This window comes from Euphorbia lathyris, chromosome 3 (assembly GCF_963576675.1).
Source record: "Euphorbia lathyris chromosome 3, ddEupLath1.1, whole genome shotgun sequence".
In the NCBI taxonomy this organism is placed as follows: Eukaryota; Viridiplantae; Streptophyta; class Magnoliopsida; order Malpighiales; family Euphorbiaceae; genus Euphorbia; species Euphorbia lathyris.
In genome coordinates, this window is record NC_088912.1 from 42,196,221 (window position 1) to 42,268,309 (window position 72,089).

At 37.2% G+C, this 72,089-nt stretch overlaps 3 protein-coding genes, 1 long non-coding RNA gene and 1 other non-coding gene across 7 annotated transcripts; 2 read left to right on the forward strand and 3 right to left on the reverse strand.

The window, feature by feature from the left end:
- Positions 1-17,556: 17,556 nt before the first annotated feature.
- On the reverse strand, positions 17,557-18,342 carry LOC136224309 (uncharacterized). Its single transcript, XR_010686371.1, has 2 exons — positions 17,927-18,342; positions 17,557-17,840 (listed from the first exon to the last, which is right to left on the reverse strand). It is a non-coding gene; the product is annotated as an uncharacterized lncRNA (long non-coding RNA).
- A 1,074-nt stretch (positions 18,343-19,416) lies between these two features.
- On the forward strand, positions 19,417-24,926 carry LOC136224945 (bifunctional phosphatase IMPL2, chloroplastic). 2 transcript variants are annotated; one of them, XM_066013371.1, is made up of 10 exons: positions 19,417-19,890; positions 20,613-20,691; positions 20,935-21,029; positions 21,120-21,169; positions 22,020-22,144; positions 22,300-22,366; positions 22,940-23,029; positions 23,332-23,443; positions 23,589-23,661; positions 24,163-24,926. In XM_066013371.1, exons 1-9 carry the CDS (start codon positions 19,530-19,532, stop codon positions 23,657-23,659), a joined length of 1,050 nt encoding a protein of 349 aa, XP_065869443.1. In that variant the 5' UTR covers positions 19,417-19,529; the 3' UTR covers positions 23,660-23,661; positions 24,163-24,926. The 2 variants fall into 2 exon arrangements, with proteins under 2 accessions (XP_065869443.1, XP_065869442.1); XM_066013370.1 differs by lacking the exon at positions 24,163-24,926 and having other exon boundaries at positions 23,589-23,895.
- Positions 24,927-27,173: 2,247 nt separating this feature from the next.
- LOC136221920 (probable receptor-like protein kinase At4g39110) lies at positions 27,174-31,109 on the forward strand. The gene has a single exon (XM_066009402.1). It carries the CDS (start codon positions 28,322-28,324, stop codon positions 30,890-30,892), a length of 2,571 nt encoding a protein of 856 aa, XP_065865474.1. The 5' UTR covers positions 27,174-28,321; the 3' UTR covers positions 30,893-31,109.
- A 6,703-nt stretch (positions 31,110-37,812) lies between these two features.
- On the reverse strand, positions 37,813-44,312 carry LOC136222442 (SUMO-activating enzyme subunit 2). 2 transcript variants are annotated; one of them, XM_066010210.1, is made up of 12 exons: positions 43,927-44,312; positions 43,739-43,828; positions 42,064-42,147; positions 41,762-41,980; positions 41,274-41,375; positions 40,320-40,775; positions 40,019-40,248; positions 39,750-39,843; positions 39,475-39,657; positions 39,273-39,370; positions 38,459-38,781; positions 37,813-37,827 (listed from the first exon to the last, which is right to left on the reverse strand). In XM_066010210.1, the coding sequence occupies exons 1-12, from the start codon at positions 43,957-43,959 to the stop codon at positions 37,823-37,825; spliced, it is 1,917 nt and encodes a 638-aa protein (XP_065866282.1). In that variant the 5' UTR covers positions 43,960-44,312; the 3' UTR covers positions 37,813-37,822. The 2 variants fall into 2 exon arrangements, with proteins under 2 accessions (XP_065866282.1, XP_065866281.1); XM_066010209.1 differs by lacking the exon at positions 37,813-37,827 and adding an exon at positions 38,099-38,239.
- A 3,830-nt stretch (positions 44,313-48,142) lies between these two features.
- Positions 48,143-48,215, reverse strand: TRNAK-UUU (transfer RNA lysine (anticodon UUU)). The gene has a single exon. It is a non-coding gene; the product is annotated as a tRNA-Lys (tRNA).
- Positions 48,216-72,089: the final 23,874 nt, after the last annotated feature.

Below are 72,089 nucleotides of genomic sequence, written 5' to 3' on the forward strand. Positions count from 1 at the left end.
CAATATGCAATCTTGTGTTGTCTTTAAGAATTGTGCAAGACATAATAAACAAAGGCGTGCTTAAATTTCCTGAAAAGAAAGAAAGCATGTTGATTGGCGAAGATCCATTTCCAGCCGCCACCATGATAAATGCGACTTCCATCGAGATACCACCTCCTAGGCATGATGTCCATAGCAACACCTCGAACCTGAAGGAAAGTCACTTCGGTCACCCAAAAACAAGGCAAATTTGGGTACCAAAAGGAACCTTTCAACCCGTCGAGGAGAAGGAAGGAAAGCCCCGGAGAAAACAAAAGTTGAAGAATAAAAGTGGCACAAACTAAGGCCAACCGCGTTTCGTCACTCCATCGGCACAAGTTCCTATCGATAAATGGTTCGTCAACCGACATAAAAAATTCCCACAACCTCTCTCAAAAAATGAAAAAAGAAGAATAAGAAAAAGAGAGGCAGAAAAAAGAAGGAAAAACGAAACAGATTCGCCTAGTGTCAATTCTAGCAACGTTTCGAAGGAAAAGATACAAGAAAAGAAAAAAAGTGGAGATTCTTGTCGGAGACTTTGTGATCCAAGTTGGATGTGCGGCTACTTCTTTGATTTTACCAATAAATTTCCAAAGTGAAGATCCAAAGGAGGAAATGAACGAAGTCCAAGAAGAACGGCGAAGTAGTGTCACAACACAAGCTTCATTCGGAAGATCGGATGAAGCGGGTTTATTTTGATAAACCCACTTCAAAGATGACACAGCACATCAAGCCATTATACGTCAAAGCACATATTGATGGCAAGCCATTGTCGAGGGTTCTAGTTGATAATGGATCTGCCATTAACATCATACTATTAAAGATGGCACTAGCTCTTGGGAAATCTGTACGCGACATAATGACGACAGAAATTTCTGTTTCAGCTTTTACTGGTGAAGTCGCTAAAACCTATGGGGTTTTACCTGTGCAACTTACCGTCGGTACCTAAACCACTACATCAACATTTTTTGTGGTGAATTCTACGGCAAGTTATCAAGCTTTGCTCAGTCGAGATTGGATTCACTCTAACTCATGCATGCCATCATCCTTGCACCAGCTGTTACTATTTTGGAAAGGAAATGACGTTGAGGTGATTCGAGCAAACAAAAAACCATTTGAGACACATTCAGATATGGTGGAGTCTCGGTTATACGAAGATAGCATTGGTCCAATCAAGATCGAGACCAAAGGCAAGAACAAGTCATGCACCGATCAGGTGAAAAGCATCTTCAAGAAAAGCACCATTGTGCCTTATCGTAGGCCAATTAGCTATGAGCCTATCATTGAAGAAGTTCCATGATGTTATTATAACCAAAGGGAAAAGCGGTGGCATCGATCGCTATAGAAAAATTAAAGATGCATCAAGTGGTGGAGAAATTGTACGAAGAAAGCGAGGTCGACAATGTGGGGGTAGAGGAAAACAGTGACCCCGTGAGTTCCATGGAATTAATTTTGCACGAGGAGGAAATTCACCTCCAAGATTTGAAGATGGTCGACCCTAAGTTGGAAGATGAAGGATCGATGGTCGTTGATTCGTTGGAAGAAGTTAATTTGGGAACTGAAGCCGAGCCTCGTATCACGTTTGTTAGCGGATTATTGAGCGCTAGTTTGAAGGAAGAAATTGTGAAATTGCTTCACGAGTTTAAAGATTGTTTTGCGTGGAGCTACGATGAAATGCCTGGACTTGACAAACATGTAGTTGATCATAAGTTGCCAATTAAACTCGAATTTAAACCTTTCCAACAAGCGGCGCGATGAATGAGCAAAGAAGTGGAGGCGAAAGTCAAAGAAGAGATTGAGAAACTTCTCAAGGCTAAATTTATTCGACCAGCGAGATATGCGGAATGGCTTTCCAATGTTGTTCCCGTGGTGAAGAAAAATGGAAAATTACGCGTATGTGTTGATTTTCGTGATTTGAATTTAGCCACACCAAAAGATGTATACGTAATGCCCATTGCAGACATGTTGGTGGATACAGTGTCAAAGAATGAGTTGATTTCTCTATGTGATTGTTTTTCTAGCTATAATCAGATCCCTATAGCCAAAGATGACATTTCAAAGACCGCTTTCCATTGCCCAGGATCGATCAGAACATTCGAATGGGTGGTCATGCCATTCGGATTAAAGAACGCTGGGGCAACATACCAACGAGCGATGAATGCAATTTTCCATGACTTACTCAGAGTTTCCATGGAGGTTTATGTTGATGATATCGTCGTAAAGTCAAAACAAGAGAGGGATCACGTCGACCATTTGAGGAAAGCATTCGAAAGAATGCGAAGGTACAATTTGAAACTCAATCCTTTAAAATGTGCATTTGGAATCAAAGCCGGCAATTTTCTCGGATTTTTAGTGCATCAAAGAGGCATTGAGATTGATAAAAATAAAGCTAAATCGATCCGAGAAGCTCAACCCCCGAGAAATAAAAAAGAGTTGCAAAGATTCCTCGGCCAGGTAAATTATTTGAGGTGCTTCATCTCAAACTTGGCCGGGAAATCTAGAGTGTTTTTCGAGTTATTAAAACTCAAAGACGAGAAAAATTTCAAATGGGAGGAAAAGCATCAAAAGGGTTTCGAGGGGGTAAATTCCATATATGGTGTACAACCTTTACCCCAAATCACATTTTGGTGTACAACCAAAATTTTGTCACATTAAACCGTACGAACTTCAAGTGACCTCCCACTAAAGTGTACAGCCGGTTTTTGTGACCGGTCAACGCTGGTCAACTATGCCACATCATCATTTTTAATTGTAGAATTAAAAAAAGTGGGACCCACTTTTTATAAAATGACTAATATAGCCTCATTTCTTATAAAATTACTAAAATATCCTAATCTTCTTCCTTTAACCACTCTCTCCCATCCTCTCTCATTGTAACTTATCTCTCTCATATTTCCTTTCTCTCTCTCATTCATTAATGGAGGATCTTTTTCTGAAATGAAAATCCACAAAACAAAACAGAATAAGAAATAAAAGGTTATTTGATTTTGAGGGAAGGACAGACGTCACCAGGAAGAGGAGGAACCGAATTTATTATGCAACCATTAAAATGCAACTCAATACCTCAAATTTATTATAATTTAAAAATATAATTGCTTAAATTTCTGAGTCTTGAATATGATGGAAATTATACAGTTACATATAATCCCATAAATGCTTTAGCGATCCAATTATCCAAATAAAAATTGTAGATTCTTAGAACACCGTCGCCATCGAGAGTCAAGCGTCGGAACTAGAGAATACTAGTATCAGAAGAAAAATCAGCAGAAATAATTGAAGTCTTGCTTGCTTAAGTCACGCTACCATCTGAATTTAGTTGTAGAAATGCGATGGGTGTAGAGTAATAAGGTTAATTATCAGCAATGAAAACCAAAGTTGAAGAATTGGAGAATTTGAACTTACCATTCTTTGAAACAAGTTGAGTCCCATTTATGTTCTGGGCAGGCAAGAATGTATCAGTAGGATAATTAAAACTCTCCCAGATTGAGTTTCCATAAACAAGATTTCCATCTACGGTCGACACAAGTGAAGAATATGAATTTCCGATAGCAATACCGGGCCAGAGGTTTGTGGCTGAAGAATTGGTGAGGCTCAGGTGGCCTGTGGTGGTGAGAGAGATAGAGGCTCCGGCGGAGAGTATGAGGGGAGAATTATCAAAATTAGCAGACCAAACAAGAATAGCGTTTGGAAAATTGAACCTCTCACTCCTCTCTCCACCATTCTTCTAATCCGATCCCCAACCATCTCTATTCCAGAAGAGCAAGCGCGATTAAACAAATCGTAATCAACAACAGATAAACCAGGAAAGCAGTACTTAAGGTTTGCACAATGAAATGTCGGAGAAGACTGAAAGCGCCGGGAGAAAACAGTAGACGATGAGGAAGATTGAAGTGAAAGGATAGATTCTGACGTTGAGATAAGTGAGGCGTTGGAGTAATTTAAGTTTTCTCGAGGCGAGAAAAGTGCGTTGTTTCTTGAGAAGAAAATCTCGACGGAACTGGTTGCCCACCGGAGAACTTGATTTAAACCAAATTGACAGGCAAAGGAATTCTAGGATATTAGGGGAAATGCAGATAAATGGTAGAGAGAGGAGTGAGAGAAGATATAGAGAGAGAAATGGGAGAAAGGGGTTGAAGGAAGAAGATAAGAGTATTTTAGTAATTTTATAAGGAATGATGCTATATTAGTCATTTTATAAAGAGTGGGTCCCACTTTTTTAATTCTACAATGAAAAATGCTGATGTGGCGTAGTTGACCAGCGTTGACCGGTCACAAAAAAACCGGCTGTACACTTTAGTGGGAGGTCACTTGAAGTTCGTACGGTTTAGTGTGATAAAATTTTGGTTGTACACCAAAGTGTGATTTGGGATAAAGATTGTACACCACATATGTAATTTACCCGGTTTCGAGGAGATAAAAAATTATTTGAGCAACCCATCAGTTTTAATGCCACCAAAGGAGGGGACACCATTCAAATTATACATTGCCGATGCCGAGGAGTCTATTGGTTGTTTGCTAGCCCAAGACAACTCCAATAAGCATGAGCAGGCAATATACTATTTAAGCCGGACGCTACTTCCCGTTGAGACGCGTTATAGCATGATCGAGAAGACGTGTCTTGCCCTATACTTTGCTTGCACCAAGTTGCGTCATTATTTGCTCAAGGCAAGGGTGTACGTGATTGCAAGTACAGACTTGATCAAGCACATGTTAAATCAGCTTATTCTTTTTGGAAGAATTGGAAAATGGTCGCTAGCATTGGCAGAGTTCACGCTAATTTATTTACCACAAGCGTCGGTAAAAGGAAAGGCGATTGCAGAATTTGTAGCCGACCACCCCTTAAATTTTCAATATCCCAAGGAGATGGAGCTCCCAATTCACATGGTACGAAAGAAGCCATGGACCTTAAGGTTTGATGGTTCAAGTACGGACAACTCCAATAGAGCGGGTGTAGTCATTACCTCACCTACTGGCGCAAAAGCTATCTTGTCCGTCAACTTAGATTTCGAGTGCACAAATAATCAAACGGAGTATGAAGCCTTGATTATCGGACTCGAGATTCTCATTGACTTCGGAGCCAAAGAAGTCAAAATTTATGGAGATTCGCAATTGGTGATTCGACATTTGACCGGAGAATATAAATGTGCAAGTTTATCGTTAATTTCATATTTTGCATTTGCGGTGCAACTTTTGGAGGAATTCGATGATGTTGAACTCGAGCACATTCCGAGAAGCAAGAATTGGGAAGCTGACGAGCTCGCTCAAATTGCTTCAGGGATGAAAATTTTGAGGGAGACCATGTACAAAATAATTCTCATCAAACGTCAAGGCCACCCGTCAATCTCCGAAAGAAAGATCCAACTCGAGTCATTTAACATTGATGCTAATTTGGCCCAAGATTGGAGGAAGTCATTCATCGACTACTTTGAGAACCCGTCCAACAAAGTGAAATATTCACTTCGAGTTCAAGCTCAGAATTGCTATTGGCAGATGATTTGTATCGGAAGAGCTATGATGGAATGTTGTTAAAATGCCTCGGATTTCCAAGGTCAATGGAGGTAATGAAGCAAGTCCACGAAGGCGTATGCGGTGCACATCAATCAGGAAGGAGGATGAGATGGCTTATCAATAGGCATGGTTATTTTTGGCCTACGATTTTAAAAGATTGCATGACATATGCGAAAGGTTGCAAGAAATGTTAAAAGTATGGCCAAGTTCAACGAGTTCCTGCAGAAGAATTGCATTCGGTAATTAAGCCTTGGCCATTTCGAGGTTGGGCAATCGATTTAATTGGGAAAATATTTCCAATGTCGTCAAAAGGGCATTGCTTCATTATAGTAGCAACAGATTATTTTTCCAAGTGGGTTGAGGCCATACCGATGAAGAAAGTTGATCAAAAGGATGTAATTCGATTAATCAAAGAGAATTTAATCCACCGTTTCGGGATCCCAGAGTCAATCACTACAGATCAAGGACCAGCATTCCGAAGTGAAGAATTGAAAAACTTCATGGATGAGTACGGGATTAAGTTGATCCATTCGACGCCATTCTACGCACAAGCAAATGGACAAGCCGAGGTGTCAAATAAAATTCTCATCGGAATCCTCGAGAAGATGCTCGAAGAGAACCCGAGAGATTGGCATACCATTCTATCCGAGACACTCTGGCAATGAGAATGTCCAAAACATGAGCTATTGGGGTAAGTCCTTTTTTTCCTAACATTTGGTCATGATGCAGTTTTACCACTTGAAGTTGTAGTACCTTCGTTGCATGTTATGCTGCAACACGAGCTCGAATCCGACAATTATTTACAAGCCATGATCATGGAATTAGAAGAGGTGGACTACGAACGTCAAAAAGCTCTCGACAATATTCTCGTGCAAAAGAAGAAGGTTTCGGGTCTTTATAATAAAAAAGTAAAAAATAAAACTTTCCAAGAAGGTGATTTGGTATGGAAATTGGTTTTACCAATTGGTGCTAAAGATCCGGAGTTAGGCAAGTGGTCGCCTAATTGGGAAGGACTGTTCGAAGTTCATAAAGGCTTACCGGGCAATGCATAGTGGCTAAAAGGTCTAGACGGAGAGCCTCATCGGAGATACATTAATGGGAGATACTTGAAAAAGTATTTTCAAACAATGTGGGACATAGTGAATTTGGGAACAAATAACGCATAAAATGCGCGAAATCGGACACGACCCGAATGTTAACATTCAATGAGGTACTAAGTATTGTTTAATTTTGTGTGTTTTGCTGTTATCATTTTTTTTCTCTCTTATTTTTTTTAGGTTAGTTTCTTGTTTAATTAATTTACATCTTTAGCATAATTAGTATATTAGGATGAATTAAGCATCTGTTAAAAAAAGATATATAGGAATGTGAAAAATAACATGACAAAAAGAAGCAAACGAAATAATCAAAAGTCCGTTTACATGTCCTAAAAAATAAAATAAAAATAAAAAACAACATAATAAAAGAGTTGCGCCAAAAAACATAAAGAATAAAAAATAAAGAATCGCTAAAACACGAGATGAAAATGTATCGGTAATAAGCAAAAATAAATCAAGGCGCTAGGAGAGAAGATAACAATAAAGTGATGTCGGCTCGAGACCCACGGTGTCACTCATCACAAAGGGCCATGGCTGCCCGGCGGTGCGCCTTGCCCTCCTCATGCCAAGTCTGCATCAAAGTCACTTGACCAGTCAACCGATCTTTTTCTTTTTGCATTTCGCCTTGAACATGCCTTAAAGTGTCTCTATAATCAGCCCCAGACCTCACCAACTCATCACACTCGGCTCTTATCACGGCCATTTCTTGCTCCAATTCTGTCAGTCGAGTCCTCTTGACCCGAAGAGCCTCGATCCGATCTCGATCCTGTGATTGATCGTCTTGAATCTTGGCATATTGCTCCTTGTACTTGTTAATTTCGGCCAACCCAGTTTTGGTTTGAAAAGACAGTTGAGCCGCCAACATATTCTTCTCAGAATAGGAACCGAAAGTAGAAATCATCTTGTCCTTCAAAGTGGTCAAGTTAGCAGCCTCAATCGGATCGGTGCTCGCTGAGATCAACACAAAAAAGCTAGCTGTGGCCTTCTCCACTTGATCGCCCTTCCAACTGCTCAGCCGAATCGCCATCAGATCCGAGATAACACCATAAGCGTCATGGGTGGCACCCAAACTCAAAGACACTAGGGGGCAGGTTCTATCATAAATGAAAAATCCATATTATCAAATGGATTCTCGACTTGAAGCTCAACCGGATCAAGACGAACATCGGTCAAGCACGATTCCTGAAAAAGAAAAAAAAAGAATAGCAACTCAATTAAATCCAAATTGAGCAGCTTAAGAAAATAATCAACATTAAAAAAATATAGAGTTGCAAATTGACCAATGGTTTGGTTAAATTTCAGCAGCGTTTTTTTGGATTTTTTGCATCTCTATTTGTCAAAGAAGAGGAGCCGAATCAATTTTGCAATTTCAGGCTAATAGCAGTGCAAAAGAAAATTTCAGCAGTTGTTCTTTAGTTGAAACAGCAAAATTTGATTTCAAAAGAAAAATTCTTGCAATTTCAGCATATCCAACAATTAGTTCATCAACAAGCAAGCCACAATCGACAAAATTTCATCATCATGGAATACGCATAAACAGGACAGCAGCAATTTTAAGTAATAAATAAATAAAGAGTGCAGTAGATTTCGTCATATACAGCAAAAAGAAAAGAAAAATTGGATTAAAAATCAGCAGCATCAAAAAAAAAATCAGCAGCAAATTATTGATTCATCAACTCAAGCAACAATGTAGTTCAGGAAGTTTAAGAAGAAGTGAGTTAGAAGATGAAGATGAAGGCAAATAATTTATAAACAGTAAAAAAAAAGGGAGAACCAACCTGTGAAGGATGTGAATTGAGCAAAATGTTTAGCGAGGAAGAACTCTGAAGAAGTGTCCTTGCCGGGGGTTGCATCAGTGAAGAATCAGCAGCAATAGAACTGAAAGTGAAGGTCGAAGAAGTCGATAATGTGTTGATATCACTGAGGCTCGAGACTTTTATAATACCAACATCTTCATTTTTTCTCCTTTCGGCATCTTCATGAGCCCCCCCATCATCATAAACCAAAAATGAACTCTCACTTGGTTCGTTTTCCATCTTACGGATCCCGGGATCAGCCCCTTCGATCCTATCTCCTTCATTAACTACTTCTTCCACCCGCTCATCACTTTCCACCTCCTCTTCGTCCTCACATTGCTCATTCACACACGCATAAATCACTGGAATGTCGATTAACATTTTCTCCTCTTTGATCAAAGTCCTAGGGGACATTTTCGTTCCATTACCTTGAGGAGCCGGCTCATCTTCAGTTAAGTCGATAGGATTGGTGTCGGTGTTATGAAAGCCAAGACCAACCCTATGGTTTCATCCCGAGCGCCTTTGTATTCATGTCATAAATCGGCCCACCCGACGTCACCTTTGTAATTTGGTCTTCGGGATTGGGAAATATTGTCATTACAGGCCGCGGAGTCCTCAATTCTTCCTCTGAACTTCCACTTGCATCTATCAAAAGCAAATAAAATAAAAAATTTAGAATAGAATGATGAAATTGAAAAATTAAAAAAGTCAAAACAGCAAACATGATAAAAAGAAAAAAAATTAGAGGTGAGAAACAGAAAAAGGAAAATAAAAAGAGCTTAAGAGTCTAGAAGTTTACCCGTAGGAGGCATACACGAGTTAAAGACAATGCCCCACCAAGAATCAAAACTCGGATAATCCGGGTGAAGAAAAATTATCCCATTGGATCTCTCCACACCCGTCTCAGCCTCTGTTAGAGCAGCTGTGATGTCATCCTCGTTTGCCCCGTGCCTTTCTTGACTAGAGGGAAATGGTAAAGGCCCGGGAATGCCTTGGAACAAGCCAAATTGTCGTGCCCACTGTTGAAACGCCTTTCCAACATGATTTTGATTTGACAAAATTATTTAAGTTAATCCATGATTAAGACAATTAAATTTATGTGCTTTGATTTAATTGTACTAATGCGCTTGTTCAATGTTGAGTATAAAAAATATTTATAAGAACAGGAATCAAATTAAGACAGAACATAGTCAGCATGACAACATAGCGCGGGCTGAGTAAAGAATAACTCAGTACGAAAGAAGGAAAGTCTTCTTCAGAACCGAAGCTTACAAATAAAGCTGATCACAGAAGCTGAGTAAAAAGCAACTCAGCATAAAAGAAGAGAAGTCTTCTTCGGAACTATATCTTGCAGAACGAAGCTGACCGTGGAAGCTGAGTGAAAGGCAACCTTAGTATCGGAATTGGCAACAATCAAAGACAACGACTCTCAAAGTCATGTTGAATGATTTTAAGGACATCACCAATGATCTGTTTGCTAAAAGACAAGATCCGACAGTGATCTGCACCAATTCAGAAGCTTTGGAATTATGCATGGATACAGTTTCGAGACGCATGGTTCAAATGTCCGTTGGCTAAATGACGAAACTTGCACTAGAAGACAAACCTGCGAGAAGAAGACAAGCCTGGCGCTTGCCGAATTCAGACGACAGGATTGGCCTGCAAATCTGAAGCTGACCAGAACATTAACGCAAGCAAAGAGCCGTTTGAATTCAACGGATAGATCCGAATTCAAATGATTGTGTCTTCAGATTTCATCTATAAAAGGACAAGTACACTTCTTGGATCCTTTGCCGAAAATACAAGAGAAGAAAAGAGCATACATACAAAGCACATCAAAACAAGAAAAAGATCTTACACCAAATTTCCATTTCTGTGTAAAATCTAGATTGATTTTGTAATCATCTAAAGTGTTCTTTGTCTGAAAAAGAACAAGTTTGTATCAATTGTAAAATTGAGAGAGTTGTGCTGAGTACTCGGTTTTAAGTACTCAGTGGTAGAGAAATCTAGGTGTTCGGTTATAGCACTTAGTAGGAGTTGAGTAGACGAATAGAGGACGGTACTCTTGCATATTCAACTGCCTTATAAACGGTTTGTGCTCTACCTTTAAAGAGCTCAGTATTGGATTGAAAAAGCCCGGAGGAATTCTGGGGACTAGACGTAGGCGGAGAGGTCGAACCAGGATAAGTCGTGCTGAGTAATTTCTAACTCTCTCTCAATATATATCTGTATGTGTTGCTTGCTATATTTACTCAGTATATAAATTGTTTAAGCTGACACTGAGTAAATCAGAGTGCTGAGTTGGAAGCTGACCACAAAAGTGTCATTTCCCAACTCTCAAGTAAAACAGTTCTAGTCAGTATCTGACTAAAGTCGTCTTACGCATCACTCGGCCGTGCTGACCAAAACTGAGTTGTGAAACTCAAAGAATTATATTAAGTCAGTATAATTAAAACGAAAAAGTTATATTAGTTCCTAACCCCCCCCCTGGAACTAATTACACGGGACCAACACCCACAAGCAATGAGCATATAAGACCATCCCTGTAGTTGATGTCCGTGAACTTCGGGTCTTAGACATACCGTGATGCAGCTTCCGTGTCAAGCAAAACATTTTCCACCACTGGCGATCCTCTTTACTAGCTGCATGAAAGAAAGTCCTAGCACAGGGAGGCAAGTATGAATCACTCCGAGTTGAGCAAATGAGCAAGTCATTGAAAGATGAAGGGATCATGGTCCGGAAATAGCGAAGCACCTCTTTCAAACTCAAGTCAGAAGAGCGGTAGCACATGTCAATTCCTAGAAATTGAGACTCGGGCCTGTAATTCCCTGTTGATAAATGAGGGAAATAAGCAAAGAGCCACAGCTAGAGGAGCCACAACCCGCCTTTCAACTTGGAAAATGGTTGATTTGTCACTGCAATGGACAAATGGTGATAAGTGTTGGCTAGTAGCATCGTTCCTAAAGCGAGTTTCTGCCCCGTAACCAAGGCCTTAGCAATCATGAGCACTTCCAAAGTCGGAGAACATCCCATGGGCTTAAAAACCCATTGGCTCAAGAGAATCCAAACGAAAACCAAGTGATCATCTTTAGTAAAAATTTCCTTATTTGCAAGATTGGCAATCATAGCAGCATAGGTTCTTGAACCCTTTCCTGTCACATTTGGGAAAGCTTCACATGTAACCCGACTCGGAACCTCATCTCCAAAAATCGACAGCCCGATAATTGCCACCACATCTCTCAAGGTAATAGACATAGGCCCGAGAGGTAGAATCAAAGAGTTGCAATGAGACGACCAAAAATTTTTTGCTCCCTCTAATATCGTGGCAACCATGGTAATCTCATGAAGCGACAAATAAACGAGACCAGCTATGCCCATACGTTCCCAAGCAATTGAGTAAGTACCTTTGATCTTATTAACGAGATCATTCCACTCCTTAAAGTAGCGAGGGAAAACGAGGGACTTCTTGGTTGAATGGAGCTCTCGAGTATTGACGTTTAAAGCCAAATCCTGATCACTTGCAAGCGGAAATGGAGGAGGCAACAGTGTATCAGACTCAGCCATAGGTCCACACGACATGAGCATGTCCTGCAAATTGAAGAAAGAAATTTCAACAGAGTATCAAAAGAAAAAAACTTCCATCACATAATTTGTGAAATTGCAACATCAATGTTCATACAAATCTTACCTCGGTGAGTTTCATCTTCTTTCCGAGCCATGAGCCGGGAGAAACCATACAAGCACGTGACGAGGAAGCTATCAGAAATATAATGAAATTCTTCAAACTACAGCTTGTATCATCATTCATTTGCGTTCGTTTTCACCAAAGATTGATCAATGAATCATAAAAAATTATTACAAGAGAAGATTGAGGTAAGCAAAGAAAAAAAAAATGAAAAACAGGGGAAGGTTAGTCGAGCTCCTGCCGTCAATGGAAGAAATCGACAAAATCAATTTTCTCAAATCATTTGGTTCCAAATCAGTTCCTAAATCTCATACACGTAATCTAAACACCACCAGTACCTTCAATTTCGGATTTTACGAACCGAAAATACCTATAACCGAACCTCCATTTTTCACAGACATTGGAACAAAAAAAACCATCAAACACACATTCAAAACCAAATTCTAGCTTCCCACTATGATCCTAGAAGCCTAATCACATATTTCCACAAGAAATTCACAAGAAAAAGCAAAGAGTTTAACAAAAACCGAAATGGGTATCCATAGCCATTTTTCTTCAAAAGTGCAAGCTTCTAAAACTATGGAATTTCATGGAAAATGGGGAAATAAAGAGACAAAAGAAGAAGAACTCACCCATTTGTGATTGATTCTTGGTCTTGAAGCTTGGAATGGTGTTGCCTTGATGCTAGATGAGTTTTTTGGTTTTCACTGTTTTGAGAGAAGGAGAAACGTATTTGAGTTACAAGAGAAGAAGATGAAGTGTTTAGGTGGGAGAGTTCTATTAGGAGAAGGAAAAAGTAAGTGAAAATGTGAAAGAAATTAGGGCCAAATGTTTGATATTAGAAAGTTTGGGGGGTTATTTTTCAAAGACTTATTTTATATGCAAAGTTTTTTCCAAATCCTTTACATATAAAATAGGGGGGCAATTGTTGGGGGCTAATTAATTTTTTGTGTTTTAGCATAGATTCTAATTTTTAGTCTATAGTTATTTTATTTTAATTAAATTCATTTTGCAATAAAATAAAAATATAACAAAAATAGAAGATAATATCAAAAGATTATTATAAAAAAACAAAAATAAAAAGAAAAGAAAAATAAATAATAAAAATCAGGGGCAAATTTGCACCATTTTTCAGTAACCCGTCCAGCAACTTCGACAACGAAAATGGACCCCGAAACAGCAAGATATCAGACAGTTATTATTTTTTTTTAGAACGTTCGGGATGTTAGCTTTCCGGAATGTAAAAAATGGAGCTAAAACGAAGCCGGTAGAATTTTTCAAAGACAAGCAGTGCTGAAAAACGGGTTGAATATGTCTACCTATTTGAGGAACGTATTTCACGGCATTACCTCTATTTTTCCAACTCCCAACTCAGCCATTTTCTTTCTTCAACTTATGGGAAGGTAATGGGATCATGGGTGAGAAGTTTAAGGGCCACTAACATGAGATTTGTTACTCAAAATCCTATAAATAGAGCTCAACTCTTTCATTTCAATCCTCACTCAAAAATCAATCAAACACAGAACTCAATTTTTCTCTCAAATCATCTGCCAAAATCGGCCTTTTTATCAATCCTTATATTCGTAGAAATCGTTCTTTAGCATCTAATTAGTCTAAACAAGGTCTCAATTCTCAGAATTAGTTCTTTAATCTTCCGTTCCCCAGAAAAGCTTCCAATTTTCAGAAACTTCAAATCCGAAATTCTCTTAGTTTAATCAACCAATTTTCAAATCGTTTCTTGCAATCTCTTAGTTAAGTCAGTAAAATCATCATCAAATCCTCGGTTCAAGCTTTCTTAGTCTAAATCAAATTTCACCATTGTTATATTCTTCAAAGCTTCAAGCATTTTCTGTGAAACCAAGATCACTGAAACCCCATTTTCGAGTCATTCTTAGTTTACACACCTATTCCAAATCATGTTTAGAAACTTTTTATTAATCTCAATCAATTAAAAAGACCCACAAACAAGCTTTTGAGTTTTTCATTATTGAAAAATTCATCAAACAACTTTTCTGGTGAGCTGTTTTCCAAATTTTATTTAGAGTTCGTTAGCTGATCATTTTAGCCCAAATTAATTTTAATCTCGTTATTGACATCAATTCTTCAATTCTCAATTTTTATTTCGTAAAAAACGACCCCTTATAGCCTTCTTAATCGTCCATAAAGTACCCTCCACGAAACAGAATCAAGCTTTTGGTTTTTCAACCATCAAACAATTATTCTGTCATTCCATTTTCAATAATTTATTCCGACTCATTTACTTGGCCTTTTTTCTGAAATTCCAGTTTTAAACCCTTCATTCGCATACTAACTTTAAATACTAGCCTTCGTTTCGCTATAATCCGACCTCTACAACTCTTGAAATTGAGCCCTAAAGTCCCACGAAATCACTGTTTTTGTTCTACAAAGTTTTGATGATTTATTAGCTTGGTGGTAAATTTCTGCTTAAGTCCCTGAACTCTCCGAATTGCTTCGAATTCGCCCAGCATTACCCGGACAACGCAATAGCCCCCGAGCCGATTTTCTGGAGGTCCAGTCCTCAATTTCACGCATCCCAACGACATCAAAGAGATCGGTTAATTTTATTTCATCACGTACACATTTGTTTTTGGGACTTATTTACATTTCTAGCTTTAAAGTTATTGTTTTTAAGTTGTAATTTTCATGCTTTATTATTATTTGTAATACAAAAATATTAAAAAATATTTACAAAATCAAGAAAAATATAAAAGAAAATTAAAAAATTTATATCTTTGTGTTGTTTTATTACCTTTATTTTTAGTACTTACCTTAAGAAATTGTTTTTCCGACCGACCTATCAAGTAACGTCGGGGCCCAAGACCGTTGTTTTTATTTTCAGTCCTTGTAACGGTCGTCAATCGCTTTTCGTTTAGAATTCAAGTAATTTAGGCGCATTTTATTTATTCACTTTCTTCAATTACCATTTTACCCTTTGAGAACTAGCTTCTCTAGCACGTCCGTATTATTTTTACCATTTTTAATCCCCACAAACGCATATCAAGGTTGAAAATTGGGATATTTTAAAAATATCGCCAACACTTACGTTGTTATATTCAAGTTTTCTTTCCATCTCACCTCTATCCCGTTTAATCATCTTGAATTAACAACCCAATTCGTTAAACATGGGTTCTATATCAGTCCATCTTAATATGCCTCTGTGTTTTAGTTTGAACATGAGCTAAACCACCTTAAACTAGGATGGCGGTGAACCTTGTTTCACGAATATGGGCCATTAACGAGTGTTTATGTTATGTCATAAGAAGTATAATGAAAGGATTAGTTAAAACATACTTACTCACCTCGATCTAAGAAACATAATCAAGTAATTAGTAAGAGAGGTTGAATTGTGAAACCTCAAGTAAACGATTTAATCGAGTAATTTAACTATTCTTATACCTTAACAGGATAGTACGACTTTGTAGTCTAAATTACGACTTATCTTTAGCTTTCAACGTAATTATTGCTTCCTAACACACTTAGGGATTTTGCCTAGCCAAACATCGGCCTAAGGGTGTTAGGAATAGAGTTAATAGTTCTAGGTCGGGATTGTTATCTTTATAAGAAGAGCTACCATCTCGAGTTATCTTCGCTACACAAAACATACACGAATTAAACCGTATAATTAAGCCAACATGGGGATCAAAGTCTTAGCCTTTCTCACTTATACTAGACAATCGAATATTATTTTTTGCTTTCTAGTTTAAAATAGTAATTAAAGTGACAAATCTAAATCAATTAAATCAATCCTTAGATAATATAGAATTTTAGTACAGGTAGAGAATTGAAAGCTAATCTCTGTGGGATCGATACCATTCGAAAGAACAACTACTTCTTGATACGATAGAGTTCACTTGCTCTTAACCGACATATACAAATAGCTTTATCAACTTTTTGGCGTCATTATCGGAGACTAGTTTATTTAATACCTATTCTAAAAAACTCTCGTTAATCTAAGTTTTAATTCGATCGGTTAACCATTTTATCAGTTTTTTAAAAACATTAACCATACACTAGTCTACTAAATTTGGTTAACCAATTATTTCGGTTGGTTAACCTTTTATTTCGGTTTTCAATCATTGGTAAATAAAATAAAATAATAAAATAATTTTTATTTTTATTGTGAGTGGGACGACATGTCAATAACAGTTGAAGAGATTAACAGTAGAGAGATAGAGTTGATGTGCATTGTGTCTATGTGAACTATGGACTGAAGAGTGGAAGAAGTGAAGAAATGGACGACAAAAATTAGAAAGAATGAACTAACTAAAAATAGGATTCAAAATAAAGAAATAAAAAAAAAATCCGTTGATAGATTATGTAAATAAAAAATATTTATTTTTATTTATCAGGACAATATTGAATATTTAATTTATATTTTAATTCGTATAAACAAACTTTATCACAAACTAAATCATCTTTCTATTTAATCAGCAAATATTTTGGCTTCCTAGAGCGAGAGTCAGAAGAAAATCAAAATTCTTTCAGCTTTGCAGTAAGATTTTATAATTTGTTTCATATACAAAACAAAAGATATACGGGATATTTTCGACATCTTACTTTGAAAAATATAATTAGTATATATTTAGATAACTACTTGGTTAGATAAGTGTAACTATGTAGGTAATTAATTACTAATTAGTATAGTTGGATAATATATAATTATATATATAAATAAATGTATTTTTATATTTTTTAATATTTAATTGATATTCGGTAGGTTTCGGTTAACCGCGGTTTTTGAAATATCGAAACCATAATTATAACCATCAACCACTATTTTTAAAATTAAAAACCGTATACTAATCCATTGATTTCAGTTAACCTTATTTTTTAATCGGTTTTATTTTTCGATTTTCGGATTTTTTTACACCCCTTACAAAATTGATATTTGATGTAAAAATTTAAAGACAGCACTACTATTTATCCCTTAATAGAAAGACTAAAAATGATATTTAAAGTTGCAGGTATGCAAATGTTGCAAAAGTAAAATATTAGGGGTGTAATCGTAATTAAACCTAATAAAAGTGGGTTCCATTAGGGGTGGGCACGGTTCGGTTAATCGGTCCATTACCATATTTTATTAACCGAACCGAATATATCGGTTTTTAGTTTATTAAAATCGAAACCAGTCCAATACTATCGGTTAACCTTATCAATGGTTAACCAATAATTTCGGTTATATTTTTCGGTTAATGGTTTTTAACCATTTTGTTTATGGTTAACCAAACTCAACGGTTAACGGTTTTTAACCATTTTATTCATGGTTAATCAGAATAAAAGGTTAACCTGTAATATTTAATCAATCAAATTAATTAAAGCTATTAAAACAATTCTGTCAAAACAATCTCAATGTACTTTGTAATCACATTAGATACTTTCCAATCACATTAGATACCATACAACTTGCTAATTTAATGGGGAAAATAAGCTATAAAAATAACAGATCAAGCATATGTTTTACAATAAATAAATATGGGCAAATGCTATACTTGTTTTTCAACTCAAAAAACAATGGTGGATATGAGAAGACTAAAGAATTCCATAATTAATAATTTCTGATTCCGCCTTGTCTTTCTTCTTCAAGTTTTCATTCATTCTAATTCTAGCCCAAGAGAAGCCATGTTCACCATGTTTTGAGCTTTCATGTTTTCTCTCCATCCATTGATAAACATCGAGATGATTTTGAACTACGGTGCTTTCTCTTTCCCATTTAATCTGCAAAACAAAATTCAGATTATAGATTCTTCCTAATTTAATTTGATATATGAATTTCGAAATTGTTAGAGAATAATATGGCTTACCTCCGTTATGCGATTAAGACCGGAAGAAAGCTCGGGGAACCATCATCGGAATGGAGCCGGCGATCAACAACTTTTTCTTCTATTCCGACCTAGTGAAGAGATCTGTCTTTTTTGTAGATGAAAGGCTGCCAAAGGGATACTCAACTGATACTGGACAGAGGGTTAACCGCTTGGACAGACTATGGATGGCTTCCTACGGTGGTTGTGTAGATGAAGAGAATAGAAGATCGACTGATGTTGAAGAGAATGGAAGATCGAATGATGTTGGATGGAAAAAGTGAAAGATGGGTGCACGTAACAAAAGTGTTGTTTGATAAACCACTTAATTGCTTAAATTAAAATATTAAATACTTATTTAATTTAAGTACGTTTGATAAAGGTGGTTTCTGTACCACTTAAATTAGTTAATTAAGTTAAAAACTACTTATTTTGATAAGTCAAAATATTTAACTTAACATTTTAAGTTAAATATTAGGGTAATTAATTTATTAGTCTCTATATTTTGACAAAACACACTGTTTAGTCTCTGTATTTTAAAAAACACATAGCAAGGTCCCTAACTTTTTTCTCAATGAACTGTTTAGTCTTTTCGTCTGTTTGTTAGATTTTTTACCGGTTTATGACTTCAGAAATGACTAAATTACCCTTTACTATTTACCTTCAAACTTTAGAAGAGGAAATCCAATTTAAAAGAAGAAGCTATTTGTATGGAGAACAAGAAAAAGAAAAGATCCAATGCTTACGAATTTGAACGATTAAGAAGAAAATCAAGAAGAAGAAGACTCAAAGTTGATTTCAGATGCATTAGAGTTTAAAGGAAAGGAAAAGAAGAACGCAAATCCAAATTGACTAACAAAATCTTCATGAGAGTCTAACGGCAGGGACTAAATAGTTCACCGAGAAAAACGTTAGGGACTAAACAGTTCATCAGGAAAAAAGTTAGGGACTTTATCATGTATTTTTGAAAATATAAGGACTAAACAGTGTGTTTTGTCAAAATATAGGGACTAATAAATTAATTACCCTAAATATTATGAACTAATATTTTTATAAAAATTAAATCATTCAATATTTTCAGCACTTATAATATTCAGCACTTAAAATTCAGTGCTTAATTTTTCAGCACTTAATATTCAGTTTTATCAAACAACAAGCGAGAGATGTGGGTGGCGGCTGAAAGTGGGTGACTAATTGTAACATTAGGGTTTTAGAGATTGTTTATATATACATATAAATATAAAATATTCAAATTTTTTTAAAAAATGTGTAATTGGTTCGGTTAACCGAAAAACCATCGGTTTTTTAGACTTAAAACCGAAACCGAAACCCAAAGTAATCGGTTTCCCAAAATTAAAACCGATCTTGTAACCATCGGTTCGGTTAACCGATTTTTTCGGTTCGGTTATTCGGTTTTAGGTTCGGTTATCGGTTTGGTCGGTTTTTTTCCCACCCCTAGTTCCCATATCACATGGTACCCGTCTCCGCCTCGCTTCGTCTCTCTACCTTCGTCCACGCCACTAGCTCCGCTGTCTGTATCTCAGCCCGTCAGCCGTCGCTCGCTCCCTTCTTCCACACCAGTACTATATACTCTTCACATTTGCAAATGCTTACTCAATCTCAGTCCCATTTCCAATCTCTGCTTCCTAAATTCCTTGTTCCTTCATTCACTCTCTCTGATTCTTCCTCCCTCCATTTCCCTCTAATATCCGCCTCCGCTTCTAATCTTCCATTCCTCTCCCTGAGACCTCACTCTCTTAACTCTCTGCAAAACCTTTCAAAGTCCCCTTCCATTATGACTTCAAATTCAAAACTTTCTGATCACTCCGATACTCTTCAATTCGAACTGTCTGATGCTGATCTTGATGGCTTCGTCGATGTTGCCAATAAGCTCGCCGATGCCTCCGGTCATGTTATTCGCAAGTACTTCCGAAAGAAATTCGAAATTCTCGATAAGGAGGACTTGAGTATGTTTTTGTATGTATAAATTGTCTACTGATTGAATGATTTTCTTCCATTAGCAACAGAATTCTATTGAATATATTTCCAGATAAATTTGAGGGCTGTTGTGGTAAGAGTTTCTGTTCTGGTTGGCAATTGAAAATGTGAGGCTCCTTTCTATTCTAATGGGAAGTGTAGTGTGGGGGTGAAAATTGCAACTTTCGAGTTCTGTAGTGTACTGTTTTGCTTCCATTGGATTTAAGGCAGATTGATAGTCATTAGAGACTTCATGATTTCTGTGCTTATTTCTTGTTCGAAAGTTGTATATTGTCTTAGCCAAATGCCTGTGCTTCCATGATATCGATACGCAGGCTATGAAGTTGCAAACATAATCAGATATCAAAATGTGGGTTGATAAAATCATAAAATGATTTGATCTTGTTACTGCTATGACCTATCAGCGTCTAAAAAAACCAAATTCTGATTGTTAGAAATTTTCATGTTGTTTTCTATGTTATATTTCCATTATAAAGTGCATATATTTACCAAGTCAAATCCTTTTCATAGTTGAGTCGAAATTCCCGCTAATGAATTGAATTGCTAGTTTTTCTAGGCATCAATTGTATATGCTTTTTCATTCTACTTGTCTCATCTCGGAACAGTAACAATACATGTGAATTTGTGGCTGATTTTTGCAGCTTATTGCACGGGTTAGTTTCTGATTCTTGTGTTATTCATTTCACCACAGGTCCTGTAACAATTGCAGATAGAGCAGCCGAGGAATCTATGATTTCGATTATATTGGAGAATTTCCCTTCTCATGCGATGTGAGTTGCTTGTAAAGTATTTTCTATTTCTTTTATAAAGGGCGGCCCGGTGCACTATGCGACCCCGCTGAGCTGAGGGTTCCGGGAGGGTCCCACCACAACGGTGTATTGGGGGCAAGTCTTCCCCTGATTTTGTTTCTGTAACTAAGTCAAATGAATAGTTGGTTGAGCTTTGGTTGTGAAAGTTAATCAATTCTCTCATTGTTTACTTCTAATATAATCCTGAAAGAGTTGTGATTGTAGTTATGGTGAAGAGAATGGCTGGAGGTGTAAAGAAAAGTTCTCTGATTATGTTTGGGTTTTAGATCCAATAGATGGGACAAAGAGTTTTATTACTGGTATGCTTTCCTTCCATTCCTTTGATATTACCATTAAGATCTGCTATTTAATAATTTTCTATGAGTGATTTGGTAGTTTCAATATTTCAGGAAAACCCTTGTTTGGTACACTCATTGCTCTACTTCATAGAGGTCGACCGGTAAGAATAGCCTGCCTTCTAGTTTTGAGCCAAAAGAAAACCAAAGAGTGATTTCATTTTATTGCAAATAAATAAGCTTGTCACTGTAGTTTGCTAAGTAAGAATATTATTTAGATGATTTTTCTTTTCCTTTTCTTTCTCTCTAATGTCAAAACAGGAGAAGCTACATAATCAATCAGGATTGATAACTGTTTAGTGTCATATCCTTCAAATATTATGTGGTAGATTAAGGAATTGAGTTATAGGATAAGCCATCATAACTCAAATTTTCCTGTTTGACTGTATAAATTTGACCAATTGTTATGTTTTGAAGAAGGGTAGTCTACTAGTCTTCCTGTAGATTGAGTGAGCTGTTCATATACTAGTCCTTCATAGAAAACCTATCAAATACCTATATTCTGGTTTAACTATTATAAGAGAGAGCATGTTTGCAATGAATTTATTGACATCAGCTAATGCATGACTTCTCAAGTTCCTAACAGCATTATTTGGTTTTGCTTATATTTCTATAGCTGTTCGCACTTCGATTGTTGTCATTTTTCTTTTGCAATGGTAAAAGTCTCGACTCTTGAGTCCGTGACTAACATATTGCAAATTTGAGACATTAGAACAGCCACTTAACTTAACTTTAAATTAGTGAGGGATTTTCCAGAATTTTCCCCAGAACTTTTCGTTGTGTAGCTATAGCCAAGTGACAAGTCGCATTTTGAAGATAATGCTTATTTAAGCATCTAAACTAGGAGTTTTACAGGATTTGCTAGAGACACACGGGGCCAGTCTTGAATTGCATGGTTAGCTTCCATTTGAATAGTGTTGTATTCTTTCTGAAGTGCGAAAAATGTCTTTGCAGATTCTTGGCATAATTGATCAACCTATACTAAGAGAAAGATGGATTGGGATAAATGGAAGGAGAACAACACTAAACGGAGAGGAATTGTCCACACGAAGTTGTGCAAAACTGTCACAAGCATACTTGTATGTTCTCATTGTCTTGTTCCTTTTTTTGTAAAATGAGAAAGGTTGTGATGGAGAAATAGAAGTCTGATGCAGTTGACTTTTCATTGAGTCGCATCACATGACTAGTGTGTATCATGACTATTTGATCTTCTCTGTTTCTCTCCCTTGGCCAGGTACACCACAAGTCCACATCTATTTAGTGGGGATGCTGAAGAGGCATTTGCCCGTGTTAGAAATAAGGTTAGTAGACTCCAGAATAGGTTAGACCGACATGTTCACCTGCTTTTCTACTAGCGCAATATTGGATCAAAGGCCTGATATATAAGAACTAAATCACAGAGAAAAAATAGCCTGACAATTGCTATCTTCTTTCAATTCAGACTCCTAAACTACATTAACCCTGCTCTACCGTCTTCTTATCACTTAGTTTTAATTCATATCAGAAGAAATCATCATTAAAGTTCATAGTTTCATCATTTCATGTAGGGAGAATTTTTCTCATTTTTCTTTTCAACTTGCAATGGTATGTTTAAATATAAATATATATCTTTTAATTTGGAGGGCGAGCCTTGGCGCAACGGTAAACGTTGTTGTCGTGTGTTCGAGTCTTAGGAGCGGCCTCTTGCCAAATAAATTGGTAGGGGAAGGCTTGCCCCTAGTACACCCTTGTGGTGGGACCCCTCCCCGGACCCTCGCTCAGCGGGGACGCGTAGTGCGACCGGGCCGCCCTTTTTTTTTATATATATCTTTTAATTTGAAAAAGAGCATGATTTATCATTAAGCTCGCCTTTCCTGCTTTTCTATTGTTTGCAGGTGAAAGTTCCACTATATGGCTGTGACTGCTATGCTTATGCACTTCTAGCATCCGGATTTGTGGATCTTGTCATTGAGTCAGGCCTTAAGGTATGCTCATTTTCAGTTGTATTTTTTATTGATTAGTCCATATAGCTTCGTCTCCATGAACGGTAAAGAGTTGTTCCTAACTATTTAAATTGTATATCCCTGGCATAAGTTAGTGAATTTCATTAGGTGTTCTGAGCTGTTAAGAGACGTCAAATGCTGGAGGGCTTCAACACCATTATTATAGTATTGTTTTCTACAGCATGTTTTTGTGAACTCTGGGGAATTTTCCTCTGCACAGTTCGCATCGCCGGCAAAAATTGAAGTGTAAATTGATTCTATGTTGTTATTTTGTTGATGTGCAGCCATACGATATCCTTTCCCTTGTGCCTGTGATAGAGGGTGCTGGAGGTATTATAACTGATTGGAAAGGAGATCAACTTTTCTGGGATGCTTCTCCAAATTCTCCTGCAACAAGTAGGTTTTGGGACGATTATCGAAGTCGTAAATTGGATTATTTGGCTATTAATCCTTTTTCTTTAGCTTTTGATGTCACATGAATATAGTATAACCTTGAATTGGTATAGTAAGAAGAGGTTTATGATTGTTGTTATATGATCAGGTTTCAATGTGGTGGCAGCAGGGGACAAGCAGCTTCACCAACAAGCAATAGATGCATTACAATGGCCTTAAAGGTTTGATCTTTATATGAAGAATTACCTAGGATTTTTATGGTGGGAGAAGGAAGGTCAGGTTATATATAGTACTATAAAATTACCTTTAATGAAAATAATTAATATTAGATTATGTTCTTAAGACAACATACTTTTTTTTTTTTACTAAAATTGATATGAACTAAAAGAACTGTAAATTTTTGCTATTTGAAACTTATTATTCTGATTTTAATGTAATCATTTAACTTTTGTTTATTAGAGCTTAAAAGTTTAGGATTGTTCTAGAATAGAAAAAAAGTAAAAACTCAATAGTTCATGATGCTTAGTTTTCAGATATCAACATTTGCATGTTCTTACAAATAACTTGGAGGTCTTGTAGTTTTGAAAAATTTACATGAAATACCATTTTTCAACTTTTTACTTTTTATTTTCTTTTTCAGTTTTTATGTTTCATTTTTTCATTTTCATGTTTTCCTTTTATTTTTTCGTTTTCTAATTGCTCGCTTTCTCTCATTTCCTTAGAGCATCTCCAATAGAGGGTGTCCAAAAGAGTGACAGCTGATGTGGCATCAGGTTTGACAACTTTTAAAGGGTGTCCACTATTGGAGTGATTGTGGGTGCCAAGGAAAGTTGCCAATTTTTGGCAACCTTGTTTATTATTTTTTAGGGTATTTAATTTATTAGCCCCTATATTTTGACAAAACCCACTGTTTAGTCCCTATATTTTCAAAAACACATAGGTCACTAACCTTTTTCTCTCAGTGAACTGTTAGTCCTTCTGTCTGTTTGTTAGATTTTTGACCGTTTATGACTTCGGAAATGACTAAATTGCCCTCTACTATTTACCTTCAAACTTTAGAAGAGGAAATCCAATTTAGAAGAAGAAGCTATTTGTATGGAGAACAAGAAAAAGAACAGACCCAATGCTTACGAATTTGAACGATTAAGAAGAAAATCAAGAAGAAGAACACTCAAAGTTAATTTCAGATGCATTAGAGTTTAAAGGAAAGGAAAATAAAGGAAAAGAAGAACGCAAATCTAAATTGACTAACAAAATCTTCATGAGAGTCTAACGGCAGAGACTAAACAGTTCACCAAGAAAAATGTTAGGGACTTTATCATGTGTTTTTTAAAATACAGGGACTAAACAGTGTGTTTTGTTAAAATATATGGACTAATAAATTAATTACCCTATTTTTTAATATAAAATATGTGGTCTCTCTCCTAGAAATAATAAAATCTGGAGCCTTTTTATTTTTAATATTTATAATAAAATAATAATTTGTAGGATTACAATGACAACTTTTCAAGCAATCTCTATTGGAGCATTTTTTAAGTAAAGATTGCCAAAAGTGATGTGGATAAAAGAAATAATAAAATATTATATTTTGGAATTAGGTGTTAAGTTTTGGCACTCTTTTAGACATCCTCTATTGGAGATGCTCTTAGTAATCTAAATTTGTGGCAATTTGTATAAATGGGCTGTGTCTGTATGGGGTTGACCACTGTTTGGATCAGTATCCAATAAATTAAATTCACAATATGAAATCAGTATCCAATAAATTAAATTCACAAAAGTTTCATATTATTATCGGATCAATTTAACTGTGTTCATATATTTGTTTGTAGCTAATTTGTAATTTTACTACGTGAATTTTTTTTTTTTTTTGTCATTATCAAATAAGTTGGTAAATCCTAACTTATATTTTTAATTTGGTTGAAAATCTATTTAACAACCTTTTAATCGGTCCTAAAAATATTAGGAGGATATAATACTAATTTAATATAGTTATATTAATTAGGGATGATAACATATAGTATTCGTGGGTAATATCATTCATGTATCTTTATGGCCCGTTTATTATTGGAACTACCAATCTCGTTCTATTACCGTGATGAGTATACATTTCGAATCTTAGTCTTGTCCTAATTTAATTTGATATTGTGGGTGTCTTTATCTGTTAAGAACAATAAATAGACGAATAAATTAAAATTTAACGAAATACAAATAAAATAAATATTTTACAAACTTAACAAACCATTCATAAATTTAATAAGTAAATTCAAAATTCAAGCACTTAAGTACTAAATAACTCAAATTAGTACGAGAGTAAAACACACTTTTCATTTCTCCTTCCATATATTGTCCTCATTCATAAATATTATTTTATCCCCATTCACCTGATCTTTTGCGACCCCTACATATCTAATAGATTGAAGGAAAAATTTTATCCCACGACAATTATATGGTACGGAGTGTTGGACAGTAAAACACTGTCACATTTATAAGATGTCGGTGGCGAAGATGCGTATGTTGTGATGGATGTGTGGTCATACGAGAAAGGATCAGGTGAGTAATGAAATAATTAGGACAAAAGTAGGGGTTACACCTATTGAGAATAAAATGAGGGAAAACCAACTAAGGTGGTTTGGCCATGTAAGATGAATAGCGCTTAATGTGCCGGTTAGAAGGACTGAGAAGTGACAAAGGGATGCAATGGTGAGGGGTAGGGGAATGCATAAGCAAGCTTGGAAGAGGGTGATTGAGAGTGATATGAGTTTATTGGGGATTGAGGAAAATATGGTAGTGGATAGGACGGAGTGGAGGGAGAGAATTTATGTCGCTGACACGATTTGATTTCACGGTTTCGTATGACGGTTCATGTTACGATCCCGAATTATTTCGGGACTAAGGCTTTGTTGTTGTTGTTTGTTATTATACTTGGGTGTAGCAGGTACCTAAAAGGGTATTTTCATTTCCGTCCCATACCCGTTATGGATATTTTATTAAATCTCATCTCCATACCAAACCCTTCCATACAATTTTAGTTATGCGGTTAGTATCGGAGTTAGCTTTGTGGAGATAGCACTATTTGCTTCTAGGTAGGGCACTCGTGGACACCTGTCGCGTTTCTTATGGAAATAATGTCTGCTAAGGGAATGCACGTCTCATAGGAGTGATGTCATTTTAGGGGAACGTGGCACGGCGTCTCACTTACTAAGAAGTTAAGAGGATCAAGTACAACATGAAAACAACTTTAGCCGTGCAATTTGTCGAGTGATGTCATTTTAGGGGAATGTGGAAGGACGTCTCACATACCAAGAAGATAAGAGGATCAAGTATAACACGAAAACAATTTTAGTCGTGCGATTCGTGCCAGAGTTAGGTTTATGGAGATATCATTATTTGCTCTTAGGTAGGACGTTGTGAACAAGTATCGCGTTTTCTGTGGAAATAAGAAATGATGGAAATGACGCCTACTAAAGATGGCTGCATGCCTCATAGGGGTGAGATCATTTTGGGGGAACGCGGCAAGCCGTCTCACCTATTAAGAAGAGGAGAGGATCAAACGCAGTGCTGGGAACACCATATTATATTTGTAGGAGTGCTTAAACTTTAGTATTAGCATAGTGTCGAACCCTTGGCAAAAATTTCTAAAAGCCACACAAATCAACAATGAATGAAACCCTAAAAAGCTTTTAGAACCAAAGGGGCATCTGATGTCATGTAAATATACCAAATATACGCATGTTCTCATCTATAGTAAGCAAAGTCGTGGCGGAGCAAGGAAAAGCTTCAGATCAAACTGTGTTCGAATGAGTAACTACCATGGTACATGGACCAATAAGATGTTTTTCGAATCCATTTTGGAGTAGGACCATTAATATATGCATAGAATTTAAGGATTACAGTTTGGATATTATTACAAACTGTCTAAAGTACATGTTATTCAGGATTTGATATATGTCCTAAAAAAAAAAAAACCAGAACATACACCTTGAACTGACTATCATAATATATCTATTGCAATCTCTGAATCAAAGTACATATTTAGTTACTTATTACTCATATTCCTAAACTCTATTAATTTAAATATCAGAATGGAATGGAGTCCACAATCATCCAACCCACCTTCTTCTTTTTTGGCCTTACTTTAAAGGTAGAAAGGGCTCCAGCTATCGTCGTGGGAGCACTTTCATCCAGATTCAGGCGTACCATAATAAGTCCCATAATTTTTTATATTATCATCATGTCAATCTAATTAGATTCACGTCTTATTTGTGGGCTACTTGCAATTTTACTGCCTCAGATTACTACTGTTGTCATTTTCAGAATATTGGGTGAATCATAACCCAATTTAAAATTTGACTCAAGAAAAACTTCTAGCTCGCTAATTCTGTGTTGGGTTTATGTCTTTTTTGCAGTTTGTATATAATTATACTGTAATTTTGCTATCATTAATAGATCAACTCTAATTCGACCAAAACCTATTTACTAACTTTTTTTCATATTGTGTCCTATCATATTGGCAAATCATGTGTAATATTGTTCTAGTTTTGATATTTAATTCACCAATCTTTAATTATTGATTGAAATAAAACAAAACAAAAATAAATACTAATGGTGGTTGACCATTTCAAAGAGTAGAATCCCATATAATGACAGTTATTCTGTTAATAGCAACTAAAATTTGGATGAGCAAAAATCCATTTAAGCTCCTTAAAGAATGCCTTGTAACAAGGAAACACCAAATTGATCTTAACCCTTATGTTCTCTTATAATCAATCAAAACTCTTATAACAAACATTTTTTACCAATCCCATTATAGGGATTTGATTGAAAGGTTGCAACTTTTTTCTCCAAAATCCCTCCTCTCTAATTCTGTCCAGGACAGGAGGGATGGAGATAGAAAATAAACACAAACATTTTCAAATCTTTCATCTTTTTCTATCTTCTTCCTCGATGCCTATCCTCCTGGTTCTTTTTTGTCTTTTTTCTTTCTCTTCTGCTGCTTCTACTAACGGCTCTTTTTCTCCAGCCGATCAGATTCTTATCAGTTGTGGTTCTAATTCTCGTTCTTCTCTTCCTGATGGAAGAGTTTTTAAGACTGATGATGATTCCAAAACTTTCCTTCAAACTGATGAAAACATCTTAGTTTCTGATCCTAATTCTAATGTTCCTTCCCCTTTGTATCAATCCGCCCGTATTTTCGTTCAGAGAGCTACTTATTCTTTTGAACTTTCAAGTCCTGGATTTCATTGGATTCGTTTACATTTTTATCCACTCAAGAATTCCAGGTTTGATCTTCATACTGCTACTTTTTCTGTCCGGACGGATAAGTATGTTCTTCTTCATAACTTCAATGTCAATAACCAGACTGATCCCTTCATCAAGGAGTATCTCATTAACATGACAGAATCTAAACTTTCACTCAGTTTTGAACCTATGAAGAATTCTGCTGCTTTCATCAATGCTATTGAGCTTGTTACGGCTCCTGATGTTTTGATTGCTGATGAAGGTACAGGCCTTTCTCCTGTTGCCCCCTTTTCAGGATTGTCTGAATTCGGTTACCAAGTTGTTTACAGGCTTAATGTTGGCGGACCTGAAATTACTTCCAAGAATGATACACTTGCCAGAAATTGGATAAATGATAAGAAATTCCTGAAAGATCCTGCATTGGCTGAGGCTACATCCATTTCGACTACTTCTATTAAATACGGGGAAGGAATTTCGCCTCTCATCGCGCCTGCTACTGTTTATGCATCCGCTGAACAGATGGCTGATTCGAAAACAACTAAGCCGAATTTCAATATAACTTGGAAATTTGATGTTGATGCAGCTTTTAGTTATTTAATCAGGCTGCATTTTTGTGACATTGTGAGCAAATCCCTGAATGATCTCTACTTTAATGTGTATATTAACGGGAAAATGGCGATTTCGGGTCTGGATTTATCTGCCATTACCAGTGAATTGGCTTCTCCATATTACAAAGACATAGTGGTGAATACAACCTTTATGAGCAGTGGACTACAAGTTCAAGTGAGTCCTATGATGGAAACCGGTTCGGGAAATGCTATTTTGAATGGATTGGAAGTCATGAAAATGAGCAACTCAGTTGATAGTTTGGATGGAGAATTCGGGGTGGATGGAAAATCGGCTATGGGCACAAAGGGAACGGTAGCAGCAGTAGGATTTGCCATGATGTTTGGAGCATTTGTTGGTCTCGGAGCTATGGTGATAAAGTGGCATAAAAGGCCTCAGGATTGGCAAAAAAGGAACAGCTTTTCTTCTTGGTTGCTTCCTATTCATGCAAGTGATGCTAGTTTCATGTCAAGTAAGACTTCTCTAGGAAAAACAATGTATTCTTCAACACTTGGCCTTGGCAGGTACTTCTCTTTCGCGGAATTGCAAGAAGCCACCAACAATTTTGATCAGAGCATGATAATCGGAGTAGGCGGATTTGGCAATGTGTATCTTGGTGACATTGATGATGGTACTAAAGTTGCAGTCAAGAGAGGAAACCCTCAATCTGAACAAGGAATCAATGAGTTTCAGACAGAAATTCAGATGCTCTCCAAGCTAAGGCACAGGCATTTAGTGTCATTGATAGGCTATTGCGACGAAAACGAAGAAATGATACTTGTCTATGAATACATGTCTAATGGTCCATTCAGAGACCATTTATATGGCAAGAATTTGGCTCCTTTGACATGGAAACAAAGGCTGGAGATCAGTATTGGCTCTGCTCGCGGTCTTCATTACCTGCATACGGGTACTGCTCAAGGCATCATTCATCGTGATGTCAAGACCACAAACATATTGCTTGATGATGCATTTGTTGCCAAAGTTGCAGACTTTGGCCTGTCAAAAGATGTAGCAATGGGTCAGGGTCATGTTAGTACAGCAGTCAAAGGTAGTTTTGGATATTTGGACCCCGAATACTTCAGAAGACAGCAACTTACCGATAAATCTGATGTCTATTCTTTCGGGGTGGTACTTCTAGAAGTGTTGTGTGCAAGGCCAGCCATAAATCCACAGCTTCCAAGAGAGCAAGTAAACCTAGCTGAATGGGCTATGCAATGGAAAAGGAAAGGGTTGCTCGAAAAGATTATTGATCCTGTTCTAGTAGGCTCGATTAACCCCGAATCAATGAAGAAATTTGCTGAAGCAGCAGAGAAATGCCTGGCTGAACACGGAGTTGATAGGCCTTCAATGGGAGATGTTCTGTGGAATTTGGAGTATGCATTACAGCTTCAAGAAGCATTTACGCAGGCGAAACCTGATGACGAAGCCAAAGGTGCTAATTCGCCTGCTGTTGCTGCTGCTCCTACTCCTGCTACTCCTACTGCGGATACCCGTCCTGTTTCTATTCCTGAAGAGACGGGCAGTCCAGCAAAAGTTCAGGCAATTGATGAGCATTCAGGAACAGCAATGTTTGCGCAATTCGCTGGGGGTCTTAATGGAAGATAGAATCAAGTGATTAAATGGAAGGTTGCTTCTTTGATCAGCTGGATATAGTCAGCATTAATTCAGAAAATTTAAAGTTTAGGATTGCATTTTATATATAACGGTGTATGTAGCAAATGTTTTATTCTTATTTTTCTCTTATATTTTTCTCCTCTATTTGTTGTGTTTTTATTTGTTTTGTTGTTGTTGTTATTATTGTATTTATTATATGTCTAAGACTTATTTACCGGGTGGATAGGTAGATGTGCATACTTGCAAAACTAATTTGCATAGTTTGTAAATTTTTGTTCATAGCAGCAAACAGAAATACAAATTAAATGCAAAAGATGATACGCTCTATAACTATATAACTATCTGTGAGACATTAAGATTGAAACTTTTTCAGCAATTGAATCATTTCAGACCATACAAGCAAAACCAAATTGAGGATAGAGTTTTTACAACCAGGTAAGGTTAATGAGGAAGCCTCAAAGGAACCAACCAATGCAAGAAGGTCTAGGTAGTTCAACACCTAAAGTCCAAAAAGAAGAAAGTGATATTGAGATAAAAGTGATGAAGACTATATGGAAGTGAAAGTGAACAAATAACAGATATAGACACTGAAGAGGAATATTCTAAATTTGGTGAAAAGAAGATGAAGCACCATTGAAGTCAATATATGAAAATGTAAAGGAATTCATAAGAGAAAGGGCAAATCGGACATAGACCTGATAGGGAGCTATATGTTGGACAAAGCTTTGCAAATGTTCATGAATTTAGAATGGCAGTTTCTCATTTTGCAATTGTGAAAGGTGACAAAAAGAGTAAGCATAGGTGCAAGGTTACTGGTACAGAATTAGGAGAGTTGGGGTTAGAAATAGAAGAATAAAAAAAGAGAATAGAATAAAATAGAAAATACTAGGAAATTCTTATTATTCGCAATTGATACTTCTTATTATATAGGTCTGACCTAATATAGCATTGGAATATAAGGAAATACAACTGTGATGTAACAGCTGGTCTAACAACTTCCACAATAGTCCAAAACAGGCTATTATGTAAGAAAAGCAAACATATAACAAAACAAATAAATAAGACATAAAACTTAATAATAAATAACAGCTAATAATAACGAAACTACAACTAATTTGCTTCTTACTTCTGCTATATGTGACAATACTCCCTCCTTTAGCACATTCTTGTCTCCAAGAATGATAGAATTCTGAAAATTGCTTGCTAATTGTAGTTCCATCTTCCCAAGTGGCTGAGAACCAATGCAAAGTATAAGAAATTGATTGATAGGAGTATTATTAATATAGGCAGCTCTTGTGTTAAGAACCTTCCTAGAAAAAATGACCCACTCTGCATCTATTATTAGAGGAAGTGTAGTAATCACAGGAGTTGATGGTTTCACTTTCTTTTTAAGGAGAGATGTGTGAAATACTGGTGAGTTTTGCAATCGCGTGGAAGCTACAATTTGTAGGCTATCTTGTCAATCTTTTCTAGAATAAGAAACGACAAGGAGTATTTAGCATCTAGCTTAAGCCAGGTGAGAAATGCCACTGTTACAATCCTTCAGTGTTCCTGTCCGTGAGGAATTCTTCCACTGCTGCCACAGGAGTTGTGGAAAAAGGCACCTGTGGAATTCTGCCATAAAGAGCCTGATAATGACCAGATTTAGTGAATCTGTGCCACATCCTTCCATGCTTCTTGAGGAATGGGAAAAGGTTGTAGTAACCTTATCTTTCAGCAATTGCAGAAAGTAGTTTTAGAAAAGTATATCAAAGGTTTATGTAAGGCCAAAAGATATAGAGGTGCATTTAATTGCTCTCTCTTTTTTAGCTGCAATTTAGAGCACGCAAGGGTCCAAGGTTGTAGATACCAGGGTGGAAAGAACTCAAGCAAATTCAGAGTTCTATGCATGCTGGATGATTCGCATTTGTTGATAAGTTTACCTGTAAACTTATTTACAAGGTTAGTCCTCAAAATCGGGTATCAAATGCTTTGAGTAAGAGGGTGAACTTGCTTAAGGCTCTAGCTATTAAAGTGGAGACATTTGAGCATTTGAGGGAAGATTGCAAGGAGGATCTGGAACTTGGGGATGTATGGACCAAGTGTTCCAAAGGGGGTGAAGGTAGATTTATATCTATATTCTATGTTTGTCTCTAATGTTCCGAGTTTTATTACTAATGTAATGTTACATTCTTGTCGGGTTGAGCTGCATTAATAAAGCATGGTTTCCAAATATATATATATATATATATATATTAGCTTATGCCCACGGACGGTTTTTTGGAGGCGGGGTGGGGATCCCCACAGTTCGTGGGTAGTAACACCCACCTCACCCAAATTTAGTCTACGGAAGTAAAACTTCCCCCACCCCACCCTTGCATCCAAAAATTGCTATTTTTTCCCAGTCCTGTCGGTTCGGATCCCTACTGTTTTCGGAGAATCTTACCTCGTTGTCACCCCTAACTTACTTAGTGGAGAGATGCTATGTGCTTCAAACCGTCAAAAAGGTCATGCTCAAAACATGTGCCTTTATATGCCATTACCGATTCCATGAGCTATTTGGAGGATCTTTATGTGGACTTCGTGTTGGGCTACCAAGACTCAAAGGGGGATGGACTCTATCTTTGTAGTAGTTGATCAGTTCTCGAAGATGGCACATTTTCTTTCATGTTAGAAGACCAATGATGCTTTTTCCATTGCGAATCTGGAAGATTTTAAGGCTACATAGGTTGCCTTAAAGTATTGTTTTTGGTAACACCAAATTCCTTAACCAATCTTTAAAGCTAGTACCATTGCTACTAGGGGTGCACGTGGTCGGTTAACCAGTCCATTAAGATTAATTCGGTCGGTTAACCATTTCATCGGTTTTTTAAATATACTAACCATACACTAGTCCATTAAATTCGGTTAACCACTAATCGGTTAACCAATTATTCGGTCGGTTAACCTTTTATTTCGGTTTCTAACCATTAGTAAAAAAGAATAAAAGAATTGAAATGAAAGTTTAGTGCCAAATAAAATTAACTAAAGTATTATAAAGTCTCTAACATTCACTACTAATCAAATCAAAGTTTAATGTTTCAAAATAGCTCATAAATTTTCATCAATTTAAATACTTAGGCATTTGAAGATAAGAAATGCAAATAAATATAATTAGTTAATACAAAGAATATGATAGTGATTTTTTTAGTAAGTATGACAGTGATTAATTTAATGGAACTGAGAAGAGACTTTGCTAAAATTGTTATTGAAATTATTTACCCCAATTAATCTAGGGAAGTTGTCTCTCGGGTTGGAATAAAAAAATATATTTTTGATACTTGAAGGGTGAGTTATAATAAAAAGAGTAGGGACATAAGTAGAATTTTCTATTTCAAAACACTAAAACTTCAAATAATAAAAGATCAATGATTAGCTATAAAAAGCTTACAATTGATAATTTGTAACTTAGTTTTTTTTTATATAAAATTGTGTAACTTAGTTAGTATAACTAAAATAACATAATAATAAATTGATAATTGAGGAATTGCATAATATAATTGGTGAAGTGGAGTTGATTAATATTATTAATATAATTGATGAAACTATATATTATATTTTTTATATATTTAATTGAATTCGGTCGGTTTCGGTTAACCGCGGTTTTTGGAACATAAAAACCGTAACCGTAACCATTAACCACTATTTTTAAAATTAAAAACCGTACACTAGTCCATCGGTTTCGGTTAACCTTATTTTCGGTTCGGTTTCGGTTTGGTTTTTCGGTTTTTCGGTTTTTCGGTTTTCCGGATTATTGTGTGCACCCCTAATTGCTACTGTCGGATCCAGAAATTCTCAAGATGATGGGTGATATTCTTACTAATTTATTTTTTACAAAGTGTCTTAAAATTGCCAATTAACATATGTTAAAAGCGTCAATTGGATCCCCCATAATTGAAATAAAATTTGATTCGATTATTTTATATTTTTAGTTCGGTTTGGATCAGTATTTATAATATTTTAGTTTCGGTTATCAGTTCAGTTTTAATAAAAAAAAACATATAAACTAAACCAAAAAAATAATAAATTACACCAAAAATAATTTTTATGTGTATATATAATTTTTTTTTTTTTTGTATATATAATCATTTAGCTTTTGTTTTACTAAAAATAAACTCATAATTGAAATTGACCGATAACCCAAACTTTAAATATCATAAATTACTGAAAAAACAAATCGAAAAATAAATAAAAAATGAACCAGATTTTTTTTTCCAATTGAGAGAGTGATCCAATTAGCAATTTCAACAACATAGGTTGAGGATCTAATTAATTACTTCAGCGGACTTAATTGGTTTTTAAGATATAGATTAGGGATTTAATTGGATTTTAAACCAAAATTTAATAACATAAAAACTAAAATTTTTTTAACTTTTAGGGCAAAGGGATCAACGCAGAGGGTGAGATAGAAGCGGACAGGGAAGATAAAGAAAAGGGGTGCCACTGACCATCGTCCATTCAACGGAAGTGGTAAACTGGATATTGGGTAATATCTTGAGAAACCTCCGCAAAGACAAGTTAAAGACATGGGATTTCGTGATTGCACAAGAACAGTTCACATACAATGTGGACATACATTCGAGTACCAGGACATCGCCCTTTGAACTTGTGTATGCCAAAGTCCCTAATCATATGCTTAATTTAGTGAGCATCTCTAAAAATAACAAGTATAATATAAGATTCACTCAAGAGGTTTCAACAAGTGCAAAGAGATACCAGAACTAGACTTAAGGAGGAAAGTGATAAAGTAAAAGCCAAATTCGATGAGCACCATAGGATTTGCAATTTGAAGTTGGGGACAAAGTCCTTGTGTATTGGAGCAAGGAAAGGTTGGCAAGTTCACCTAGTAGCAAACTCCAACGCTTATAAATTCGGTGCATTCAAGATTTTAAAGAAGTTGAGTCTGAATGTTTATCATTTGCAACTCCTGAATTAGTTGTGTAAGACTTCTCCATCCTTTAATGTGAAAGATTTGAGTTCATTCAAGTTTAATGCATCACTTGCTTACCAAACAAATAACTTGGGAACAGGTTCTTTCCAATAATGAGGGAATTTTTTTGACACATAAGAGCGAAACATGTCATTAGGAGAAACGAAGCCAAGAAGGACGCAACGGAGCATTGGAAGGGTAAAGAAAGCGTCTGATGAGGGGTTTGAAGTAGTGAACAATTCTAGTCAATGTGAAGTGTAGAGGTAGAACCTCCTCCCTCTTTTGACTTGCTAAGTCATCTGCATATGGGAGGAGATTTCATTGTCTTTTTGTGCATACTAATTAATTAGGTTCAGAGATCATTTACTCTTTAGAATTTCAAGAGTATAAATTAAAAGCCACTTTTCATCTTATGAACCAAATTCTCTTACTTTCTCTAGATTTTATATCCATATTTTGGGATTGCCTTTTGTACAATTTATCTAGGCTTAATTTATTTAGTTGACGTTAAGAGTGGAACCATATTAATTATTATTTGGCCGGATCTATCCCATTAGTTAAAGTAGGAGGAACGACAAGGTCATAAAAGTTCATTTTTTCTCAATAAAATAATGCATATTTTTTATATTGTACTAATAAAATCACATTGAACGTTTTTTGTCGAAGTTGCTGACATGGATAAGTACTTAAAGGCAATACACTTGAAACCATATGATATACAAATTGTTTCATCCTTCCAAAAGAATATATAATTTTAATAGTTGAACTTAATTTGTAGGGTTAAATGGAATGTCTTTGTGAAATACAATTAAGGAGAAAATGTTCAATTAACTTTATTAATACAATATCATTTTTTTTATTGACATAAAATGAATTTTGAGATATTAGAGATAAGATATAGGCATGGTATTAACCGCCAAAATAGTGATAGATAATTAGTAAAAAAAAAAGAAAAAGAAAGGAAGGGTGCGTAGGTAGAAACGAAAGGGCGCATGTCTAAAAGTGAAAAGAGATTGAACGAAGAAGAGAAAGAATAGATAAGGATGTGGAAAGTATTGGGTTCCCTTTTCTATATATACCTCTTAACCTCCATTTCCTAACTTCCATCTTAATTTCCTATTATTTATTTTTTTTACTTTTCTTCAGATATGGAAAATTCTGGAGAAACAATTTCCTTTGACATGAATTCCCTTCGAAACAATCTTCCTAAGAAGTAAGGCGCCCATCCATCATCTTCTTCCTTGTTAATTTTCTGAAACTTTTATAATAACATAGATTTAAATGTGGTTTTCAGGAGAGGATTGTCAAGGTACTACTCAGGGAAAGCGAGATCATTTACATGCATGGAAGATGTTCGATGTCTTGAAGATTTGAAGAAAAAGAAACCAATTGATGCCAAAAAAAGAAAGAAACACAATCATAACCATACAGAAAGGATAGAATTGCATGTCAACCCATACCCCTGCCGAAGGATATCTAGTACTAGCCAATTTTCTGCCCCTACTTTTGTTGGTTTTACTGTAGATAATTAACCCAACTCATTCCTATTTGTAGATAACTCAACTCGTATATATACATGCATATCTGCTCTTTGTACATTATTATTATTATTCTTATATATTTCTCTCTTCATAAGTTTCTATTTTTTACATAACTAACCTTTATTTTTATTCCTTCATTTTTAGGCAAACTATCATTATTCAGGAAGAAAAACTCATGTTTCTCTACTTTAGAAAAATTTAAACGCATGTCTCAGGTTTTCTTCATTCTCCAGGACAATTTTAGACAACAACAAAAAATCTATTTTTACTGAAATTACCCCTCCTACCCTTGAACATTTGGCAACTATAAATAAATAAAGCCTACAAATGGCTAATATCATGGGGACTCTAACAAACTGCTCTTAGCATCCACAAAACCTTTAGTTTTTGAAAGGAACAGAAAGTGACCTTTGAATTAGGTCCAATTTCATTTCACCCTGCAAGACTTCATTCTTTCATTCCAGTCCTTGCAACAGATGCTAATCCAAAGGCTTTGATTGGATGAAGGGTTTAGAGAGATTAGGAAGGTAAAAGTTTGCAAGGATCGAGAACAAATTATGCATGGGTTTGGAGAGGTTAGGAACTGAAAGGTTTGCAAAAATTGTTCTGGACCCTTGCAAGTCTTTCCCTTCCTAACCCCTCCAAACCCTTCATCCAAACAAAATCTTGAAGGGAAAGAAAGTTAATTCAAGCGTTATGAACACCAAATTATACAACAGATAATTTCACTTTGCATCAATTTTCCAACATATTTAAAATTTAGGGTTACAAAATTCCAATTCCACTGTTAATCTTAGTTAAAAAGCCAGGAAGAATGTGCATTTGTTACTGCGCTGGTAATATGCTGCACTGGTAAAGAACAACATGTAAACGGACGACGAGAGGCTACAATCTAATATTATCTACCCAACAAAAACCACTAGTAAGCTGCTGCAACCCACTCACAATTATGAGCACCAAAAAGAATCAACATTTCTCCCTAACTGTATAAAATTAGGATGTAAAAAAACCCTAAACTAAACTGTTGAACCAAAAGCAGAAAAAACTATTGCAACCTTTGTTTCTTACCATCAGATGCAGTCCAATGATCAACCTCGACGAGATCATCTTCATCCGCATCAACATCCACATCATGCCTTTGAACTTTACTCTTAGTATTTGTGTCCATCGTTTTGTCTGCTGAACATTCTGGCTGCTTTCTCTTCTTCCCAGAAATATCAGATCCTTCTGAAATTTCCTCGTCCAAAACTTCCTGTTGAGCCTCTGTGGATGACGCTTTTGATGTGCTCTCACCATTTCTAACTGACTTGCTATCACCCTTCTCAACTGGAGCTTGTGTCCATCCAACGAGAACCATTCCATCAGGTTCCTTTTCCTCGTCAAATTCCTCTCTGCGTGACATCACATGCAAAAGACATGTAGTGTTACTTCTTTTTTTAAAAATAAGAAAACCAATCTGGAAACAAAACAAAAATGAAAAACCAACATATATAACCACTAAGAAAGCCAATAATGCTCAGAAATAGCATCCTTCTGTGCATCAAATAAATGATAAAAACCTAATGACGCAAAACATCCAAATTTTTTCTTGTTTTTGCAGTCATATCCGAACTACTTTCTTTTAGTAAATTTATCCAGATTTTAAAAGTTAAATTAATAATTGCAATTAACTTTGAAAGTAGGGTTAAAAAATCAAAACCAACAGCTCTGTGAAATTGCAGATATACGAAAAAAGTAAATCTACCTATGAGCCATGAGGGTAAGCATTAGGACAGCAGATTAAACAATTAATGAAGTATCCAAACATTAGGTGGAGTCAACAAAATCTGCAGCAACACTTTTTAACACTTTGCAAATTGCAAATCTGAAACTAAGTACGAACCTGTGCTTGATATGAATATTGCAGGTGAACTCTTGTTGAAGATCTTCTACTGTGAGCACTGTCCCACCAGTAACGGAAGAAGGAAGCTCAGACAACACCTGATTGAGAATAAGAAAAAGATGGAGGAAAAGAAAAACCTTAAAAATCCATGTAACTTGCATTTATGCAAATCTAATTTCAGATTACCAATTGGTGAATGTACCTTTTCAAGGTTATTATTATAATTTGCTATCATATCTTCATCAAGATCATCGCCAACTTCATAAAGAAGAGCTGACCCACGCATAATCAATGGAGAGCTCATTCCCAGCTTAGCTTTAACTATCTTTTCAACAAAATCCCGCAACTTTGAGCGGTGAGTATTTATCTCCAGCGACAATGGTGACTGACAATAGCCATGATAAAAGGAAGGAAACCCAATGGATAAAAAATATATATGAAAAAATTCCAGAATGTAATACTTATTTAGATATATACCTCAGAGCAAACACAGCATGACCTATTAGGCTCAAAGGGTTCCACTGGCATAAGAAGCATCTTTTTAGATGGATGTTCTAAACAGTATGTCATCCTGAATGGGCATTAAGGTAAGATCAGAACAAACTGAGAAAAAAAAATTAGGTACTATTTTAGAACTCACATCATCATTGCTAAAAAGTTTTGAAACTATTTATCATTAGCCTTACTGGATTGAAATACTTTAAACTCGACCAGAGGATAAGTGAAAAAAGAAAATGTAGCCACACCTGTAATTATCTGTATCCTTTTCCAACACCTTGATTGCTTCAATGACAATTAAACCAGCTATAACAGCATTAGTTGTTGCAACAGCATGCACAATGTTGCCAGCAATACCTTTAGCTTCAAAAAGGCTATGCAAAGGAATCCCAAATGAAGTAGCTCGAATATTCGCAGCCGCAGTTACAAATTCTACAGCTAACTGATCATCTTTGTCAAAACTTAGGTGCCCAATCTCCTGTAAACATCAGAAACAATAAGTACATATCTTCCATGCCCAATGGCAAGAAAAAAATAAGAACAGCAAACCTTTTCTCTGCTCATGAAAAATAGTCTCAAAGCCTCAAGGAAAACTCTTGAATTTTCTGAAAGGCTCCATATATCCTGAGGATTCTTCAGACCCAAAGATCCCATAGCAGACACTGACAAAGGATCATCAGTTGCACAGCTTTTATCAGTTTTTCCATTTTGCTGAAGTTTTTCAGGGAGTCCATCCTTACTGAATATAGGCCTCGGCCTATTACGGTTTTTCCAAGTCTCTTCATTAGACAATGCTAACTCAATGTTATAACCGAACACGTGATCATAAATCCTCCTTCCATATTGCTCAATGTCTTCATTTTCTCTTCGTTCAAATACATCTTCTGCATGTTTTGATGACTCAGAAGCATCACTAGACCGTACATTCAAATCATTTCCCTGATTCTTGTCTCCGAATAACTTAGCAAAAAGCAGGTCCTTTGCCCAGACAATACAGTGAACAAACTGCAGTTTTGAAAAATGTTGACAAATATTAAGTACACTAAAACCAAACAAGCAGTTTCAAACAGGAATACCAAAATCCAAAATCATTGGGAATTTCGAGTAATCACATGACAGGGCATAGTGATAACTGATAACCACAAATGGTGTATTCTCTAATGAGGTGATAATCTGAACTTCACATGGAAAAAAAAAAAATCAGTAAGACAAGTTTAGAAGTTCCTAAATTTTGGAAGCCAAGTATGCGGCATATATCTACTAGCTAGTTATCTTAATCTATCTGTCCAAAAGAGTCCGTACAAATTAGCACGACAAAAGAAAAGCTTCTTAGAGCCTTGTGATGCATCATAATCACAGGTTGATTCACGTTTTGAGAGAACACTTCTTATGAAAAGAATTATTGCAAGCTAAAAGCTCCTAAACATAATATATTAGTTTGAGAACAATCAGGACAGCAAACCCAAATAGACCGGTCACAAAAAAAGAACTGAATATAAGTACCTTAGATGGAGTACTGGTAATTGTACAGACAGGATATGTCTTCGGCGCAGGTTTAGGTTGACACTCATAGCACTCTGTCTTTCCCTTAAGATGCACCGTCACCTGATTACCAAGTAACATTTGAGGAGAAAAAATATGCTATCATCTTTATCAAAATATAAAACAAATTAAGGCATCAATTTACAAAAAATAAACATCTTGAGTTGAATGTGAGAATGTCGATGTGTGGCTGTCTGTTGCAAAATACAAAAGCTATAATTTGGTTGCATAAAATAAACTGAAACAAGCAGAATCAATTTCTCAGCTGATGAAAGGGCCATCCAAATGTACTCCAAATTTTCAAATATTGACAACCTATTCACAATCTGGATATTTCTTTATTATAGAAAATATTTTGAAAAGCTGATGGCTTCAAATCTACTTTAGCGTGAACTTTTACACTTGTCTAGTGAAGTCCTCATAAAGGACTATAAAGAAAAAAGTATTACCTGTCCAAGGAACCCAGTTGTCCCACTTTCAACCAAAGGAACTTCAGCTGCCAAACATAGACGATTGACATGCCGCCTTGCATCCAAGTTGTCAAGACCGTTCAGAACAACATTAAATTGCTTGAAAAAATCCACATTGAAGTTAGAACCCTTCACATTTGCATGGTATGGTGTAATGCTAATATGAGGCCTAAATCTTAAAACAGCATCTCGAGCAACCTGGTTAAAATAGAAACAACATTCATAAATACAATAAGATATACAACTAAAATATGTATACAAACAATAAAGAAAACACTTACTTTAGCCTTGGACTGTCCAACATGTGATTGCCGAAATAAAAATTGCCTGTTAAGGTTACTGACTTCTATCGTGTCCATGTCAATCTGCAGACAGATACAAGCAAATACGTTTGTAATAAATGTATAGCATGCTTGGCAATTATATGTTGCTACAAGATAGTTACAGCCTGCTATAGGTCTGCTAGGTTCCTTAAATTAAGGAGTAATTTTAGGAATATCTTGCATATACATGTGTATTCCTCTTCAAGTTAAATATATTTATGTACTCTTTCAGATTACATGGTATCTCATGTATTTCTTTCTATTTACATGGTATTTTACAAAGTTAATGACAATCACACAAGGTCTAGTAATCTTAAAGTGAAATCTTTCTAGAAAGACAAGTTTAACTTCTAGATAAGATACTCACCTCCGTTCTCTTTTATATGCTGTTTAAGGTTTTTCATCAAGACCAATGCAATATTAATTAGACTATTAAAATGACTAATTTACCCTTAATAATGCTCTCATAAATCTCTACTTTCTATGCAAAAGTTCTCTCTTCTTAACTTTTATAGCTCAATACTAAACGTCTCTCTTATCATAAATAAGGGAAAATTTGACAAAATATTACTAAAAGTGCATTAGTAATACAAAAACGATACATAAAAATGAACAAATTGAAAAACCTAAAACAACATATACTAAAAAACAGAGGGAGTAACAGACATCTAGCAGCTGAATGTAAATCACAACTTCCTCACAGAGCAATTATATGACCCTCCAACTCTCAGATGATTCCATCAAAAAATGTGGCTTGCCTAGGACATGCTATAAATAAGAAATAAGAGTTCCATTAGCTGCTCATCCATGTACCCACACATTCATAGCAATGACAATACAGCTTGCAGTTAACACAACTTCCCTGGAATCTCCTTTAGTTCTCACATGAAAACCAACTCCAGCAACTTCTTTCTTCAGCTCTCAGCAGACACCAAGTACAACATCTAATGAGGAATTGCATTAGGCCACCAAAATGGAAGTACTCCCTTCCATGCTGGATCCCCAAATCACTTTTTCATAACCATGAAGCAATAAGTTGATAGTGCTTTGCGCCATGCTCACTCAATGTAAACTCACTTGATTATTATGCTTAATCTAGTTAACAGGATCCTTCCACTTACAACATGAAATTTTCAAACACACTTGCACCAATAAATTTGTTGGTATGATTTTTCGTTAATAATGATGCTTTGCAAAGTTCAATTGGTAAACTCTGTTTACTATAAATGAAATAAAATAAAATAATACCCAAGATTTATCTCTTCCTAATCTCTAGAAAAATATTGACAGCAAATGAAGCAATTTTGATTTAACTTTTTTATTAAAAATTAAAAACCATAGTTGCCCAACAAACGACCGCTGTAAAGAAATCTCAGAAATCCTTACACAACCTACTTGCTATTGAAACCCTTGGCACCTACGAAACTCCTCACAAAGAGAAAACTGAGAAGGAAAAACCCCAAACCTTGAACAAAATAAAACAACAAGCTCCAGAAAAAAAATGGGGCTACAAACAAGCAATATTATCGTGTAAACCCTCGAAACAGGTAAAATAAAACCCCAGAAACCTAAAACAACAAAATTAGTGTCTAACAAAACCCGAAAAAAAGAAGTGGAAAACATGAAAACTCACGATGTGAATATCTTGAAACCCAGAGAGAGCAAGTGTCTTGAGTAACTCACAACCAATTCCACCAGCTCCAACCATAAGAACTTTCGCGCCCTAGAAAAAACCCAAATAAAAAACCATGAAATTCCCTTCAACTGAGTAACCACAGAATCAAGGAGAAAGTGGAAGACAAGTAAAACTTGAAAGAGTACCTTAATGGCAGATGATTGGGGCAGGGAAGCCATTTGAGTTGACGCAGAGAGAGGAAGGTGAAGAGACAAGGAAAAAGAGGGAAGAAAAATGTTGAAAAGTGTGATATTAGAATGGTGAGTTATTTATATTAAATGGGAAATAGAGAACAGTGTAAGATTAGAAGAGAGCGTGGGGAATCGAACACGAGACGTTATAAAACATGGAGAATCTTTACACCAGTAAGTGGCTATGAAACCACCTCCATAACAAAAACTGAAAAATTAACCTCCTTGCTCCTCCTTCTTCCACCGGACCTCCTCCTCCTCCTTCGTCTTCTTCTTCAGCAGCGGAAAGTGGAGGCTTGAGAGGCCTCAAATATACCCTTACGCCTCCAAGTTTAATGGCTTGGGTTTTGATTTTTGAGTCAATTCTGTACTTTTCTTTTGCTCTTATTCAATATTTTTCTTTTTTAAAATATTAAATGCTTGTTAATTATTTGCCTTTTTATTAATATTTGTAGATTAATGTGTTACTTCTTTTAGATAGATTACAATAATTAAAAAAAAAAAATACATACAAACATTGTGAGTGAGTTTTTTATTCATTTTTGTCTCATTTCTCAGTTAGAGGTTTGAGATCTAGCTTAAACGATTTGAGACTTTTAATTATTCTAATCAACCTTAATTGCTAATTTATAAGTGAAATTAATATGATTATACTTCATATGATTGTTGCTTGCCCATTTTTTTAATGATACTAAACTTTATTAAACTAGTTGGTAGATAGAATGAGTTGAACGTTATTAATCTCAAACTACTGAGAGTGTTTTAATATTTTTAGGGCCATTAGATTCTATCAATTTGTCAATTAATTTAATAGAGTTTAATGGTATTAATATTTCTATAGTGAACTTCCATTAATTTTTTTTTAAGTAAAGATGCTAGTTTAATGCTTTAAGATAAACAATTATTAGATTCATATGCTTTTACTTAACACATTAATTAGCTAGTTCATCATATAATTATAAATTTTTTAAGTTCTGTTTTAATGAGCTCTTAAATTCTTTCATTTATTTATGTATATGAAAATATAATATGGTCGTAGTTAAATAAATAAATAAAAACTTATCTTTTTTCAAAAAAAAACTTATCTTTTAATTTTAAAATTTAATTAAATAGTTTAATGAAGTTATGTAATATATATATATATATATATACCGAAATTTCTATATTTATATATATTAGTTATAATATATATAGTATTATTTATTCTCTTAATCTTTTATCATCACTTTTCTTTATTTTTTTAATATGATTTCTTTAACCTAATATTAAAATTTTATCATATCAATTTTTCAAAAAATTAATATTTTTATTCATTTCGTCATAAAGTTCATTAAAGATAAAAAAAAATATTATTTTATACAATTTCACAGCTATTTTAATAATCCTTAAAATATTTTTTATTCATTATTTTTAATAAATAATTCTACGCTATTACATAAGAGTTTTATAATTATATAAAAAGTTATAAATTAATTACCGTAGAGCTTGTGTTTATGTAGAAAAAAAAGAAAAAAAACATAAAATAAAAATAATAATATATTTTATTATTAAAACATAGAATGATGGTAATTTTGATATTTAAAATTATATTTAGTCTAATTTGATTATTGATTTAAATATAAAAATTAAAGACTTAGATGGAAAAAACTTTGAAATTATATAATTAACTCTAAAATAATAAGGACTAATAATTATATAAAGCTTTTTTTTGGTAGAAAAGGAAAGAGAAAGACAAACAAAACGGCCAAAACAACCTAATCCGAGATTAGCCTAGGAATAAATAATATATAAAGCAAAACAGACAAACAAAGGACTAATAATTATATAGAGCTTTATAATTGTTTACCCAAAAATTCTAAAAAATAAATAAATAAATTATTGTTTATTCATGGTTTTAGTGGGAAAAAAAACCTCCTAAATAGAGAAAAATTTAAATCCATATTATAAATTGTTAAATCACATAAACATTTTTTTAGAAGACATGAGCGTTTTTACACATGAAATTACAACAAATTTTTTTATTCCTTTTTTTTAACTAAAGTTAGGTTTTGTTTAAGTTGTTTATTCGAATTATTATGAGCATAATTATCAACTACTATTCACAAATAATAATGTTATATTATTGTGTAGTGAATTTATTCAAAATTAATAGCATATAATTATAGTATGAAATAATTATGAAAGGGATATCCATCAAGTAATAAATTATCCAACTATTTGTTTTTAATCAAGTAAAGATGCTAGTTTAGTGCTTTAAGATAAAGCATTATTAGATTCATGTGCTTTTACTTAACACATTAATTAGCTAGTTCATCATGTAATTATAAATTCTTTAAGTTCTGTTTTAATGAGCTCTTAAATTCTTTCATAGACTTAGTCTTCTGAAAGCTCACCTTCTATTACATTATGCTATTTCTTATATCTACTGGTTTTGGTTGTTCTTCCTTACCGAATTGATCAGTTACGGAGCAGACAAGTAGGTTCTTTCGAGACCAAAGACTGGGCAGGGCTGTGTAATCCAATACCTTCCAATACCTAAAGATTTCGCTTTCCTTGGCCCTATCGAGCCAGCTACTTCCTCCTTTCCTTGCTTTTCTCATTTCTTCTATTCTAGAAGGTTACACTTCTTCTCTTATTCTATTTCTTTCTATGAAGTTGATTCTTCGATATGAAAGCAATAAAGATAAGATGTAGCATGTGTACCACGAGTAGGGTATTCCTTCTCTTCTTTGACTTAAGAAGCTGAGCCCTTAGTAACTCCATTTCATTACTAATTAAATGTAATTAATTGAAATTTCTTGAAATATTCAAGTATGTTCTCGAAGTCAAGGTAAGGAAGTTACGGGGAAGACCCCTTCTTTTGAGGCAGACCTCTTCTTTCGAGACAGGACCGAGTGAGCCCTTACCTCAGGGGATGAGAATGAGAAGAATTCACTCTTACGTGTGTGAAAGCATCCTCTGTAGCCGAGCTAAGGGCTCACTATGCCCTGTGGGAACCAAACCAACTAGTTTGCGGGTCGTCTTTCGTAAGAAACTTATCCGCTCCTATTCGGTTACCTATTCTGCTCCTATTCGGTACTTCTCTATTCGGTAAGGCGGAACAGCCAAAACCATCACTAACGGTAAAGAGGAAATATCGTAGATAAGGCAAGAAAGCTTTCCCGAGCTTACTGACAAGCTTACTTCAGACACGCTAAATTAGTTACCTCTCCGAGAAGAAAAACATTTCTTTCTTAGTTTACGGCTAACTAATTGAGTATGTACTCTCTCTTTCATTGACTTAGTCTTCTGAAAGCTTTCTATTATGATACGCTATTGATTTTCATCCGATAAAGCTAGCAACCAACCCTTTACCTAGGTACGATGTAATATGGAATGAAAGAATAAGATTAGCTGCGAGCTATTAGTAGCTCTTCTAAAGCTGCGGGTTCATAAGCGAGCTAGGGAGTCTGAAAGGGTTACCGCCAGACAGCTAAGAGTTAACGGGTCTAAACCAGACCCAGACAGGGAATAAAGGCTGGCTGCTAAGTTACCAGAAGCTAGTGTAAATAAGCTAAGCTTCGGTCCTAGGTCATAGGTCATAGGCGAAATAAGGCTTAAAAGAGGGCTTTTGAAAGCGGATTCGATTACCGAGGTTCAAAAGAGGCCTAAACCAGGCATAAAGGGTTCTACTGAAAGTCCTAACTCAAACATCTACTTTCATGTGTGAAACATGACCACTTTTCTTATCGTTGAAGAAAGCCATTGATTCAACAGCCAGGAAGGAAAGCAAGGCCTAAGCTGTAAGCTAGCTAGGGAGTCTGAATCCGATAAAGCCTTTACCTAGGACAATGTAATTGAATTAGGGATTGAATGAGATTAGCTGCAAGCTAAGATCTTAGTCGTAGTTTGCTAACTGAGGTGAACTATGCGTGAACCGAGGGCTGAGTTAGCGGAGAATGGCTGGCTGATAAGTTAGACCTGCACTGGTAAATAAGCCTAAGGCAGAAAGCAGGTCCTCAGTTGAAAGAAGGAAAGCCGCCCACGCCACTGAGGCCGAACAATCACTCATTTGAAAAGACGTCACCCTACGCACCAAATAAGGATGTAAATAATGATGATGTTTTAGACTAAGCCCACGCCCACGAAAAACTTAGGACTCTTAAAATCTTGCTATAGTGTAAGGTAGATTTGGGTATAGCAGGACTTGAACCTGCGACCATTAGGTTAAAAGCCCAATGCTCTACCAACTGAGCTATACACCCCCAAAAAGATGTAGTAGTAAATAAGGATTGGTGCGGAAAAGAGGGCGGCCCCTCTTCCGACCACTAAATAAAGCCAGCCTCAAAACTCTGGGACCAAAGTCAAAGACAGAGGAAAGGAGCGCAGCCACTATGACTGCCGAGGAGGGACCCTTATGACTGGCAAGGAGTTCCTCTTAATCACAGGCCAAGATCAGAGAAGTGAACCTGATGAATGGCCAGCAGGGAAAACTATGACTTTGAAGGCCGGTTGAAGGCAAGGAAGCGGAGAAGAAGAGCGGAATGCCACTTCACTCGATCGGAAACAGCCTTTCCTTAGATACGAGATTGATTGAGTAGGGTAGGGATCAGAGCTCCCCTCCCACTCTTCCTAAGACTGAGGCGAAGAGAAGCAGGGCGGAAGCTCGACGCTCAGTGAGGAGTTTCCAGAACGATACTGAGAAGAAATCTTGGACATGGTTGAAAGGGATGAGAACCACCCAAGCAGGCCAGGGCGTGTTTATTGATTCCCGGGGTATAATTCACTATTCAATTGGGTACCTTTTTAAACCCTTTCTATGGGCAGGTAGCAGATGGCCACACAGTTCCATGATGGACCGGGAGATAGAAGTCTACATAGACGATATGATCGCCAATGTATCAAATCACATAACAATGGATACCCTTATTCCAATTCCAACAGTTAGACCTCAAATGAGCATCTTGTATTTCATAAAAATTGGGGAGAAGCACTACCGTGAAAAGGTCCGGTCTCGTACTAAAACAGACTTTCCAAACCACTTGAATTCCTCCAGGTAGACTTTGGCAACAGCCTCATCAGCAATGATGAAGTCATTACCGAGAAGGGCATACCTGCCCGTAAAAGACCTTCCCGGGATACAAATTAATTCTCTGCACACATCCACACCATCGCATGGTGTTAGAGTAGAGGCCAAGAAGAGAGATATCGAAAGGGTTGGCCACGACCAAACTTTACATGACAGCCAGGGTTATTGACCCAGGGCACCAAAAAGAAATGCTCAGCCATTATTTCAAGAACCGTGGTTGCTAACCATGAGTCGAAGGAAGCCTCAAGAAAACAAACAGCCTTTGCAAGAGTAACAGAGTATTGGTAATGGGAGAATGGAAAATTGCTCAAGCGGGCTGGGGATTACCTCGTCTTTCAAAATCTTTTCCAAAAAAATTCTGAAATAACTGGAGGTGTCCCATTCGTCTTCTAAAGACGTATAGACCAAACACAGAAAGTGATACTTATCTTGTGTGTGTGTTTGGGGTGGAATCTCTTTTTTTAAGAAAAGTAACCATCGTTTTTTACTAATGCCCCTGTCAATTGTGTTTGTATCCCGTGAGATTTTTTCGAGTAACTTTGACATCTTTTTCAAATGTTCAGAAATGAGTATAGTTGCAGGCTTTGGGTGGGGTTCCTCTTCTTTTTTCTTTTTTTTTTCACCTGAACCGAACCCGAGGCCGAGGCCTGTGAAGGGCTAAAAGGTGCCCCCCCAGGCCCATCTTTGTCCCCGTTCTCTACCTCTGCACTGCTAGTACCAGCCTCTGGTGCCATAGTCCCCCCTTTCTCATTCTGGGCAACCCACTCAGTCTTAACTTTAGGCTTCTTCAAGCCCTTGTGTCCAATCCTCCTATAGCTCTCCTCTCTGCTTGCGCTTCAAACTCAACCTCCATAGGTCTTCTTTGGTTCTGGCCGGGGACCCGGTATACTGTACTAATATGTGTAGGTCCCCGTAATTCGAGTGAGATTGTCATGGCGCAAAAGCAGATATGGTCTGGTATTCCCTTGTTCCCTGTATTGGTTATGTTCCTCATTTCTTGTCTAGCAGAAACAAATCGAGCTCCGTTTGATCTCCCAGAAGCGGAAGCTGAATCAGTTGCAGGCTATAATGTAGAATATGCGCGGGATGCGATCCTTAATAGTCCACTGTTGATGATTCTCCACTTTCTTCTCTTATGATATTTCGAAAATAGAACTACTAAGGTAAGCAATATGGCAACCTCTTAGGTATGAAGTGTAGCGTAAACAATCAATCCAATATAGTCATCTTGTGAATCAAGAAAGCGGCAGGCCCATAGTACTCTCCACTCGTGCACCGAAATGGGGCCGGAGAGTCGGTAACCTTAGATCGTCTACGAGACTTTATGACTAGAGAGGAGATAGATTTGCTCTTCTTTTTCTTACATTTTGAATCGGGATTCTGTGAGTGTTCAGTGTACTCAACGTAGAATACAAGAATGGAACATTTCTTTCTATAGATTCGATCTTTGCTTAACACATGCAATAGGCAATAGGTTTTTGGAAGTTGGGTTCGAGTCCCAGAGCCTAACCCCAGAAAGAATTGAGTTCGAGTAAGTACCATAGACCCTGTCTTTCATTTATTTATGTATATGAAAATATAATATGGTCGTAGTTAAATAAATAAATAAAAACTTATCTTTTTTTCAAAAAAAAACTTATCTTTTAATTTTAAAATTTAATTAAATAGTTTAATGAAGTTATGTAATATATATATATATATATATATATATATATATATATATATATACCGAAATTTCTATATTTATATATATTAGTTATAATATATATAGTATTATTTATTCTCTTAATCTTTTATCATCACTTTTCTTTATTTTTTTAATATGATTTCTTTAACCTAATATTAAAATTTTATCATATAAATTTTTCGAAAAATTAATATTTTTATTCATTTCGTCATAAAGTTCATTAAAGATAAAAAAAGATATTATTTTATACAATTCCACACCTATTTTAATAATCCTTAAAATATTTTTTATTCATTATTTTTAATAAATAATTCTACACTATTACATAAGAGTTTTATAATTATATAAAAAGTTGTAAATTAATTACCATAGAGCTTGTGTTTATCTAGAAAAAAAAAAGAAAAAAAATATAAAATAAAAATAATAATATATTTTATTATTAAAACATAGAATAATGGTAATTTTGATATTTAAAATTATATTTAGTCTAATTTGATTATTGATTTAAATATAAAAATAAAAGACTTAGACGGAAAAACTTTGAAATTATATAATTAACTCTAAAATAATAAGGACTAATAATTATATAAAGCTTTATTTTTATTTTTATTTTGTAGGAAAGGAAAGAGAAAGACAAACAAAACAGCCAAACAACCTAACCCGGGATTAGCCTAGGAATAAATAATATATAAAGCAAAACAGACAACCAAAGGACTAATAATTATATAAAGCGTTATAATTGTTTACCCAACAAATTCTAAAAAATAAATAAATAAATTATTGTTTATTCATGGTTTTAGTGAAAAAAAACCCCTCCTAAATAGAGAAATTTTTTTTTTTTTTTAGTAAAAGCTTTCAAATTTTATTGAATAAAATGAGGAGCTACATCATGACGGATCAAACCCCCAATAATCGGAGGCCAGTCCTCAATAAGAATCGTAGGTTCGTGTAAGTCCGAAGCCCACTTAGCTAACGAATGAGCAACTTGATTGGCTTCTCTAGAAATAAACTGAATGGAAATTTTACGAAAAATAGTAAACCATGTAGCTACATCTTCATACTGAAACCGTAGGGTCGTGTTACGGAAGTTGCTTGACGAAAGAGCATGAACCACCCTTTGTGCGTCCGATTCAATAATTATCTCATTGAAACAGCAATCACGGGCCAGTAATAAACCGGACAACACAGCCTGCAGTTCCGCTTCCTCCACTGTTGCACAAAAACCAATCGAAATTCCAGCCATAGCCATTATCTCTCCCTGCTAGTTCCGCGCAACCAATCCCGCTCTACATGCATGGCCATATTCTCCGAATTTGGCATCACAATTGATTTTTATGACGCCGCTCGGAGGAGGATACCATACTCTTATATATTCACAGACTGATCGGTTGGATAATTGCATCGGGAGAGCATTGCGATGTTCATTTGCCTGGGCGGAGCCGATTTCTTGGAGGTACTCTGCAACCTTCTTAATTAATATACCTAGTTCAGTCCAAAAACCTTCATGAAGAAACTTATTTCTACGGTACCACATCCACCATATAGTGGTTATCGCAATCCGGATGTCGTTAGATGATAATTTGTCGACGCACTGTCTAGACCAGCACTCGATCGAATTCGTCTGAAGTTTGTCCAGCCGGATTGACAGGTTCAAGCCTTTCCACACCGCCTTGGCTTCTTGGCACTTAATAAAAACCTGCATTATAGTCTCGTTTGGAGCATGACATAACTGACATTTATTCTGGACCTAAACGCCTCGCCGGTGAAGTGCGGCAGTACACGGTAGCAGATTCCTCGACAATTTCCAATAGAAATGCAGTATTTTGGCCGGCAGGTTCATCTTCCAAATTTTCCCAAACAAGTTGTTATCCTCTTCAGATCGCCTCGGCACATCAGTAGCCATATCTCGGAATTTCTCAGCCAAATAGTAAGCACTCTTGACAGTAAAAAAGCCCGTTCTATCAGCTCCCCAGTATATTTCATCTCGCGGCTTGCGATAGCTCAGCCTAATGTTCCGTACTTCCTGGGCGTCAGATGGAATTAACAGTGCATCTAGTTTCCGCTCATCCCAAATATTGTTCTCCCTGTCAATTAAATCGTGAACAAGTGCAGGTCCATTGGTTCCTTTCAGCATTACCGGTCTTTTGCAATTCAGCCCCGGTACCCAGTTATCATCTAGGATTCTGATACAATTTCCATCTCCCACACGCCACATCAACCCTTCCGGACTACCTTGCTAGCCTCACACAAGCCTCACCAAAAATAACTCGAATTAGAGCCTACAGTGGCAGATAGCAAATCTGATCCCTTAAAATATTTAGCCTTTAGGAGCCTTGCACAAAGGGATTCAGGTTGTCTGAAAATTCTCCAGCACTGCTTAGCAATTAAGGCCAAATTAAACGATTTCAGCCATCGAAATCCAAGGCCTCCTCTCTCCTTCGATTGACAAATAGCCTCCCAAGCAAGCCAGTAAATGGTTCTTTTCCCAGGTTTCCTATTCCACCAGAATTGGCTTATTATCCCCTGGATTTCCCCACACAAGTATTGGTTCTGTGTGATTAGTTCCAAGGGGGGGGGGGTTAGGAACTAATACAACTTTTTCTAATTTAATTAAGCTGACTTAATATATTTTCTTGAGTTAGTTAACTCAGTTTTGGTCAGCACGGCCGATTATAGTGTAAGACAGCTTTAGTCAGATGTTGACTAGAACTATTTTACGTATGAGTTGGGAATTGACACTATTGTGGTCAGCTTCCAACTCAGCACTCTTATTTACTCAGTATTAGTTTAAACAATTTATATGCTGAGTAAATATGACAAGCAACACATACAACTTTATATATATATTGAGAGAGAGAGTTAGAGATTACTCAGTACGACTTATCCTGGTTCGGCCTCTCCGCCTATGTCCAGTCCCCAGAGTCCCTCTGGGCTTTTTAAATCCAATACTGAGCTCTTTAAAGGTAGAGCACAAACTGTTTACAAGGCAGTTGAATATGCAAGAGTACCTTCCTCTATTCGTCTACTCAACTCCTGCTAAGTGCTATAACCAAACACCTAGATTTCTCTACCACTAAGCACTTAACACCGAGTACTCAGCACAACACTCTCAATTTTACAATTGATACAAATTGTTCTTTTCGAATGAAGAACACTTTAGATGATTACAGAAAATCAATCTAGCTTTTACACAAGAATAGTAATTTGGTGTAAGATCTCTTTTGGCTTTTGTGTGCTTTGTATGTATACTCTTTTTGTTCTTGTTATGATCGACAAATGATACAAGAATGATCATGTCCTTATATACCTGAAATCTGAAGCAGAAATGGTTTGAACTTTGGATTTGTCTGTTGATCCAAATGGCTCCTTTTTTAGGCAAGTTCTGGTCAGCTTCAGTTTTGCAGGCCAATCCTGTCGCCTGAATTCCGCAGGCATCAAACTTGTCTTCTTCTTGCAGATTTCGTCTTCTTGTGCTAGTTTGTCTTTTTGCTAATAGAACAGTTGACCCATGCATCTCGAAATTGCCTTTTGCGTCATTCCAAGGTTCTGGATTGGTGCAGACAGTTGTCGGATCTTGTCTTTTAGCAAACGGACCATTCATGTTGTCATGAAGATCACTCAGCTTGACTTTGATAGTCGTTGTCTGTGATTGTTCCCAATTCAGATACTGAGTTCTCTTTTACTCAGCTTCCATGGTCAGCTTCGTTCTGCAAGACATAGTTCTTAATAAGACTTTTCTGCTTTTGATACTGAGTTCCGTTCCACTCAGCTTCTTGATCTTTAAGCTTCTGTTCTGAAGATGACTTATTTTCTGTCATGCTGAGTTCCACTCTACTCAGCTTGTGTTGTGATCTCATGCTGACTTCGTCGTGTCTTATTTTTTATTTCTATTTGTATTTATATTTATACTCAACATTGAACAAACATATTAGTACAATTAAATCAAAGCGCTTAAATTTAATTGTCCCTTAATCATGGATTATCTTAAATGATTTTGTCAAATCAAAATCATGTGGAAAGGTGTTTCAACAAACTCCCCCATTTTGATGTTGGCAAAATATTTAATTGATGAAACTCAGCATTGAGATTCTCCATGATTGAAATTCTTTTTATTGCTTCTGAAATTACTCCCCCATAAGGGTTGCATCTATTGACTTAACTTAACTCTAAACCTTCTAAGTTTCAATTGAGTAAAATTAAGGCATGCTTATACTGACTTAGTTCAATTCTAGACCTTCCAAGATCTAATTCAGATGAGCCTAGGTCAGCTTTTTAGAAGAGGTCAATGTGTTTTAACTCAGTTTTGATACATGGTTAGTTTGATAACAGAGTTATGGGAAAACTTTTTCAGAGCAAATGTATCAAGTCTAATGTGTACTGAGTTTATTCCTTTTTCTTTTGTTTGTTTGTTCAATTAAGACAGATCAGCATAAAACACAATACGTAAGTAAGCATCAAAATACGCATAAAAATACAAATCAAGAATAAAAGCTAGCAACCTAGCCAAACTATTTCTTCCTATTGACTTGGACATGGGCAGTATTGATTTTGCCTTTTCCTTTTTGTTGCTGCTGACTACCAGATGCTTCTCCTGCATGCTGAGTTCTACCAGCTTGTTCTTTCTCCCCCATTTTGCCACCATCGGGCGGAGGAGGAACGAAGGTGTCGTTGATAGCAGCACGAGTTAACCTGACTGAATACGCCTTGAGCCTTTTCGTGCTTTCCCTTAACCCATCAAAAACTGGAATGCCATCGTCCAATGTATCACGGGGAATTCGGATGGAGGCACTGAACATACTGAGTATATACTCCTGGGATTTCCCAATCCATGTGATTATGTCAGTCAGCTGGGCATAGGCTTGATAGTACATTTTAAGCCGACCCGAATCATAAAACTGGCGTTGAGCGTTTGTGTGGCGCACATGTTTGTAGGTGGCCCGAGAGTACTGCAACAGTTCGTTTGTTTTGAGTTGGTCAGTTTCCATTTCCTCTTTACTTAAGTTGAGTAGACGGACAGCTTCACTAATTTGTTCGACCGAACATTGAGAAGTTGAGGAGATTAGCTCGCGAGTGCCTGTCAGCTCAGAGTTCAACTTGGTAAAATATTGATTCAACTCAGCAGAGGTAGCATAGCCTGTGTTGACTGTAGAGAGAGCATTAATCTGGCCTTGAAGGGAATCCATGTGATTCACCATCATTAACTGCAGTTCGGCCAGCTTGACGATGGATTCTTGCTTGGGTTGCTGTGTTTGGACCGTTGCCATTACACTTACCAGATCTTTGAGACCCTTGATCTTATTGAGGAGCTGAGTGATAGACCAGATTTGTGGTGACTCAACATTAGCAGACCCAGCAGCATCGACATGAGAAGTATTCAAATCATGAAGAATAGTTTGAGCGGAGTCAATAATGCGACGTCCGGACTCAGTAGCATGAAGATAGGCATATGTTGGTTCAAGAATTGACTCAGTTGCCGGAATTTGAGTGGAACTAGAGGGGCCAGCATGGTCAACAGCTGGGCTTTTATTTAGGTCAGCTGCAGGGACTGACTTATCAACATTCTGCGATATTGGAGTGGAAGGAGGTGGATCAGCAGAGATATTGACCTGCTCAATGTTGGTTTGAGTTGGTGCAGGAGGAGTTAACTCAGGTTGAGCAGGATTTTCCTTAGCATGCTTTTCACTTTGAGCAGCTTGGACTTCGAGCTCTTGCTCGGCAGGAATTGGATTTTCTGGAGTCTTGGCTTGTTCCTCAGGATGAGTGACAGAGGCTTGCTTTTGCTGAAGTTCCTATGGAGAAGGCTCAGTGGTATTGGAGAAGAATTTGAACTGCATATCCGATAGGTCAGTAATGGGATCCCGCAGGGGAGAGTCATCCAGAAGGTCAATAATCGGCGACTTCTGAGCCTTTTTCTTAAGTCTTCTCAATTTCTTAGCCTTTGGAGGAGAGGGGTCAACTCGAATAGAATCAAGAGATTCAAAAGGTGAATTTACCCTTAGGTCAGTATTGAGTGCATCCCCGGCTATGTTTTGCTCTTGGAACCCAGCATCAACTGTCTTACTTGGCACACTTGGATTCTCAGCCTGCTCAATATCCGTTGTTTGTTCTTGCTCAGCATTATCTTCCTGACCTGGCTCAACATCATCATGCTGACCTTCATTGTTTCTTAGTTCTTCTGATTCTTGGTCAGCAGGGATTTTCTCAAGGTCAATCTCTTGGCTTTTCATGAAGTGGGAATCATCAGAAACAGCAAAACCAAGAGGGACAGCATCAATTGGACTTATACGAGAAGATTTCTTCTTCTGCTGCTGCTTTTTATGCAGTGGTTGCTCTGGAGTTTCCTCACTCTCTTCTTCAGGCTCAACTTGCCTGTTTCTTTTCTCTGCTGACTTAGGTGTGTCCTGAGTTTGTCCAGCATCAATTTTCTTCCCCTTTGATACAACCCGGATTTTCTTTGGAACAGCATCAACATCTTTGGAACAGGTTTGTATTGCTTTCCTCTTCTTCTCTCGCTTAGCTTGGTCAGCAGGTTCACCCATGGTGTTTTTCCCTTCTTTGGGTTGCACATCCTGTACCTCATCAACTTCTTCCTCATTTTCCTCGATGGCCTGTTTTCCCTTTTTAGACTTGAGGGGTTGGTCGTATACTAACCCGAACAGTAGAGCCGCTGTGATTTCACTTTCGTAGGACTCAGTTTCATTAATCAAGTCTACTTGATGATCTTCAAGGATTTTGGTAATGAGGGACCCCAACCTGAGTTTCCCATTACTTCGTTGAAGTGCTCCGATAAGAAACACCGGCATGTTGAGTGGTTGATAGGTCAGCATGTGCCAGATGAAGCACTGCTCGAAGTTTGAAGCGGATGATGCTGAGTTGATTTTTGGGAATATAAAGTTAGTTAACAGGTAGTGAGCCATCTTTTGATTCTGACCCATGCATGTACTGGCTATTTCCCCTTTGTGACCCTCCGGCTTACAGAACGTCACGACGTGGTCAAGTTTCTCCTTTGTGGTTCTGAATTCTTTCCCTTTGGCTGGCAGGTTTAGCAGGGTTGCTAGATAAGATGGGGTAATCGTTATTTTCTGGCCTTTTATATGGGTTACCAGATGGTCAGCATCTTCTTCGTCAACACAGAGGTTGGAATAGAATTCCCTTACTTACCTAGGGTAGGCTTTACCAGGAAGGGAGAAGAGTCCAGTCCATTCATTTTTCGAGATCCATTCACAGAACGGTTGCTCAGCCGTTACAAAGCTCGGAGAAAACCATCGACAGCGAAGTACCTCATGGTTCTTAACACTTTTGTAGACCTTGAGGAAAAACTTTTCTTTGGGCTGCTTATCCTTCTTTTTCTTCTTCTTTTTCGAAGAGGTTGCGAGGTCAGCTTGAGGGCTTTTGTTTGGAGTTTGGTCATGCTGACCTTGTCCTTTGGTGGGTGTCTCACTGTACTTCTGTTGAGGAGGAGATTTCGGGTTTTCATCGGAGTGATTTCTATCGTAATCACCGCCGGAGATATTCTGAGAGTCCGACATGGTTTTCTCAGAGATTTTCGAGAGGTTTTGGGATTTAGAAAGCGAGAGAGATGAAAGATTTGAATGCCAAAGAATTCGAGTGTAAAGAGAGTGAAGTGGGAAATCTTCCACTATTTATAGAGATTCGAATTGATCTTATACGTTGAACTAGTCGTTTTACCTCGAGATGATCAATCGACAAAGATCCTGGCATTTATGACACATTCAGCGCATGTGTTTTCTCATTATTTCTTACGTCATCCTAGGTGGCTATTTAATTCGCGTGCTAGCATTTATTGTTGCAACTGGGCTTTACTCAGTTTGTTAGAATACTAAACGTTTGTGGTACTGAGTGCACGGTTTTACATAGAGGGTTTTCATACTGCTTTAGTAACTCAGCCTAAGATAATCACTCAGCATGTATGTCTTACTCAGCATTGGGTGACTTTCTATAACATATTTTAAGCTCAGCATGTAGAAGTTTACTAATTTAGCACAAGTTACTCAGCATGGTAATCACTCAACATTCAATTTAAGCACACAGTATCATTGAAGAGGATTAGACATACCGATAGCTTCCCTTAATATGCTGAATTGCTCACGAGCCAAAGGCTTAGTGAAGATATCCACAAGCTGGTCATCTATAGGAACGTAGGTCAGCTTGATCTCACCCTTGAGTACACGATCTCTAATGAAGTGATGCCTTATGCTGACATGCTTCATCCTGCTGTGTTGGATTGGATTTTTGGATAGGTCAATAGCGCTTTTGTTATCGCATTTGACTTCAATTGTTTCTGTTTTGACTCCGTAATCCTCAAGCTGTTGCTTAATCCATAGGACTTGAGCCACACAGCTTCCAGCAGTAATGTACTCAGCTTCAGTTATTGACAGGGCTACTGATGATTGCTTCTTGCTGAACCAAGATACTAGACAGCTTCCTAGGAAGTGACATCCTCCTGAAGTACTCTTACGCTCTAGCTTATCTCGTCCATAGTCAGCATCAGTGTATCCAATGAGTGTGAAGTTATTTAAATTGGGATACCATAGACCTGCATTAACTGAGCTCTGCAAATATCTAAAAATTTGTTTTACAGCTACAATGTGAGATTCCCTGGGGTCAGCTTGATATCTAGCACAATAGCATACTGAGTACTGAATTTCAGGTCTACTAGCAGTAAGATAGAGTAAAGATCCAATCATACCTCGATATAGCTTACTATCTACTGACTTACCTTTCTCATCCGTGCATAGGACAGTGTCAGTACCCATTGGGGTTGATATGGGTTTACAATCTTCCATATCGAACTTTTTGAGCATTTCCTTGGCGTACTTGGACTGACTAATAAAGATACCATTCTTCCCTTACTTGATTTGTAGTCCAAGGAAGAAGTTGAGTTCGCCCATCATAGACATCTCGAACTCAGTTTGCATCTGTTTACTAAATTCTTTGCACATAGATTCGTCAGTAGCACCAAAGATTATATCATCTACGTAAATTTGTGCTAGCAAGGTATTTTTCCCCTTTTTCTTAATGAACAAGGTTGTGTCAGCTTTGCCTCTGACATAGTTCCTGGTCAGTAGGAAGTTGGTCAACCTCTCATACCAAGCACGTGGTGCTTGCTTTAGGCCATACAGGGCCTTCTTGAGTTTATAAACGTGGTTTGGAAATTTTGGATCTTCAAACCCCGGAGGCTGACTAACATATACCTCTTCGTTTATAAAGCCATTAAGAAAAGAACTTTTAACATCCATTTGATATAGTTTAAAGTTCATATAGCTATCATATGCACACAATATACGTATAGCCTCTAACCTAGCAACATGAGCAAAGGTCTCACCATAGTCAATGCCCTCTTGCTGACTATAGCCTTGGGCTACAAGTCGGGCTTTATTTCTGACTACGTTGCCTTGCTCATCTAGTTTATTTCTAAAGACCCAGTTAGTTCCTATAGTCTTTTGATTCCTAGGTTTTGGTACTAAATCCCATACCTCATTTCTCGTGAATTGATCAAGTTCTTCTTGCATAGCATTGATCCAATATTCATCGTGCTCAGCATCGGTGAAGTTCTTTGGCTCATTTACTGAGACGAATGCAACATTCCCGAGATACTTTCTATGCTGATCTCTTGTCATCAGTTTGTTGTCAGTGACATCAAGAATGGACTTCTCCGAATGTCCTCTTGGGATTTTTATTTCTTTGGGTAATGTTGAGTTGTCTGGAATAGGTGTTTCTACAATATCTGCAGGAATAGATTGGTCAGCAAAGGTAATTTCAGGTTCGTGTTTACCTTTGGTCAGCCCTTGTACTGATGACTCGGTAGCTCCTGTTTGGTCAGCGGAAGCTGAGCTTGGTTCATCTTCGGCAGACTGAGTTGTCTTTCCTGCAGGGTCAGTTTCATCGAACTCTATATGGACAGACTTCAACAACTTGAGTTCGTTTATTATATACTCTATATGCTCTGCTGTTAGTTGAGTACCCTAAAAAGATCACTTCGTCAGCTTTGGCATCAAATTTTGCAAGGTTATCTTTTGTATTAAGTATAAAGCATTTACACCCAAAAGCACGAAAGTAGCCAATGTTGGGCTTTCGTCCTTTCCAAAGTTCGTATGGGGCTTTCTTAAGAATATGTCTAACTAAAGCCCTATTGAGTATGTAGCATGCTGTGTGGACAGCTTCACCCCATAAATACTTTGGAAGCCTATTTTCACTCAGCATTGTCCTAGCAATTATGACAATTGTTCTGTTCTTCCTTTCAACCACCCCATTTTGTTGAGGCGTTCTAGGAGCAGAGAAATTGTGGTCAATACCACCAGCTTCACAGAATTCGTCAAACTGTTGGTTTTTGAATTCTCCACCATTGTCGCTTCTAATATGAGCTACTTTTAGGTCTTTGTCATTTTCAAGCTTTTTAATCAATGTGGTGAACATCTCAAACATTTCATCCTTGCTACTCAGCAAGATGATCCAAGTATACCGAGAGAAATCGTCTACAATGACTAAGGAGAATTTCTTACCGCCCAAGCTGAGTGGCTGGACAGGTCCGAAAAGGTCCAAATGTAGTAATTCCAATGGTCTCTTGGTTGAGACAATGTTTTTACTTTGAAAAGACTTTTTTGTTTGTTTACCTTGCTGACAAGCATTACATAATTGATCTTTTTCAAATTTCAATTTGGGCAATCCCTCAACTAGTTGCTTTCTAGCTAATTTGGCCAGGAGGTCTATGCTTACATGACCAAGTCTCCTATGCCATAGCCAGGAGTTATCCTCTTTAGACACTAAGCATATATTTTTGGAAAACTGTTTTTCTAAACTCAACATATATACATTGTCAACACGAGGGGTAGTTAAAATTAAGTTATTTGTTTTTCCCTCGAGTATCCGACACTGAGTAGCATCAAATATAACCTGTCTACCACTATCACAAAGCTGAGTTACGCTCAATAGGTTATATTTGAGACCCTTAACTAAGGAGACTGACTCAATGGTGGGGTTACCTCTGATAGTGCCTGATCCTACTATCTTACCCTTCTTATTGTCTCCAAAGCTTACATTTCCACCTCGTTTAAGATCAAGTGTGATGAACTGAGTTTCATCACCAGTCATATGCCTCGAGCATGCGCTGTCAATATACCACAGTTTTGACTTCTCCACGCACCTCAGGCTCACCTGCATTTTGAATCATTCATCTTTAGGTACCCAATTCTTTTTGTGTCCTCGTTTGTTAGCATAAACAGGTGCAAAGTCATGTTTTAATTTGTGACGACATACTTTTATAGTGTAGCCTTGTTTACCACAGAAGTCACAGAATGTTACCCTCTTGGGGTGACTTTGTTTTTGGTCAGCACCATTGTGCTGAGCATGCCAACATACCTTAGTGGTATGTCCTTTCTTTCCGCAGAAGTCACATTGGACAATCCGCTTATTGTGCCAACACACATCTGTTGTGTGTCCCCTTTTCCCACAACGGTCACACTGAGTGAACTGTCTATGCTGACCAGTACATGAGTACTCAACATGGGATTTGTTTGAACCTTTCATTTGGTTCTGAAGGTTTGTGACATTCTTTCTCAGTTTCTTTGAATCTGATTGGACCTCCGAGATAAACTTGTGCATAATTTCCATGTTGCTATGCAAAGTTGAGTTGTCTTGGAGAAGATATCGGAGGTCACTAAGTTTGACCTCTTCAATCTCGTCACACCGCCTGCTGAGTGCCTTTATTTTCTTGTTACACTTTTTAGTTAGTGTATATAAATCACTCAGGGCGTTAATCATTTCTTTTCTAAGCAAGTGTAAGGATGTTACCTCATTTGAGTATTCCTCATGTTCAGAGAGGTCAGCATGCTCAGATTGAGTGTGGTCAGCAGCGTCATCGGCCATGAAGCATATGTTTGCCGATTCAGTGGCTTCAGCTTCTGACGATGTTGAGTCGTCGCGGTCACTCCATGTGGCCACCATTGCCTTTTTGCTTCCCTTCTTGTCTTTCTTTAGATTAGGGCAGCTTGACTTAATGTGCCCAGTTTGATGGCACTCAAAGCATGTGACAGATTTGGAGCTGTCCTTTTTGTATTTATCACTGGACTCAGCTTTGTACCTGTCGCCTCTTCTGAATGGCCTCTTGCTGTTCTTTTCATTATTTCTGAACAGCTTCTTCATCTTCCTTGTGAACATGGCCATTTCCTCATCGTCCGATGAGTCAGCTTCGATTGAGTCAGCTTTCATGACAAGTGATTTTTGTTTCTTGTCTTCTGACTTTTCTTTTGCTTCAAAAATTTTCATAGAGATCTCATGAGTCAGCAGAGATCCGATCAGCTCATCATATTTATATGTGGTCAAGTCTTAAGCTTCCTCCACGGCAATTTTCTTAGCTTGCCAACTCTTTGGTAAGCTTCTCAGGATTTTCTTCACCTGCTCTTCTTCAGTGAAGTTCTTGCCGAGCCTCTTTAGCTCATTTATGATGTTGGTGAATCTAGCGTTCATTCCAGAGATGTCTTCATTGTTGTTCATCTCGAACAGCTTGTATAATCTCATATATTGGTTCACCTTTGACTCTTTGACCTTGCTTGTGCCTTCGTAGGTTACTTCGAGCTTCTTCCAAATTTCCTGTGCTGACTCACAACCTGAAATCTTATTGTATTCTACAGCATCTAACGCATAGTGAAGCATATTGATAGCCGAAGCATTGTTTTGTAATTTTTTAAGGTCATCTTCTGACCACTCAGTTTCACTTTTAACAACTTTCTCATTGTCAACAGTTTTATAGGGCACATATGGGCCTTCAACTATTGCAAGCCATGCACTCATGTTTGTGGCTTGAATAAAGTTCTTCATCCTATTCTTCCAGAACGTATAATTAGATCCAAAGAATAGGAGAGGCCGACTAATTGATAATCCCTTTGGGAGTATCTGTGTTGTTTGGTTCCCTGGAAGGAAACAAGTGCTGAAATGGAACTGGGGCAGAAGGAATTACACCAGCACCCTATGTGCTTACCTCGACTGACTAAACTGACACTAAACTAAGCAAAAAAAAAACGATAGGAATTTTAGGCTCCATCAGCAAACTCCTCATAGTACTGAAGCTGTTCTGAAAAGACTTTTGAAAGATGTTAGGCTTAGGACCTGGGGGGTCTTTCACGTAAATACCTTCCGATTGTACACGCTCGCCTGCGCGTTCTTTAAATATTCTTTCATATCGCGCTGTCTTCTTCTATTAATACTTTGAGCTTTGCCTCCGCGCCGCTCGGGCCGCTTCTGGAGTGTCAAAATCACAACATGTTTGTTATACATCACACAATCACAGAGAGGCGTAACTCTTAAAACGCAGCGCAGCCAGGAGTGCTAAAATGTATAGAATACATACACCTTTGTGGCCTTTTCCTCTCCCCAAAAGAGTAGTTAGCAATCCAGCTTTGATAGCTGGGCTTGTGCTTTGACGACTGCTAGAGCGCTGACTCGCTATATTAATATAGAATATAGAAGATAGTCAGTGTGTCGCGTAAGGATGGGATGAGGGTGGGAGATTAAGTTCAGGTACAATAGAGAAAAGAATTAGCTCAGGTTCACAGCCGAGCCCACTCAGCCATTTATCGGGATCAGCTCAAGATTGTTAAATCTTTGAATAGTGAGCTATTTTGCTCTGATACCACTTGTTGGTCCCGTGTGATTAGTTCCAAGGGGGGGTTAGGAACTAATACAACTTTTTCTAATTTAATTAAGCTGACTTAATATATTTTCTTGAGTTAGTTAGCTCAGTTTTGGTCAGCACGACCGATTATAGTGTAAGACAGCTTTAGTCAGATGTTGACTAGAACTATTTTACGTATGAGTTGGGAATTGACACTATTGTGGTCAGCTTCCAACTCAGCACTCTTATTTACTCAGTATTAGTTTAAACAATTTATATGCTGGGTAAATATGACAAGCAACACATACAGCTTTATATATATATTGAGAGAGAGTTAGAGATTACTCAGTACGACTTATCCTGGTTCGGCCTCTCTGCCTACGTCCAGTCCCCAGAGTCCCTCCGGGCTTTTTAAATCCAATACTGAGCTCTTTAAAGGTAGAGCACAAACTGTTTACAAGGCAGTTGAATATGCAAGAGTACCTTCCTCTATTCGTCTACTCAACTCCTACTAAGTGCTATAACCAAACACCTAGATTTCTCTACCACTAAGCACTCAACACCGAGTACTCAGCACAACACTCTCAATTTTACAATTGATACAAATTGTTCTTTTCGAATGAAGAACACTTTAGATGATTACAGAAAATCAATCTAGCTTTTACACAAGAATAGTAATTTGGTGTAAGATATCTTTTGGCTTTTGTGTGCTTTGTATGTATACTCTTTTTGTTCTTGTTATGATCGGCAAATGATCCAAGAATGATCATGTCCTTATATACCTGAAATCTGAAGCAGAAATGGTTTGAACTTTGGATTTGTCCGTTGATCCAAACGGCTCCTTTTTTAGACAAGTTCTGGTCAGCTTCAGTTTTGCAGGCCAATCATGTCGTCTGAATTCCGCAGGCGTCAGGCTTGTCTTCTTCTTGCAGATTTCGTCTTCTTGTGCCAGTTTGTCTTTTCGCTAATAGAACAGTTGACCCATGCATCTCGAAATTGCCTTTTGCGTCATTCTAAGGTTCTGGATTGGTGCAGACAATTGTCGGATCTTGTCTTTTAGCAAACGGACCATTCATGCTGTCATGAAGATCACTCAGCTTGACTTTGATAGCCGTTGTCTGTGATTGTTCCCAATTCAGATACTGAGTTCTCTTTTACTCAGCTTCCATGGTCAGCTTCGTTCTGCAAGACATAGTTCTCAAGAAGACTTTTCTGCTTTTGATACTGAGTTCTGTTCCACTCAGCTTATTGATCTTTAAGCTTCTGTTCTGAAGATGACTTATCTTCTGTCATGCTGTGTTCCACTCTATTCAGCTTATGTTGTGATCTCATGCTGACTTCGTCCTGTCTTATTTTTTATTTCTATTTGTATTTATATTTATACTCAACATTGAACAAACATATTAGTACAATTAAATCAAAGAACTTAAATTTAATTGTCCCTTAATCATGGATTATCTTAAATGATTTTGTCAAATCAAAATCATGTGGAAAGGTGTTTCAACAACAACGAATCAGGAAGGAGGAAACACGACATCATATATTGTGGAATAGCCTGGATTACAGATTTGATGAGGGTTTCTTTTCCACCAGTTGATAGAAATCTCTCCTCCCATCCCTTTAACTTCTTTCGGATCCTTTCCTTGATATTTCCAAAAACCGGTTTTTTAGACCTTCCCACAATTGTTGGCAAACCTAGGTACTTTGGAAAAGCTCCCGTTTCCCTTACTGATTTCCACCTTTCGCGCCTGAGGAACCCCCTTACTAAAGAACAATTCAGACTTATCAAAGTTAACAATCTGCCCCGAAGCCTCAGCATACTTATCAAGGATACCTTTAATCACTCCAATCTCAAACACAGTAGCATCGCCAAAGAAAATTGAATCATCAGCAAAGAATAGGTGGGAAATTACCGGGCTACTTCTGCAGATTTTAATCCCGTGTAACTGTCTCGAGTTGATACCGTTTCTAATGTTTGCCGATAATGCCTCAGCACAAATAAGAAACAGGTATGGGGAAATGGGATCTCCTTAGCGTAATCCTCTCGCTGGGTGAATAACGTCAGACGGGTGCCCATTGATATAGAAGAGACACACATACAGATTAATTTGATGAAGTGCTCAGGGAAGCCCATTCGATGAAGGACTTGTTTCAAGAAAAGCCATTCCACCCTGTCATAGGCCTTACTTATATCCATTTTTAGTGCAAAGTTACCTTTACTGCCTTTTAGCCTCGTCTTCATACTATGGAAAATCTCAAAAGCAATGATAGCATTCTCCGTAATATGCCTGCCTGCAACAAATGTTGACTGAGTATCATCAATAATGCTTGGCAATACCCTCTTTAATCGATTAGCCAGCGTCTTAGACGCAATCTTGTAAAGCACGTTACACAGTGCAATGGGTCGGAGATCTTGCATTCTGCTCGGGTTTTTGACCTTAGGAATGAGAGCTATTAATGTGTGATTGAGAAGAGGGGGCATCTCTCCCGTTTCTAAAATTCAAAGAATAAAATTAGTGACATCGTCTCCAATTACATCCCAAAAGGCTTGGAAAAATAGTGCCGACATTCCGTCTGGTCCCGGAGCTTTATTCGGGTGCATCTATTGTACAGCCTGATAGACCTCTTCCTTACTGAACTACTCCTGAAGTTCACTGACCTGTTCCTCTGACAGCCTAGTGTCAATTTGCTCAGCGAATTCTGTGCCACCTGCAGGTCCAGCGAATTCGTGAAGTAATCAACCACAACGCCTTCAATGAGCTCATCGCCCTCAACGTTAATGCCCTCTGCATTCTGTAATGTTGTTAATCTGTTATTTCGACGGTGAGCATTACATTTGGCGTGGAAGAAAGCCATATTCTTGTCGCTGGCTTTCATCCATTCAACCCGAGCCCGTTGCCACCACTTATGCTCTTCCCATAACAATAACACTGCTAAACGATTAGTAAGAATAGCTTCCTGAACCCTCTGATCTGGATTGGTGGTCTGTTATACTTGGTTCAATTCACGAGAGCATTCTCGTATGCGTCTAAGGAGGTCAGAGAACTGCTGCTTATCCCAAACTGACAAGGCCTCGGCAATTGCCGCAAATCTTTGGTGAAGCTGATACTCTCTAGTGGTCGTGTTACCCCAAGCCTGCATTACTAACTTCCTACACTTAGGCTGCTGACTCCAAGCTTGTTCAAATTGAAACCGCCTAGTGGTCTTACCCCATCGCCGTTTATTGCTCGACGTGTCCAGTAAAATAGGATTATGATCAAAGGCGATTCGTGGGAGGTGTTGTACCCTGATAATTGGATGTAAGACATTCCATTCCTCATCAGCGACAAATCTATCCAATCTCTCCCAAATGGCGTTGTAGGTGCCGCGGCCTCGCCCGGAAGACCCGGGGGGTGGACACCGTTGACGACAGATGTTGTGATTGGCGCCGAAAGCAACCAATCGCGGAATCAAACTGCTCGGCAGGGCCGAAGCTCGGAGTATGGAAGAGTCGCCACCCACGAATGAGAAATGAACACCGATCCCTTGCGGAAGATCGGTGAGGGCTCGAGAAATTTGGGTACGAGCCGAGAAGGCTAGCTCCTTTTTGGAGAAAGGCTACTAGGCACCCCGACATCGCCCGGTTCTGAACCACCGGCCTCCTACTTAGCATGTTAGGCGCTAACGGACTAATCGCATATTTCTTTAAGTTTAAAATTCATTTGAAACCTTTTCTTTCTCGTTTTGAAAACCGTTTTGAGCATATTATAGAAAGCCACTTTAGTAAAGAATCACCCATTTACATGAATTAGAATATGTAGAAGAAAGAGGGAGTTAGAAGGAAGAATTGGTTTATTTACAACGTGAATTATGCTTTAAGCTATAAATTAAATCTAAACTAATCTCACTGTCCGAAAGACGGTTTATTTAATTGGTTTGTATCTCAATCGTCGTTGGAACGATTTAGATACGTTTCAAAACCCCGTTAATTTACATGCTTTTCACTCGAATCGCCGTTGGAACGATTCGAGCGTTTGAAAACGTGAAATAAGAAGCTTTAACCAAAAACGTGATTAAGCATACAATGTTGAAACACCTTTCCACATGATTTTGATTTGACAAAATTATTTAAGTAATGATAAAAATATTCTAACACATTAAATTTAAAATGCTTTGATTTATTACACTAATGTGTTTGTTCAATGTTGAGTTTAATTGTGTATAAGACATTGAGATTAAAAAGCCCAAAGGCCCATAAAGTGGAAGTCAAGCCCAAGTCAACACATCAATACCATTCGGCCCAAGAGTTCAAAACGAAGCCGTATCAACTAAAACGACGACTCAGCAAGAGAAGGATCGAGAAGCCTTCGTGGCAAAAGCTTCAAGTAGAAGCTGCTGAGTTGGACGACAAAGCAGTCTGGACAGCGGCAGATAATGTTCAACTTCTAGACAAAGTATTTCTATTTTGGGAAAAGTTCAGAAGGCGCAGAAAGCTGTCTCGTGGACTTTTCCTTAAATATCGAAACATTCTGCCAAAGACTGACGAAGACAGAAGATGCGTGAATCCTATTAGCCAATGACGCTGAGCACGCCCAGAGTGACAACGACAGGAAGCCGTTTCCCTCCAACGGTTATTTCGAAATTCGAAATAACCAGGTGCCTCAAGTGTCACTATATAAAGGCCATCCATTTGCTTCAATCGATGCAGAACTTCAAGTAGTCGAAACGCTGACCAAATTCATACTCGAAGATTCTGTGAGAAAAGCAAAGAAAATACCTTACACCAATTTCCATATTATTGTGTAAAAGTCTAGAGTGATTTCCAATCATCTAAAGTGTCTTAGCAATCGTTGTTTAGGACAAACACTTTATCATTTCTAGAAGAATATAAAGGAGAGGCTGAGTACTCGGTTATAGTACTCAGCGTAGATATAGGAGTGAGTAGAGGTATAGAGGAAGGTACTCTTGTTATACTCAGCTTCTATTTGTAAAAGGTTTCGTGCTCTACCTTTAAAGAGCTCAGTAGAGAATTCAAAAAGCTCGAAACGAGTTCCGAGGACTGGACGTAGGCGGAGAGGCCGAACCAGGATAAGTCTGCTGAGTAATATCTTTTCAACCCTTAAACTCCTTTAATATATATTGCTTGCTGTGAAAACTGACTAAGTAAAGAGCTCACGCTGAGTTAAGTTTACTAAGAAGCTGAGTTCAGGAATAGACTCTAAGTGCTATTTCCTCACTCAAGTAAAGAAGCAGACTTAGTCACAAGTTGACTAAGCTTGTGTCTTGAATCTACTTAGTGACGCTGTGTAATCCTTTTCATAGGAAAAGAAGTCAGCCTTAACGGACAATATTTTTTAAATAGTTCCTATCCCCCCCCTTGGAACTAACTTGTCACGTTATAAGGGACCAACAAGTGGTATCAGAGCTCAAAAGCTCACTGTGCAAGGTTTAACTACCATGAGCTGATCCCCACTATGGCTGAGAACAGCACTCGGTTTCTCCCAGGAAATCTGACAACTCAGATTTTACCTGAGGGTCTGTCCATAACTCGGCCTCCTCTATTCTTCGGGTCTAACTATACCTTTTGGAAGAATATAATGAAAAATTTCATTCAGGCAACAAACATGAGCGCATGGCTATCTATAGTCCGAGGCCCATTTGTTCCTGTTGAAACTATTGACGGCCAAACGGTTGTCAAAGCTGAGACTAGATGAACAGAGGATGATCTCAAGAAGCTACAAAATCATGATTCGGCTATAAACATGCTTCACTGTGTGTTAGATGCTGTAGAATACAACAAGATTTCAGGTTGTGAGTCAGCGCAGGAGATTTGGAAAAAGCTGGAGGTCACCTATGAAGGAACCAACAAGGTGAAGGAATCCAAGGTCAACCAGCACATGAGGTTGTATGAGCTATTTGAAATGAATGATGATGAAGGAATCTCTGACATGAACGCAAGGTTCACAAACATCATCAACGAGCTCAAGAGACTTGGAAAGATCTTCACTGAGGAAGAGCAAGTCAAGAAGATTCTTAGGAGTCTTCCTAAAAGCTAGCAAGCAAAGAAAACTGCTGTTGAGGAAGCTCAAGACTTAACCACCTACAAGTATGATGAACTCATTGGCTCGCTGCTGACCCACGAGATATCAATGAAGAATTTCGAGGTGAAGGAAAAGTCTAAAGACAAGAAGAAAAAATCTCTTGTCATGAAAGCTGACTCCACTAATGGGAGCTCAACAGACGATGAAGAAATGGCTATGTTCACTAGAAAGATGAAAAGGCTGTTCAAAAAGAATGACAAATATTCTAAGAAGCCTTACAAGAAGTTTGATAAGTACAAAGCTGACTCCAGCGACAGCAAGTACAAGAAGGACAGCTCAAAGCCCATTACATGCTTTGAATGTCATCAAACTGGCCATATCAAGTCAAGCTGTCCCACGCTGAGGAAAGAAAGGAAGAACGACAAGAAGGCAATGGTGGAACCTGGAGTGATAGTGATGATTCATCATCTTCTGAAGCTGATGCCACTGAGTCAGCAAAGATCTGCTTCATGGCAGATGAGCTCGCTGAGCCGTGTGTTTCTGAGCATGCTGACCCCTCCATTGCATCTGACGATGAGGAACACTCAATTGAGATAATATCACTACCCTTGCTCAGAAATGAGATGGTTAATGCCCTGAGTGACCTCTACACACTTGTCAAAAAGTGTAATAAAAAGGTTAGAGCACTTAGCAGGCAATGTGACGAGGTTGAGGAGGTCAAACTGAGTGACCTTCGATATATTCTCCAGGACACTTCGATTTTGCATAGTAATGTAGAAATTATGCAAAAGTTTGTCACTGAGGTCCAATCAGATTCTAAGAAACTAAGAAAGGACGTCACATCAATTCAGAACCAACTTAAGGTTCCGAATAAGAGAAATATTCCTCTGAACACTGAGTACAGAAGTACTAGTCAGCAGAGATGGAATCCTCAGCGGAATGTCCAGTGTGACTTCTGTGGGAAGAAAGGACACACCACAAAGGTGTGCTGGCACGCTCAGCACTGGGGTGCTGACCAGTCAGTGAGACATCCTAAACGGAAGGTCAGCTGTGACTTCTGTGGAAAGAATGGACATACTATCCAAGTATGTCGTCATAAAATGAAATATGATGCTTTACCTGTTGAACCTAACAAGCAAGGACCCAAAAAGAATTGGGTACCTAAAAGCAACTAGCTATATTACAGGTAAGCCTGAGATGTGCTGAGAAGTCAAAGATGTGGTACATTGACAGCGCATGCTCGAGGCATATGACTGGTGATGAAACTCAGTTCATCACGTTTGTGCGTAAACGAGGAGGAAGTGTAAGTTTTGGAGACAACAAGAAGGGTAAGATAGTAGGGTCAGGAACAATTGGTGGTAATCCTACTATTGAGTCAGTCTCCCTAGTCAGCGGACTCAAATATAACTTACTCAGCGTAGCTCAGCTATGTGACAATGGGAGAAAAGTTATATTTGATGACACTGGATGTAAAATATTCGAGGGTAAAACAAATGAGTTAATTTTAACTGCCCCTCGTATTGATAATGTCTTTATGCTGAATTTAGAAAAGAAGTTTTCAAAAACTGTATGCTTAGTGTCAAAGGAAGAAAATTCCTGGCTATGGCACAGGAGACTTGGTCATGTAAGCATGGACCTCCTGGCCAAATTAGCAAGAAAGCAATTGGTTGAGGGACTGCCAGAACTCAAATTTGAAAAAGATCAATTATGTCA

What these genes read in the sequence shown, in the direction of transcription:
- LOC136221920 (XM_066009402.1), top strand. Translation starts at nt 28,322, where the DNA reads ATGGAGATAGAAAATAAACACAAACATTTTCAAATCTTTCATCTTTTT.
- LOC136224945 (XM_066013371.1), top strand. Translation starts at nt 19,530, where the DNA reads ATGCTTACTCAATCTCAGTCCCATTTCCAATCTCTGCTTCCTAAATTC. An exon ending in GACAAAGAGTTTTATTACTG is followed by an intron (nt 21,030 to 21,119) that starts GTATGCTTTCCT and finishes TCAATATTTCAG; the next exon opens with GAAAACCCTTGTTTGGTACA. An exon ending in TCCAAATTCTCCTGCAACAA is followed by an intron (nt 23,444 to 23,588) that starts GTAGGTTTTGGG and finishes TTATATGATCAG; the next exon opens with GTTTCAATGTGGTGGCAGCA.
- LOC136222442 (XM_066010209.1), bottom strand. Translation starts at nt 43,959, where the DNA reads ATGGCTTCCCTGCCCCAATCATCTGCCATTAAG. An exon ending in TTTTCATGAGCAGAGAAAAG is followed by an intron (nt 40,249 to 40,319) that starts GTTTGCTGTTCT and finishes TGATGTTTACAG; the next exon opens with GAGATTGGGCACCTAAGTTT. An exon ending in AAGGATACAGATAATTACAG is followed by an intron (nt 39,844 to 40,018) that starts GTGTGGCTACAT and finishes ATGCCCATTCAG; the next exon opens with GATGACATACTGTTTAGAAC.